General features: G+C 35.1%; 1 protein-coding gene across 1 annotated transcript; it reads left to right on the top strand.

Moving 5' to 3' along the window:
- Positions 1-13,147: 13,147 nt before the first annotated feature.
- Positions 13,148-53,568, top strand: LOC110646206 (TMV resistance protein N). Its single transcript, XM_021799589.2, has 2 exons — positions 13,148-13,758; positions 53,443-53,568. The coding sequence occupies exons 1-2, from the start codon at positions 13,244-13,246 to the stop codon at positions 53,498-53,500; spliced, it is 573 nt and encodes a 190-aa protein (XP_021655281.2). The 5' UTR covers positions 13,148-13,243; the 3' UTR covers positions 53,501-53,568.
- The last annotated feature ends 18,521 nt before the right edge of the window (positions 53,569-72,089 follow it).

The raw sequence follows: 72,089 nt of genomic DNA, 5'->3' as shown, positions 1-72,089 counted from the left end.
ACATGATACTTAGGGCTGCAACATTGATTTAGACACATTTGCCAAATTCTAAGTGTAAAGACCCTAAAAAGAGGGTCAAACATACTGCCCTGAAGTTGGTTTTTGCCCTTATAGGACTGAGAGTCCAGGTTAATACATTGACCATAACTCATTATACCAAGCTTGAAAAATTATGAAATTGTACCTGGGAGTCCCTAAGACATAGAGGAACATATCTTGTGAAGGAACCTAAGTCTAAAAATGACCATAAAATGATCAAATGACTGATCAAAGTTTATTGACTAGGAATTGTAAATTCTGGACAGCTTAGAGGCAAAGGGACCAGTTATGGTATTTTGACCATAACTTGAGTTCTATAACTCCAAATTCAGTGATTCAAAAACTAAAATTCAATTTAAACATAATTGTTATGAAGGAAGTGTGGCTAAATAGACATCCTAACCTAGTCAAATTCCTAGATAAAGATAACACATCAACATGAACCTAAAGAAAGGTTCATGGAAAAAATGCTATATGTGATAATTAAAATACTCATAAGGAAAATTAAATATTAAAAATGATATGAATATGTAAATTGGGACTAATGTCCTATTAATATGAAATTAATGGTACTAATGAATAGTACTAGAAAATAGTAACAATGAATAGTGCTAAATTAATTAAAAATGTTTAATTGCCCATAGTATACCTAGACTTATTTATTTAGTTTGGATAAATTGGTATACCAATTAGGGACTATAGATAGCAGTACTGCCTACTGAGAAAATTATGAACTGACAATATATGTTTGGTATGATTGTTCTACAGGCTATATGCCTACTTACTGGCCATTGTGCCTACTTTATTTCTGGCTTTACAAGCCTGACAGCGGGTCTCGTGCCCGACAGCTGGCCTCATGCCTAACAGCTGGCCTCGTGCCTAACAGATGTATACAGGGTAGACATATGGCTGTCTAACCCGTATACTCCCGTGTATCCAGCTTTTATAATTTGTTATAGGTTTCTTGGGCATTGATAATAATTAATTAATACTGAATATACAATAAGTAAACAGGAAAGATCCCAATAATTTTAATTGTTTCCAAAGTGTAATAAAAAAATGTAAAAGACCCAGAATTTATGATTTGTAAATATTAATTCAATTGTTTAATTATTGTTATTATAAATTATGCACCACTAAGCGTTATGCTTAGCGCGTTGGTTTTCCATCGCGTAGGTACTGAAGATCAGCAGTCACCACAGTAGTATTTGGACAGAGTTTCGACCAGATCTGCCACCGATCAAAGTCACCTCACCAGTCTTTTGTATTTTGGTAGGACCCATGTGTAGACTAGTATTTTGGTTCATTATGTCTAGTCATGATGTAATTACTAGTTTATGATGTATTTTATTTTGGACTTGAAATGAAAATTTATAATTTATTATCTATGAATTTCCATATGAATGCAATAGATGACACTTCATTTTGAGATCTCATAAATAGTTGTGAATGATATGATAAAAGAGAATATGATATGGAAATATGTGGGATGACTAAGAATATGTTAACACGTGATAGTGGAACCCGCCAGATGCCAATAAAACAGAGGAGGATCTGTTCGGGTCTCCACAGAAATTAAAAAAAAAAAAAAATTCTACACATTGAATACATGTTTTAAATGACATTAAAAGTTTATAATAGATATGATAAAACAAGATAGGGTGCTCCGGCACCGAATGTGGCACTTCTTGCTCTGCTATACAATAGACGGGTAAGGGGCGTCACATTAATTTTGGAGTGAGATTTGCGAAACTGCATTCAGTGTAGTCAGTTCCCACAGTTGTTTGATCTAGAAGTTAGAGTGCAATCTCAGGTGATATATTCAGTATCTGGCATGCTCGCACATTTCCTAAGCTGTTAACTAGCTAAATTATGTTTTAAGGAAGTAAAATATAAATTGCCTTAAAACATTTGATAATTAAGAACTCCTTTTTATGCAAAGAAAGAATGACATCTTTTTTTAATGTAAACACAGTATAAGCTATACAAACACAGATCCAATAGGGTTTAATTTGTTGGCAAACACTTTAATTATTTATATGAAATGTATTAAATTGATAAAAGAGAATAAATGAAAAAACTTATCAATTAAGACCTAATTTTAAAATATAAAAGTTGATTAAACAATATCCTTGTCGTAATTTTCAAAAATGGAATGTAACATAATGATTCAAAAAAAGACTCACTACATTGGAGTTCAACTGTACCCTTGTTCTCCATTCCTCTCTCCATTTTTTTCCCATTATGATCTCTTTTTTGGTCATCCACTAATGAGTTCTCACCGATGGCTGCCCACATATTGATTTTCTTTATTTGTTTTATTTATTTTTTTTTGGTTATTTTTTCTAATAAACTCTCAAATCTATATCTCTTTAGAATAGATATAGGTTTATCTCCTTAAATTTATGAATGTTAGGAATAAATCTAAGGTTCTTTCCCCAATATTAGGGATTTGTTCTTCCCTTAGCGGGTTTTATTTTATTTTTTCTAGTATTTGAATTCCCTGTTTGATAGTTCAAAATACAACAATAATAATTGATTTCTTTTTATTGAAGACTTTAAATATTTAGGTATGGGTAATTATCTTCTATCAATGGAGTCTATAGTGCGACCTGCTCTTCCATTAATGTTTATTGGTTTAATATCTTTTGCGGGCCATAGAGATAATGAATTCCTAAAATGGCAGTATTATAGAAGGTTGCATTGATCATCCAAAATGAAAAAGAATCAATTACTATCCAAAAGATTATTCTGCTATACTCAGATCATCTCTGAATAAAAAATTTTAATTGTCTATATTTATAATTTTTTCTCTTATAAGAAAATTATATAGTACTTATCTTATTATTCTTATTAATAAACTGCCAATGCATACACACACACACACACACTTAATATAAGTATATGAATCCAGTCAATTAAATTTGTATATTATTAAATGTTACATATTCCAATTTAAAATCTTTTCATCAAAACACAAAATAAGTTATTATTTCTATAAGATTGTGTTTTTTTTTTTTGAAATAAAAGAGGATATTATTAAGACATATCAAAGCAAATTACATTCTCAAGAAAATCTAGAATAACATAGCTCTACTCTAATTCATCAGTCATAGAAACAACAGCTCTAGCAATTGAAGGAGCTAACTTAATTGCTGATTTTCTAACAAAACAAAATGAAATATCAGGAATTGCCATTGAAAACTCGAGAATGCAACAAATGTTCACTGGATGTTGCAAATCAGATATATAGGATTACTAATGAGGACTCCGTGCATTACAAGATCTTTGCGTATAGCCTTGGCTGGATTTATATTAGAGACAAATTATAATTTAGCTTTTTTATATATATATTTTTAAAAGTTAAAGAGCTTATGTGTCCCCAAAATAGTCAAATAGTCTATTTAATTTATTTTTAAAATTTAAAGGACTTATTTGATTTTTTTTTTAATTTGAAGGGCTTTGTTTAGACTCCAAAATACTTTAAAGACTTTTATGACTATTGGCCCATACTTTAAGGGCCAAAATAGACATTTAGCCAAAATAAAATAAAGGCATAGCAAAAGGGCTATTTTGACAATTAGAGTATGGGCCAATAGTCATATAAGCTCTCAAACTTTTTTGAGGTGCGAACAAACCCTTCAAATTTGAAAAAACATCAAATAAGTATTTCAAATTTTAAAAATATATCAAATAAGTCTTTTACAATTTTGGGAACAAATATACCCATTTAATAAAGAACAACTTATTAATCTACTCTAAGTTGCAGATGTAGTAGATATCTACCGGTATGTTGAAGATTAGATACATAGGATAGCTGATGAGTACCCTGCACACTAAAAGATTTCCTTGCATGGTCTTGACTAGATTTGATTTGGAGTCAAGTTAAAATTATTTATCCCCAAAATAGTAATATAATTTATTTGATCTATTTTTGAAATTTGAAAAACTTATTATTTCTTTTTTTTTTTAATTTAAATTGCTTATTTAGACTCCGAAAAACTCTAAGGACTTATGTGATTATTGGGCTAAACTTTAAGGGTGAAATAGGTTTTTTGCCTAAAATTAAAAAACCATATATATATATATATTGGATTTCAATCAAATCCAAAATAAATATAAAAATTTAAAAGAACAACATTAACAATATTATTTGAAATTCTAATTCAACTTAATAAAAGTTTTTTTTATTGGATACTCACCTCCATTTTAAATTAAAAAATTAAATTTTTTTTATTATCTAAACAAGATATTTTCAAATTTGTAAATTTCAAATTGTAAATTTTAGATCAAATATCTAAAATTTAAATCTAAATCCATGAATCCAAACACAAGCTAACTTCTTTTTCCACCTTTTTTTTCAAAAATGATAAAGTTTGACATGAAATTTGACAGTGAATGGAGTTTGAATTGCATATCAAAAGAAAAAGTGAGTAGGAAAAAGCCCAGTCAGGTATGGTCTGAACACTTGACAAAAATGAAAATTGGATGAAGACTTTATACAGGGAAAATGCTAAGTGAAAATTGGATCAAGACTATAAAATTCTGAGAAAGTGAAAATTGGATAAATTTTGATTTGAAATCTAATAGTGGCTCTGAGTTTGAATTGCATATCAAAAGAAAATGATAAGAAACTGAAGATTAGATCAACACGGCGCAGGGCAAAATGCTGAGAAAGTAAAAATTGGATCAAAACTAGAAAAAGTTGAGAAATTGAAAATTGGATGAAACTAAGAATGGCAATGAGTTGAGTATTCTCGGATAATTGATCAAACCTTTCTGAAAGAAGCTTGAATATTACATAATGAAGTTTAAGACAAGTTATGATAAAGAAAATAATACTCACATTGAATTTGGATTAAGTTTAGATTTTATGTATTACGGACACCGTTACTTGAATATATATATATATATATATACTTATATTTATAAATTTTTGAATATTTTATTTTAAATAAATAGAATTTAAATATTTTATAACACTATTAAAATTGAAAATATAAATAATTAGTAGACATTTTTTTTATATAAATTATTAACTAAAACATATAAAATCAAAAGAATTCAAGTAATATTTGAATAATGATAATCGAATTTTAGATGAGTGCAGATAGTTTAGAATAAATTCTAGTCATATTCAAAAGGAATTTGATATTAAAATTATTAATTAAATTTAGATAAAATTATTAATTAAATTTACATAAATTAATTTTTACGGATATATGTTGCTATCTCAATACTATGTAAAAAAATTAAAATAAAATGCTAAGAAAAGTGAAATTGGTTCAAGACTATGTAGAGAGAAAATGCAAAGGAAGTGTAAATTGGATCAAGACTCTGTACAGGGAAAATGCTAACACTTATGCTTGGCTTTCGTTATTTCTTTTCAGATATTATTGCGATTGCTTGGAATTTGACTTTTATTTTTTTTTTATTTTTATTACTTAAGAGAAATAATTTTTTTAAAAGTATTTAAAAGTTTTAAAGAAAGAATCTTCTTAATTCACCAATTAATTAAATTAAAAAATAGATTTTTTTTTAAGATTTGAAAAAAATCTCCTAAAAATTTACTTTAAAAATCAAGAGTTCTCCCAAACACAAATTTAAGATTTTTAAATTTAAAAACCTTCTCATTATCTTAAAAAATTTCCTTCAAACCGAGGGTAAAGGATTTCTTCTCTTTTCTTATTTTTCCTTTAACTAAAGTTATCTTATTTATTTATTTATTTATATGATTGATTATTTGATATAAAAAAATTATTAAAAAATTATGAAATTTAAATTTTAAATTTTAAAAATATATATTACGAGAAAAATTTTTAAATAATAAATTAGCAATTAAATTAATAATTAAAGTACATGCTACATCATCTGCTATGTCAATAATGACATACATTAAAAATTAATATTTTTGCCACGTCAATTGCCACATGACCATTCATTTTGCCCAATTTGGGACTCTGGCCATAACTAATATGAAAGTTTTAAATTAGGTCAAGATTGACAAAAAAAAAAAAAAGTTTTAGCTATAATTGACAAAACTCACAAAGTTTTGGTTTTTTTTTTTACTATTAGGCCTAATACATTATTATAAAAATGACTTATTTGATTTATTTTTAAAATTTAAAGGACTTATTTGATTGTTTTAAAATTTAAAAATCTTGTTTGAACATCAAAACACTTTAAGGACTTATATAACTAATGATCTATACTTTAAGGGATAAAATAGGCCTTTTTGTCAAAATAAAATAAAATAAAGGCAAGGCAAAAGGGTCTATTTTGGCCCTTTAAGTATAGACCAATAGTCACATAAGCTCTTAAACATTTTTGAGATTCGAACAAACCTTTCAAAATTTAAAAAAAAGATCAAGAACCCTTTTACTATTTTGGAGACAAATAAACTCATTTGATAAGAAAAATTTATTAATCTGTTCTAAAATGTAATAGACATCCACTGGTATATTATAGATTAGATACGTAGGATAGCTGATGAGTACCTCGTGCACTAAAAGATCTTCGTGCATAGCCTTGGTAGGGATTTGATTTAGAGTCTAGTTATAATCTAGTTTTTTTTTTAATCTATTTTTAAAAGTTAAAGGACTTCTTTGTCTCAAAAATAATAAAAAGACTTATTTGATCTAATTTTAAAATTTAAAAGACTTATTTATTTATTTATTTATTAAATTTAAAAGACTTATTTAGACTCCACAAAACTTTAAGAACTTATGTAATAATTGGGCCAAACTTTAAAGGCTAAATATTTTATCTAAAATAAAATAACCTATTTGGATTCATGGATAACATTAAAAAAAATATTAATTTGAATTTCAATTAAATACAAATAAATATAAGGACTCAAAAAGTTAAAGATTTGAAAGAACAACATCAACCATGTTATGTTATTTGAAATTCTAATTCAACTTAATAAAAGTTTTTTTTTATTATTGAATACTCACTTCCATTTTAAATTTAAAAATTAAAATTCTGTTTGTTATCTAAACAATATATTTTCAAATTTATCAATTTCAAATTTTAAATTTCAGATCCAATATTTGAAATCCAAAATTTATAAATGCAGGAAAAATGCTTAGTGAAGACTGGTTCAAGACTATGTACAGGTAAAATGATAAGAAAGTGAAGATTGGATCAATACGGCATAGGGAAAATGCTAAGGAAGTCATGATAGTCTTGAGAAATGCTAAGAAAGTGAAAATTGGATCAAAACTAGAAAATGCTGAGAAATTGGATAAAATTAAGAATCATGATGAGTCGGGTATTTTCAAGTAATTGATACCAATTGAAATAAAATTGAATAGTATATAATTAAGTTTTAGACAAGCTATGATTAAGAAAATAATACTCGCATTGAATTTGGATTAAGTTTAGATTTTATATATTAAGGACATATATTTATATAAATAAATAATTATATATATGTGTGTGTTATAATAATATTTATGAATTTTTGGATATTTTATTTAAATAAATAGAATTTAAATAATTTATATGATTATTAAAATTTAAAATATAAATAATTAATAAATTTTTTTATATAAATTATTAAGTAAAATATATAAAATCAAAAAAATTCAAGAAATATTTAGGTAATGATAATCAATTTTGAACGAGTGTGGACAGTTTAAAATAAATTCTAATAGAATTTAAAAGGAATTTGATATTAAAAAGGAATTTCACTTTTTCTGTTGGGAGCCTCCTAAATCAAACATTTGTTTTATGCTTGGCCTTCGTTTTCTTTTCAGATATTATTGCTATTGCTTGGAAGTTGGCTTTTAAATTTTTATAATTTTTTTATTATTTAGAAAAAAATAGAAAATTTTTTTAAATATTTAAAAATTAAAAAAAATCTTCTTAATTCACCAATTCACTAGGCTGTAAAATGGAGTTCTTTTTTTTTTTGAGATTTGGAAAATTTTTCTAAAACATTACTTTAAAAAATCATTGAGACCTTTCAAACACAAATTTAAAGTTGTTAAAGTTCAAAAACGTTCTCATTACCTTAAAAAATTTCATCTCAAACAGAGGATAAAGGATTTCTTTTCTTAATTTGTCTTTAATTAAGGTCATCTTATTTATTTATTTATATGATTGATTATTTGATATAAAAATTATTAGTAAAATATCAAAATTTAAAATTTAAATTTTAATACTATATATTACGTGAAAATTTTCTAAATAATAAATTAGCAACAAAATTAATAATTAAATTGATTCTGCTTAATTAAATTATAAAAATGTATTGGACATCATTTAAATGTCTATAACAATATTCAACAAATATTATTATAAGTTTATATTAATTTTTTTATATAATTTTTATATATCTACGTCACCATATGTTAGAGCGACTTTCTAATAAACGTTTGCAAAAAAATTATGTGAGAATATTTTTAATAAAAACTAATTATGAGACATAGTGAAGTTCTTTACTTTTTGGTAGAAGACATAGTGAAGTAAAATATTATTAAATACCAATAATTTGACATGGAAAGTAATCGCAACCTATGTTCATTTTAAACATTATTTTAAATTAATTAATTAAAGGGCATAAAAAGACAAAAAAAATATATAGTAAAAGAATGTTTAGCCCCGCTAACAGAGTTTGCTATGAATGGTAAAAAACGTTATATCTTTTAAGTAAGCTTGAGGATTTAATTCTTATGAATGAAGAAAATCTCCGCTAGGAGCCCCGCTAACAGAGTTTGCTATTAATTATTCCTCAATAGGATTGATAAGTGCATAATTAATATTTTTACTCTCATCACATTTAGTGTTTCTAGTGTATTTTTATGCCTAATTCAGTTGATTAAATTATAATTATCAATTAGACATATTTCTAGAGAGTTTTTGGAATAATTGTGTTAAATTGAGAAATTTTCAGCATTTTTATTAATTTGAACTTTGCTATATTTTTCAGGTGTTTCTGAAGTTGTGGGTCTCCAAATCCAATGTTGTTTAATTCATTGAAAAGCTAAGTCAGAGCACTACAAATGACAAAGAGAGACCAAAGCCCAGATCAATCTCTAAGGTTGTCAAAATTAGCTATGAATCTAATACAAAAGCCCAGACCTGACTTGTCACGATCAGTTTTAGAATTTATTTTATATCTAGAGCTCTAGATGTCCAAATGAAGTAAACATAGGCCCAATTGAACCTTAAGAACTACCTCTACAATTTCTATGAAGGGCTGAAGACAAGATTATGTCGTTTTGGTGGTTAAAAATGGCAGTGAAGTCGAATTTTTTGGGCCGGATCATCTATCAGAACCAGTTTCAGTTTTTAGCCCATAACTTGGGCTGTAGACCTCCAATTTAGGCAAATGAGGATTCGTTGGAAAGCTGATAAGTAGGGCTACAACTATCCTGAAGAGGTCAGAGACAGAATCGGAGGGGAAGTGGCTAAAAATTGGCCGTAAAAGCAGAACAGAGAATCTGTCTTTTTGATTTTTAAAAATTTTCAAAGTTCGGTTCTTATCTTTGGATTATGTTTTTGAGTATAAACATCATCTTTGGAAGCAGCTGGGTAGACACCTTCATTCTTCATTCACGTTCACAGTTTTAGATTTCTTCATTATTTTACTTTATTTTTCTGTAAGCCATTATCATGAGTGGCTAAGTTTCTAAATTCAGTTCAAGGGATTCTAGTTCTTATGTATGATTTGTGAGACCAGGTTCTTAATTTAAATTATGCCTTTTTGGATATCTATTGTTTCTCAATTTCATTGTTTTTAATCTATTGAATGATTTACTAAAAAGGCATGTTAGTTAATTATTTGATGTGATTAATTGCTAGTTCATCTTCATAACTCGTAATTGTTGTGTAAGATTGAATGTTAATAGCCATTAGGTATTATTAATTATGATCCAAGTTTTCGATAATAACCTAAAGAAACAATAGGATGAATTAAATGATTTATGCTTTTATAAATTATTGTTCAAGCTTAGCTACTTCCTGTTCTTAAAGCAGTTATTAAATTAATGAGGACTGCTTAATACCAATTCAGTTAATAATTAGAATTGACAAGAGTACTGGGCTTAAATTGACGAGCATAGGGAAGTTAGGGGTTTTACCTCACTGTTTGGTAAATCTATGTTAAGTATTCAATAAGAGATAATTATATTTCTTTTGTCTATGATCGAGTTATGCATTGGAATGCGAATTGCCTTGGACTGAAGTTTTTTCAAATTGAGAGTTTTATACCTAAATTTAGTTCTTTAATTTTTGAACTTGATTTCTTCTGATTTAGTGTTACAACCCCTTTTCCTGTTACACACGTGCATGAAATTTTCCTCGCTGTTGGCATGACTTCCCTTAGCACACCCTGAGGATTTTGAGACTAGACTGCCTCTAAGCTCCCTAGCACCTTTGGGTACTGTGTCAAATTCTTCTAGCCTCGAGACCTAGCCATCAAAAGGTAATAGAATAGGCAAATTAAAATTTTTTGCCAATGACTGAATCAACAAAATAATCTTCTTTGTATTTGCATTAATTTGGTCGAGAGCTATATCCATCCACCTTCCTATGCCTTTTTCTAAGGCATCAGCAATGGTTGATGCAAGTTTTTCTTTATCATTATAAAGCATTTTGTAATGCCTCATCAAGAACGTGAATGACAGTGAAGCATGAGATTTGTCACACTAAGTATGCCAAAAATTATTTTGTTACAAAATAATTTGGCTCACTAATAACTTAGAAAATGGGTGGGCGTGCCAAATACTGAGTATATCACCCGGGATTATGCTTTGACTTGTTAGATCAAATGATTGTGAAAACTGACTCTACTATATGCAACTTCGTTAATTTCATGAATAAAAAGTAACTAAAGGCAAGTGAACTAGAATTGAATGCTTTTATTGCTTAAAAGAAAAGTACAAGGCTTAAAAGTAAAAGCAAGAGATTTGGAAAAATAAAAGATTGATAAAAAAAAAAAGATAAAAGACTATTAGAGTGTCATTGAGTTGTTGTTGTTGATGTCATTGGGGGTTGGGGGCCTTTTCACGTTGTAGAGTATTTGACATTTATAGTTCTTCTTGTAGGTATCTGGTAAGCTCTTGGAAGACTTTGAAATGCATTCTGCTACATTTTGCGATTACCTGCAATTATCTACCCACTTCTTGGAACTGCTGTACACTACCATCAATTTTCTTATCTTAGATAACCATCCAATAATGACCAATAATCTACTTATTAATTATCTAAGGCCAAAAATTAATTAAATTAATAAAATGATTATTTTTGGTGCAAATAGATTTCAAATTCATTTTAAAATTTGAAATGGAATAGAAAAAAATTGAAAAATGGTGAGATTTTTCCATCCAAAAATTAGAAACAAATTTTTAAACCCTTTTTTAAATAAAAGGCAAGATAATTTTTGCCATTAATTTTAAGGTCCACAATTTAAAAACGAATTCTAAAATATGTTCCTAACTTTGAAAATAGTTTGGGAAATCTATTTCTACTTTTTCCTCCATAATTTTCAACTTCTACAATTTAGAAATGGATTAAAAACGGAATTGAATCCCTTTCTAATTTAAAAATGGAATTTGGAATCCATTTCTAAATTTAGAAACAAATTTTAGAATCCTTTTTAAAATTTTTAAGCTTCCTTTCATTCCTTGCAATTTAGAAATGGAATTGAATTCTATTCAAATTTGGTAATGACTTTTGGAATCTGCTTCAAAATTTGTAAGCTTCTTTCTAAATTTAGAAACGTATTAGAAATGGAATTGAATCCGTTTCTACTTTAGAAACAGATTAGAAACGCATTTTGGTCCGTTTCTAATCCATTTCTATTCCATTTTCAATCTATTTCTAAATTTAGAAGTAAACTTTTTGGTGCTGAAATTAGAAACGAAATTTTTTCATTTCTAATTTTTGTTTCTAAATATGGTGCCATCTTTTTGGCACTAAAAATAGCAATAGATTATTTTTCATTTCTAAATTTCATTTCTAATTCGTTGTGACACTTAATAAACAAATTTTATTTTTGTTCTGTTGTAAGTTCATTACAAATTAGAAACGGACACAATCCATTTCTAATTTCCGTTATTATTCCGGCAATATCCTGTACTGTTTGATTTAAATCGAAAGCTAAATAAGTCTAAAATTATATTTTGGGCAAGATAATAACTGAAAGTTCTAATTAAGGCTGAATAATTCCTCATTTAATAAAATATTTATTTTATCTAATAATAAAATATTTTTTTCTAAATTTTAAATATTTAAACAATATATTTTTTAATTAAAATAAAATTTAAAAAAGAAATTAAAGAATATAATGAATAAAAATTATTTAATATTAAAATTATTATTTTAATATTAAACATTATTTAATATTAAAAATATTATTTTAATATTTTCTTATTAAAAAATAAAAAATAAAGTTTTAATTTTTTAATAAAAAATTAAATTATTTGACGTTAATTAAAAAATTATGTTCTTATTTAACTTAAATTTTGTTTTTGAATTTATTTAGGCTTCACTGAAAATATATAGACTTATATTATTATTATTATTATTATTATTATTATTTCAAATCTGAATCATTTCAATTCGTATCACAAACTGTTAAAATGGCAACCATTTGTTTAGGTAAAGCTAAAGTCGCCATTGTAGATTTTTCAGTTGTCCAATCAATTTTGTCAACAAATTTTCATGTTATTAAAAAAATTAAGAAAAAAAATATTTTATTATTTTAATGTTTTTATTTTAGCATTGAATTTTGTTAATCATTAGCATTATTTTAAAATCTAATGACATAAATAAAAAAAAATAAAGAAAATAAGAGAAGAGAAGGCATTGAAATGCAAGTTTCCAGAAGAGCAGGAAAGAGAGTGCGAGTGGGGAAATATGAATGAGAAAAAGAGGGGTGGGCTAAACGCGTTTCTTTTTCTCTTCCATTTAGGTGGGTGACAGTATATGCCTGACTCATCCTTCCACTATATCTTTTTTTTTTTAATTAATTTTAATAATTTTTAATTAATATATTTTAAAAAGTGTTTTTCTTGATAGAAACTTAAACAAGGGGAGAAGAAAGCTTTTCCATTTTATTTAGGTTTTAGGAAAGTGCACTGCACAGTGGAAAATAGCTTCTATAAATACCATTCTAAGCTTATAGAAGAAAGACATAACAAATGACCCATCAAGCTTCCCATTCAAAAGTTTTTCATGGCTCTTTGTTAAGGCCATGGAGGAAAACTCTTTAGCTTTATATTCATCATCATCATCATCATCATCATCTTCTTCTTCTTCTTCTTCTCAACAATGGAAATATGATGTTTTTCTTAGCTTTAGTGGCAAAGATACCCGTAAGAATTTTATTAGTCATTTGTATAAAGAGTTTTGCCAAAAAGGAATCATCACATTCAAGGATGATAGAGAACTTGAGAAAGGGGAAACTATTTCTCAAGAACTCCTCAAAGCAATTGAAAGCTCCAAAATTTCTCTTGTCATCTTTTCAAAAAATTATGCTTCTTCAACATGGTGTTTGGATGAACTCGTAAAAATTTTAGAATGCAAGAACTCTGGCAACCAAATAGTTTTGCCCATTTTCTATGATGTGAATCCATCAGAAGTTCGAAAGCAGAATGGGAGTTTTGAAAATGACTTTGAACATTATCAGCAGAACGACGAGAGGGTGCAACGGTGGAGACTTGCTATGACTCAAGTGGTCAATTTTTCTGGATGGAATTTACAAGACAGGTCAGAATATATCCTGTCTTTTGGTTACTTGAATTTAATTATCATTTTCCTATATGTCCCTCACTAAACTCATGCTATATATTGGTAATAAGGTACATCATATTTTATTATTTTAGTAATCAGCCGCCAAGTGACACGAAAAAAAAAATTGTGATAATCAATTAAATTTATTAATTTTTGAAAAAGTGTAAATAATTGAATGTGCTTGTAGAAAAAAATTTTAAAATTTCTTCCTCTATCTCAATTACATCACAATTTTTAACGTTTGGCTACTGTTTGCCAACACAGCAAAATACAAGGAGAGCTTTTTTTTTTCATATTATAGAATTTTTGTTTGCAATATGAACAAATTTGAACACTTGATATTATTAATATTATTTCTATGTTTAAAATATTGTTTTATGTATGATAATAGGAAATTCTTACATTGTAGGGAGAGTCAGAATTTATTCAGAACATTGCTAAAGAAATACTTAATAAATTGAGAAGATTTAGTCATAGCATAGCCAAGGATCTTGTTGGAATGGATTTACGAGTGGAGAAAGTGAGATTGTGTATAAATATAGAGGAGCTGAATAATGTTAAAGCGGTAGGAATTTGTGGGATGGATGGCATAGGAAAAACAACTATTGCAAGTGTCATCTACCAAGAAATGCAATGCCAATTTGAGGGCAGTGCTTTTCTTGTGGATGTTAGAGAAACTTCACGAAAATATGAGTTGGTCACTTTACAAAGATAGCTTTTATGTGCAACATTGATGGAAAGAGACATAGATGTTGTGGCACCCCTTACCCGTCTATAGTGTAGCCAAGCAAGATATGCCACACAGTGTACCGGAACACCATAACTTATCCCATTGATACTTATCCGTTCTTAATTTATTTATTATAGTTATTAAGTGAAATTTATGAAATTGATCTCATTTAGATCATTTATTGAAATTATAAATTAATTTACGGCTCCGAAAATTTTATAGAAAATCCGGCAGAGTGCCGGCTAAAAATGGAGAAAACAGTTCTTCGGAACCTGTGAAAAACACTTCCAGTAGTCATTCAATTCCACAACTCCTAATTTTCACATCAATTTACAACAATTTCTTAATAATTCCTCCTTTTGTCATTCATTCATTTCACATCATCATCATGCTCAAATCATAAATAAATTCTCATATGGTATTTATAATCACAAAGTTACAAATACTTACATTAATACAAAATTATATTACATTTGTTTCAAATATACATGATAAAATAAGAGTTTAATTACAAAACTTACAAAAAAAAATCACAAAATACAAAATGGGACCTAGTGTCCTACCAATGCACTATAGTCTGTGAGGTGACACGGACATTATGTTGAACTGTGAACGGCCTTACCCAGTCTGTGGTCTACTAGGCTCTCTGTCCAAATCTTCAGTACCTACGCGTTGCAAAAGTGACGCACTAAGCATAAAGCTTAGTGGTGCCAATAACACAAGAAAATAGAATATGCAAATAAAAAAATTAATAATTTCCTAGTTATTGTGTTCATAAGAAATGAATAATTACTAACTTATTATTTAGTCGAGGGCTAATTACATTTTATGATATTAACTTCTTCATGCATTTTGTTAATTGTTTTCTTGATGATTTTGAGCTTCTTTATTTTGTTGTAATCATTCTTGATCTTTATCTTGATATTTCATGTCCTTATTTTCTTTAATAATCAGTTCAATTACAATTATACTTTTTCATGCCCAAGTAACCTTTACAAATTGACCAGACTGGATAAATGTGTAAACTAGCACTGGGTACCAGGTACCTCAGGCCGTCACACCATCGGTCACAATGTGTCTCCCGGTGTGCAAACAAATGGCTAATAAGCCATAAAAGCAATAAGGCATAAAGCCAAGTATAACATCATAATCAGTATAGCCATAAGCTATCATCATAGAATGGCATGGAGCCATACATCAGACACAGTATTGCTATCAGAACCCTATTGGCATGCTAACCTATCCAAACCAATCACATTAGGCCTACTAGGGCATTTAACACTTTTAATTTATGTAATTCTTTGAAATTTAAATTTTATGGCTACTATTCATTTCATTAGTCAACTAAAATATTGACTTTTTCATAGATAATAGGTATATTGGTTCTAATATCACCAACATATCACATTTTTCATTCTAAAGTTGTTGGCATTGGTTGCCAATTCTATTTCAAAGCATAGTGTTAGTTATTCACAATTTTCAGATTTCAAGCACTAAGTTTACTGTTCCAATGGTTATTTGTACAGTAGGAATTTGGTAAAATTTCTTCATGAAAGTTATTCCTTATTGTGTTAGTTACATTTCTTTTTTTGAATCACTCCATTTGGAGTTTTGTAGCTTAAGAATGTCCTAAACACCATAACTGGCCGGATTGCAAATTTTCCAGATTTTCTGGACAGAACCAAATCTACAGTGTTTTGTACACTGACTGCAGGTCAATTTTTGAACATGTTATGATCAAAATTTGGGTTTGTTTTCCCCATGAAAGTTGTAGGTCTATGTCTCAACTTTCTGCTGGTAAAATTTCGAATCAATTGGACTTTCCTACACTGAGTTATGATCAAATGAATGAACACTATTTATTTGGTCATTTTGCCCAGGCAGAATGCAAGTCACCCGGATTAAGGCAATTTTTAGGTCAACTTGGTTTGGTTTTCTGGGCAGGGTTTCTTCACTAAAGTTGTGCCATTATGTGTCTAGTTTCATTTCCAATTGGCCTTGCACCAATTGAACCTATACAACTCCATTTATTGCTGCCCAAACCTGCTGGACTCATACTCAGTCCTGCAGATCACCAAGGGCAGCATGCCTAAACTCAACTCCAACATCCTTACTCACTTCAATTCCTACTCATAAACATTCAAATGGTCACTAATTGAGCATTACAATGTTAACATACCATTACATGAGCAACCCAAATATTGTTCAAGTGTCCACATTTTCAATGTTCATTCATGCATCACACTTGCATTTTACTTACTCTTACATGTTCAATCACTAATCTCATGCTATGGGCAGCTCATAAACACTTTACTTCAAGTAAATTCATCAAACCCTAACCAAACCTAGGCTACCGAAATTATAGGGATGCACACACCTAAGTTTTATTTTGTTTTTCTTACATTTTCTACTTATTTCATGCCAATAAATATGAATTAAATCAAAAGGGTAGGAGATTAGACACTAACTTCTTTTGCTAACTTTTCCAAGTCTCCAAAACTTCCTTTTTCGTTCTTCTTTTTTCTGGCTAGAGGATGTTCAAGTTGCAAAATCAATTTTTAGTGAAGCAAGGTTGTGGTTTCAAGGTGATTTGGTGGGTGGTTTCAAGCTTGCCTTAAGCTTTCATGAAGGAAATGGGTTAGGGATAGGGTGACGCCTGGTTTAGGTGAGGAAGAGCAGATGGCTTTTTTTTTTTTTTTTTGGTTTCAATTATCCTCTTTAATAGGTTAATTTAAGTGGTGCTTAATTGTGATTGGTGGAATTTTCTTAAATGACATCATGGTGATGTCATAATTGACATTTTCTTTCATTTTCTTTTCCTTTCTTCTCTACTCATTTTCAATTTAATTTTTAGCAATATTTATTCACATTTTATGTCATAATAATTATTTACTTAACTGGACAAGTTGGCCAAAAATTATCTCTACAGACGAAATGACCAAAATGCCCTCCGTTTGGCTTAATAGACTAAAATTATCTGTACTAATTGAAAAATTTTTCCAAGCATTTTCTTGGTATTCTAACGCCATGGAAACCTCAATGACTATTCTCTGGAGTCCCAAAAATTATTTTATGAATTTTCTCCAGGGTTTAGGGCTCCTAGTTGCGAGAACTGCAACTTCCCACTAGATTACCCATTGCTAGGACACCGGTTCATTTAACATGGTGGTATTTTATTTCTAAAATTTTTCCTAAATTTTTCTTATTAATATTTGTGTTAATTATGGTTCCTCACTTTAGTTTAAATATTTTTCCAATCATTCTAGCTGTTTGGACCAACACCGGTCACCGGTACGGTAGAATATACGGAATTACTACAGTGAGGGTATTACAATTCTTCCCCTCTAATTTAAATTTCATTCTCGAAATTTACCTGACTTAAGTAATCGAGAAGCTGCTACCTCCTTTCTTCTTCACTTCCTTGTATCGCTTCATCAATGTCTGGGTTTGGCTCCTCCTGAGCTTCCATAGCATATACCTGTGGTGCCACCCTGACTTCGGGCCTTTCAACTGTCTCAGAAACAATCTTCTGTGAAATGTCAACTGTCTCTGCTCTACCCAATCTTTTACCCCTTTGAACTGTAGGGGCAAGTCTATCAACTTGTACTGGAGTTATTGAACCACTCCTCTGAGGGCAATCTCTTATGAAATGATCCGTAGCCACACACTTGAAACACTCTCCAGTTAACAGTCGACACTCCCCTCTGTGTCTCCTACCACAGTGCATACATTCAGGCACTGGGGCTGATCCCCTTGTTATTATGCCTGGGGAGCTAGCTATAGATATTCCAATCTGGCCTCTCTGGCCCTGTGTCTGATCTTGTGAACCAGAACCCTTAAACTTCTTACTATCTGTCGGTATACTTGACTGCCCTGGTCCGAATTCCCTCTTACGCTGCCTATCTTTCCTATTCTGTTCACTTACTCTGACCCTTTCCACTTTAGTGTGGCTTTAACTAATTTCGTGAAGTTCGTAATCCCCAAGGCAGTGATCATTATTTTAATGTTGTCATTTAGCCCCTCTTCAAACCTTCTACACCTCTCTGCTTCTGTGGGGACTATCTCTCTTCCGTAGTGGCTTAGTCTGACAAACTCCTTCGCATACTCCACTACTGATAATTGCCTCTGTTTCAGACTAATAAACTCTCTTCTTCTGTCTTCCAGGTACACACTTCCCACATACTTCTTCTTAAATTCAGCAAGGAAGAAATCCCAAGTTACCAGTCCTGGCGGGACTTCACTAGATATAGTGTTCAACCACTGATAGGCATTATCTTGAAGTAAGGACACAACACCCTCCAAGTTCTGCTTTGGGGTGCAATGCAGTTGCTTCAATACCCTTATGGTACGGTCTAGCCAATTCTCAACCGCCACTGAGTCATCTTCTTTCTTACCCATGAAGTTCACAGCCCCAAATTTTCTCAGTTTTTCCAGATGGGATTTCTGCTGTGGGGGTGGTGGTGGTGGCATGACCCCAGCCATCTATCTGAAAAATTCTGCCATTTGCTAAAACATAGCCGGCGGAGGCTATGCAGGCACTGCTGGTGCTGGTGGAGCAGGTTCTCCTTGGCCCCTAGTCTCAGCTGAGGTGGAGCACGACTCTCCACTTCCTCATCCACTGCTCTCTATGACATGGGTCCATATCCTAATCAAAATAAGAAAACCGAACCGATCTGCATTGTCTCAAGGGGTTTTGCGGTCGCCTGAACGAACCCTCACCGAAGTGGGAAAGAGTGAGAGTCGCCACTTTAATTTTGAGGGAAATTAAAGAAAACCATTTATGAAGATAAATTGAGATGAAACCACTTCTAGGCAGAGATTCTAGGTTCGGGGTCCGTAAACGGGTGGGGAAGGTGTTAGGCACCCCACCTCGTCCCTTAATAAGGGTAAGTAGATTTAACTTTGCATTAGTTAGGAGGGCTTGAATGGGCATGTTGATCCTTTTGACTAAAGGAACATTTGATTTTTCACTAAATTTGGATCACCCAGATACATAAGTAAATGAGACAACCTTAGTGAGTTACTGTTGTATGTTAATTTTATTTGAAAGAAATATTTTATCTAAAATTTAATTTAAGAATCGGATAAGAACTCTTATCCGAACTCTTTAATACTTATTAAAATTCTGAGTTGAGACCGGATAAGAACTCTCCTCCGATCCCTATTTAATATTTATTAAAATTTTGAGTTGAGACCGGATAAGAACTCTCCTCCGATCTCTATTCAATATTTATTAAAGTTTTGAGTTGAGACCGGATAAGAACTCTCCTCCGATCTCTATTTATTAAAATTTTGAGTTGAGACCGGATAAGAACTCTCCTCCGATCTCTATTTAATATTTATTAAAATTTTGAGTTGAGACCGGATAAGAACTCTCCTCCGATCTCTATTTAATATTTATTAAAATTTTGAGTTGAGACCGGATAAGAACTCTCCTCCGATCTCTATTTAATATTTATTAAAATTTTGAGTTGAGACCGGATAAGAACTCTCCTCCGATCTCTATTTAATATTTATTAGAATTTTAAGTTGAGAATCGGATGAGAACTCTCCTCCGATCTCTTTTAAATTAACAGGAGCCTGAATGGGATCTTTCCGATCTCCCGAATTTTAATTTCAGCTACATGTCATAAGGACCTAAAGCTAAGAATTCTGGCGTTCAAAGGTGCTGGGGATAAGGCTTCTTTTAACTAATTGGTATTTTGTGACTAAATAAGGGACACCGGACTGAATTTTGCTGACCTCCCCTAAGGTCACTTTACCAGTGTCCTATCTGTACCCTGTTACTTATTTGAGTTTTGATTTTTTATTCCGCCTTATGGCATTATGTTGGATCGCCTCCCATGTCAGCCTAGTGATTCAATTTTGCTATTTCCCTGACGTGTTATTTAGACCCTCTTTTTTTTTGAAGAGACGCTTTAAACACAGTTACCTACATTTTGTCTAGCTGCTTCTACGTAACTCGGGGCTAGATGACTTGCATTCAGAAATAATAAAGATTAACAAAAGTGTGGGTTAGCCAGCACAGGGGTATACTAGAGCATATCTTTTCTTTGTATTTTTTTTAGCGTGACATGAACTTAAAGAAAACAACAGGCATAAGAAAAAGAACAAAGGAAATACGTGAAACGAGAACTAGACTTAATAAAATGACGATATTAACACTGACCTGTAGGGAGTCGAGTCTATTGAACTAACTACAAAATCGCAAAAAGTAGCAAGATTGCAGGTTGGCAGCCGGAGGACTATGGTTCGCCTCGAAATGAAGTATTCTTTGTTAAAATGTAAACGGGTCAAAATAACCAAGCTTGAGTGGAGTTGAGCTTAGACAATATGAATGGAAATAGAGGATACCAAAGACAAAAAGTGAGAGTGCCACGGGATAATGAACGAACTGAAAATGAAAAATTTCAGTATTCAAGAATCCCTTTTGCAAGAAAACACTTCAGAAAACTAGTTTCAAAAGTTTTTTCTACGAAAACTCCAAAAAAATAGCAGAGTAACAAACTGAATTAAGTTTCAGAGTTATTCCACTATAGTTACTGCCTCTTGTCTATATATTTTTTGTCCCTTTGAACAGTTTTCAGGCAGGTATTTATAGGAATCGGGTGCTCCCCATGAAGGGTCAGGATTTATTTTGAGGGAGATGGAGGGTCTGGATTTTGAAGGACATGATCGGATGCTTGAGAATTAAAGAGAACCAAAATGAACGGCTGAGATTATTCTTCAGAATATTCATCCTTTTCTTCTTTCAATCTGACGGTCTCAAATCCTCTTGTCCGGAGCGATCTGAGGGCTAAGAGCGAAAGACGCTGGTCTTGTCGTCTTCTCTCTTGATCCAAGGGTTCCGGGTTTGTCCTTACAAGTGAGATCAACGGTGGAGATTGGGATGTACAGGACTGTCATGACATACTCGCACTGCCAAGATTAAGTGGCGATTCTTAGGCGTGCGATGGAGATCTCGTCTGCCACGCTTTAACTACCTCGGCTCTGATTCTGACGACTGTTATTTGGTATTTGTTTTATTCTTTTTGCCTTCCGATCCCTAACACGCTCCTATTCCGATCTCTCATGCTGATCTCCCATCTTCCGATCTCTATTATTCCGATCTTTAGATCGCCCAAATTATGTAATCTGACTTTTGGAAATGTATTCCGATCTCTTGAGATCTCCCAAATGATGTAATCCGATCCTAAATGACACTTATCCGATCCATAATTCGAAACACCTGAATCTGCCGCTCTATAATTAACCGATCTCTTTATGGGATCTTGGGGATATGCGTGAGACGTGTCAGAACAGCTGGCGAGTCCCGCTAACCGATGCGCTGCCTGGAACCTCGTGAGCATTAAATGCTCGGACGAGTATAAATAGGGGTAAAGGGTTAGCCATTTGCTCCTGTATGTCATTTTCAGTCTCTTGCTCACAACTTCAAAGTTCTCTCATTTTCTCAAGTTCTTCCGACGCCGATCAGACTCCGGTAAGGGCTTTGATCTTCTTTTTAGTTTAAATTCTTTATTTCCTTTGAAAATGAGCGGCGCCGAAGGTCAGAGAGCGACGAGCCCTCCTTCCATTCAGTTCTCGTGGTCGTCTGATGAAGAAGAGGTGGTCGGGCCGAGCGCACAACCAGAACCTCCTAGGGTCTCCGTTCCAGCTCGGGGGCGGATCGCACCATCAAGGCATACACCTTCTTCAGGGAGGGAGAATCTTCCTATGGACGAGCTGCCATCGATCTTGCAAGAATCCGATCTGCAATCGTTCAGCCAGGAGTACAATATTCATCCTGATTCGTACGAACTTATCCGGTGTCACGGCGATCATCGAGCCGATCACTTCTTTGAAGAGAATGACATGGTTATGGTATACGAGGAACAGTTAAAGGCCGGTCTTCGGTTCCCTTTAGACGACTTCTTCAAGGAGGTCCTAAAATTTCACCGAGTGTGCATTGCCCAAATTCACCCGAACTCGTGGCGGATCTTAATAGCCTTCCGAGGTCTGTGCCGAGCTAAGGGAATCAGTCCTACGGCTAAGGTGTTCGCCGAACTGCACAGGCTAACTCGCCGAAAGGACGATGAGCACTGGTTTTTTCAGGCGAAGCCTCACTGTGGGCTCTTTACCGATCTGCCCTCCTCCCTTAAGAATTGGAAGAACCGCTTCTTCATTCTGAGGAGCAAAAATCCGACCTGCTTTGAGGACTTCCCCCGTAGCTGGTGGCACCAGGGGCCCTTGATTCCGAAGCGTATTACCCTGAACAAGGAGGAAAGCCTAATAGTGATGGAACTGAAGAATCAAGCTGCCACTCAAAAGTACTCCTGTTTAGATGCGGTGACTGCCGAGCTGCATCATTGGACCATACAGCTGATCACCGGCCAAGATCGCGAACTTCCGCTCTCTGACCTCGGCATTGGTATTTTCTACATCTCAGATCTCAGGACCTTAGCGATCTCACTGACCTTTTCTTTGTGTAGGTATGGCGGGTGGTGAGGGTTCCAGGAAGCGGAAGAAAGAAAGAGAGATTTCCCGGAAAGTAAAAGAGATGAAGTGTTCGGCGCTACTTCAAACACCCGGTCGTGAACCTGGGGAGATACAAGGGGACCCGCCTCAACCTTCGGGACCGCCGATCGCAGAAGCTGTCCGATCTCCTCCTCGACGAGAAGAGCCGCCTCCACCTCCTCCAGTTGCTCCAAGCACAGAAGGGGGTCGTTCTCGACCTCCTGCGAGGCCCCCTTCTCGTGGCGCCCAAGTGCTGATCGCTTCTTTGGAGAACAACCGGACTGTTCGGGAGAACCCCGATTTTGCCAAAGTCTTGGGGTCTTCCATCTGCCTTCGGGAGGATCGGGACAGACTATCTCCGGACAATCTTGACGACATCCTGACCCGATCTATGAGTTTGAATGTAGAGTGCCTGGTGAACCAGCACGTAGTCCGAGAAAAGGCTCACCGCCTGGGTAAGGAGGTCGAGAAGAAGAGTCAAGAAGTGGCATCCCTCCGATCCCAACTCTCATCCGCTCAAGATTACATATCTCAAATTGAGGGGCGCATGAAGTACTATGAGGATAAGCCGCCGAATGCACTCATGTTCGGTGAAAGGGATCATGCTCTTAGAGAAGTCCAGCGCTCCGGCCAACGGTTGCCAGTCGCTCACCTTGGCCGAGGAGCTTAAGGCAAGAGATGAAGAGATGGTGACAGGAATAGCCGGCTTATGTGAACGCTCACAAGGATCTCTTGACCGAGCTCCGAGCGTTACCTGCAGGAGGACTTCTCTTAGATGGCCGACTGCTCCTGAGGCGAAGAGGAAAGCGAAGAGGAGGCCGAGGGTGAGAGAGAAATGAGCAAAATGTAGATCAGTGGGGTGATCCTCACCAATGACTTGTACAAATTTTTTGAAATGAAATGAAGTGGAATGCCCTTTTTTGTTCGATGAATGGTTATGATCGGAAAATTTCTAAATTATTAAACACTTGATTGTCTGAGTATGTTGAAATAACTGAAAATGATTATTAACCTAAGTGTGAGAGATCGGAAAACACAATGAGCATGAGATCGGTAAACGGGACTTGGTCAAAATCGGCTTAAACACTTAGGATCAGGGTCATCATTAAACCGGTATGGAACCTTTAATCATTCTTAAACTTTTGAAAGAGAGATCGGCAATAAAACTGGTAAGAAGAGATCTATTGTCAGTTTATTTCGTTTGCCAACAGAGATCAGGAATATACTTGACTGGTCAGAAGATTCGACAATGGGTTTGAGAGATCGGTGAGCGATCTAATAGACTGGTAAGGCTTTGACTGATGTGAGGAATTAGCATTGATTCAATTCTTTGTGAGGAGAGATCGGAAATGTGACTGTCTATCAAAGAGGGATCGGAAATGTGATTAGCTGTCAAAAGGAGACTTAGTACTGGGGATCGGTTTCGAAGTTTTATTGATTTTGGGGATCGACCAAAATATGGTGTCGACAGCTGCCCCTCTTTACATAATTTTTATCAAAGGAAAAAAGAATTTCCCGTGTAAAAATTATGTAAAGATTCAGACCCATATTTTGGACGATTAAGTGCTCGAAGTTAGGGAACTAAAGCATACCCAAATTAGTGACCTAGAAATTGACAACATAAGTTAAATTAAAATCAACTTGGATCAAGGAACCATAGGTTGATAGCAAGAAATTTAAATTGCAGGAAATTAAAATCAACTTAGATCAAGGAACCAGAGGTTGATAACAGGAAATTTGAATTGCTGGAAAATAAAATCAACTTAGATCAAGGAACCAGAGGTTGATAACAGGAAATTTAAATTGCAGGAAATTAAAATCAACTTAGATCAAGGAACCAGAGGTTGATAACAGGAAATTAAAATCAACTTAGATCAAGGAACCAGAGGTTGATAACAGGAAATGTAAATTGCAGGAAATTAAAATCAACTTAGATTAAGGAACCAGAGGTTGATAACAGGAAATTTAAATTGCAGGAAATTAAAATCAACTTAGATCAAGGAACCAGAGGTTGATAACAGGAAATTTAAATTGCAGGAAATTAAAATCAACTTAGATCAAGGAACCAGAGGTTGATAACAGGAAATGTTAATTGCAGGAAATTAAAATCAACTTAGATCAAGGAACCAGAGGTTGATAACAGGAAATTTAAATTGCAGGAAATTAAAATCAACTTAGATCAAGGAACCAGAGGTTGATAACAGGAAATGTAAATTGCTGGAAATTAAAATCAACTTAGATCAAGGAACCAGAGATTGATAACAGGAAATGTAAATTGCTGGAAATTAAAATCAACTTAGATCAAGGAACCAGAGGTTGATAACAGGAAATGTAAATTGCTGGAAATTAAAATCAACTTAGATCAAGGAACCAGAGGTTGATAACAGGAAATTTAAATTGCAGGAAATTAAAATCAACTTAGATCAAGGAACTAGAGGTTGATAACAGGAAATTAAAATCAACTTAGATCAAGGAACCAGAGGTTGATAATAGGAAATGTAAATTGCAGGAAATTAAAATCAACTTAGATCAAGGAACCAGAGGTTGATAACAGGAAACTTAAATTGCTGGAAATTAAAATCAACTTAGATCAAGGAACCAGAGGTTGATAACAGGAAATTTAAATTGCACTTACAAAGCAAGCCTAATCCGGAAACGAGAAATTCTTCCCCAATGAAGTGTATTTAACAGAATCCCGAAGACCGATGATGAATGGAGGACGAGTTGCAAGACTTAACCTATGACCCCATTTCTTCAAATGCCCCTTTTCTGTTTTTTTTTTCTTTCTCTCGAAAAGCGCCCTTGCGGGTTTTTTACTTCCCCTTCGTCTATATGACTAGAAGTGCCCTTCCGGGTTTTCACCTCTAGTTTTTTGTTTTTTGTTTTTTTTTTTAGGTCATTCCCTGCAAATCTCATAGTAAAGTACGTGAGGTTATCAATTGTCAAATCTTAATCTTATGGCAAAAATTTTAACTGATTTAAATAGCGCATTAAATAACGAGATTGCAGAAAGATAAATATAAGGGAAAGATAGAAACATGGGGAATGAAGTACGATTTTATTACGGTTTTAATAAAAACAAAGAAGAAGTTTCAAAGAAGAAGGGTACAAGGATAGCTCTCACATATTCCCTGTGGCTGATTTTGAAATCCCTTAACTGCCATTATTTCAAGTTCTCTGAAGCCTCATGCCGTGACAGTTTCCTCTTCATCCTGGTTTCATGCCCCCCATTCCTTATTTCTCCCTTTTTGTTCTCGGGATGCCCTTTCGGGTTTTCACCCCTAGGTTTTTTTTTTTTTTTTCGCGCTCTTTCAGGACGCCCTTTCGGGTTTTCATCCTTCACTCATTTTATGGAAAGCGCCCTTTCGGGGTTTTCGCCTTCTTTCACACATTTTGCTAGGAGCGCCCTTTCGGGTTTTCGCTCCTACCCCTTTTTTTTTTTCTTTTTTTTTTAGGCATAGTATTTCTTGACGGTGTCAGCATTTACAGGTCTCGGAAACTCTTCACCGTCCATGTGGGTCAAGATCAAGGCTCCTCCAGAAAATGCCTTTTTAACCACATAGGGTCCCTCGTAGGTTGGTTACCATTTGCCCCGGGGATCGTTTTGATTTGGCAGTACTTTCTTCAGAACTAGGTCCCCGGGTTGGAATTCGCGTGGGCGAACGCTTTTATCAAATGCTCTGGCCATCCTCATCTGGTATAACTGCCCATGACATGCTGCTGCTAACTTTTTCTCATCTAGCAAGTTTAACTGATCCAACCTTGACTGGATCCATTTTGACTCATCAATCCCTGATTCCTTCAGAATCCTTAGGGAAGGAATTTCAACTTCAATAGGTGATACCGCTTCCATCTCGAAAAATAGTAAGTATGGAGTTGCCCCGGTTGAGGTTCTTACAGAAGTCCGGTATGCGTGGAGAGCGTAAGGAAGCATATCATGCCAATCCATATACGTGACCGTCATTTTCCGGATTATCCTCTTGAGGTTTTTGTTTGCGCCTTCCACCGCTCCATTCATCCGGGACGGTATAGGGAGGAATTGAGGTGTCGATTTTGTATTGATCACACAATTTACGAATCCTCGGACCATTCAGATTCTTAGCGTTATCGATTTATTTCATTAGGGAGGCCATGCCGGCAGATGATATTGTTTCTGAGGAATTTGAGAAACGTGTTCTGCGTGATATGGGCGTATGACGTGGCTTCGACCCACTTAGAAAAATAGTCGATAGCTACTAGGATAAATCTGTGCCCATTGGATGCCTTAGGGTTGATGGGACCGATCACATCGATGCCCCACATTGCGAAAGGCCATGGTGAGGCGAGGTTGAACAATTTGTGAGGCGGCACACTTATCGGATCTGCATAGATTTGACACTTATGGCATTTTCGGAAATACTCGATGCAATCCTTTTCCATTGTAGTCCAAAAATATCCCCGTCGCATGATTTGTTTAGCCATCATGTGCCCATTGGCATGGGTTGCACGATTTCCCTCATGAGTCTCAAAAAGGATTTTCTTCGCCTCTTTTGCATCCACACATTTCAACAGTTCACCGTTGGACCCTCTCTTGTATAGGGTTTCACCACTGGGGAAGTATCCCAATGCTAATCTCCGAAGCATCCTCTTTTCGTTTCGGTTTGCCCCTGAGGGGAATTCTCTGGTTCTGCAGTAGACCAGGATGTCATGATACCAAGGTTTACCGTCGGGTTCTTCCTCAATCATGAAGCAATAAGCTGGCTCATTCCTTGCCTTAATCTTCAATATCTGAGCCATCTGCCCTTCTTCGATTTGAGCCATAACGGCTAGAGTAGCTAAAGCATCAGCAAATTGATTCTTGTCTCTACTAAGGTGAGTGAAAGAGATCTCTTCGAATTTCTTAATCAGCTACAGTAAGTACTTCTGATATGGGATTAGCTTGGGATCCTTGGTTTGCCATTCTCCCTTGACTTGGTATATAATCAGGGCCGAGTCTCCATATACCTCCAACTTCCTGATTTTCATTTTGATGGCAGCTTGTAGACCCATCACACAAGCTTCGTATTCCGCGACGTTGTTGGTGCAGTCAAATCTCAACTTAATGGCTATCGGGAAGTGCTTTCCATCTGGGGATATCAATACAGCTCCAATTCCATTACCGGACAAATTGATGACTCGTCGAAATACATTTCCCATACATCGGTGGCCTCTCTTCTTCGCATCTACTTCATTAATATGCTCATCGTGAACTCAAAATCCAGAGCTTCATAATCGGATAGGATTTTCTCGCTAGAGGTCACGATCACGCTACCTTTCACTGCCTTCCGGGTCATATAGACTATGTCATATTGGGAGAGTATGACCTGCCACTTGGCTATCCTACCTGGCACGAATGGGCTTTCGAATACATATTTGATAGGATCCATCCTGGAGATGAGCCATGTCTTGTGATTCAGCATGTAGTGCTTGAGGCGATTCGCTGTCCAGGCTAATGCGCAGCAAGTCTTTTCTAAGAAAGAGTATCTTGACTCACAATCATTGAACTTTTTGCTCAGGTAATAAATAGCCCTTTCCTTTCAGCCAGTATCGTCATGTTGTCCCAAAACACATCCCATCGAGTTCTGTTGGACTGCCATATACAGGATCAAAGGTCTCCCCGCCATGGGTGGAACCAACACTGGTGGGTTTGATAGATACCGCTTGATTGTCTCAAAAGCCTCTTGACAAACTGAATCCCATTGGGTGGTGTTGTTCTTTCGGAGTAGTTTAAAAATAGGCTCGGCTTTAGCGGTGAGATTGGAAATAAATCTTGATATGTAGTTCAATTTTTCCAGGAAACTGCGCACCTCCCTTTCTGTTTTTGGGGATGGCATTTCTTGAATAGCTCGAACCTTGTCTAGATCAACCTCTATTCCCTTCTCACTTACTATGAATCCCAACAATTTCCCAGATCTAGCTCTGAATATGCATTTGGCAGGGTTGGGCCATTTGATATTTTCTGAGTCTCTCGAATACCCTCCTCATCACCCGTACGTGGCTCTCCTTTCCCCTGGATTTAATAATCATATCATCAACATACACTTCCACCTCTTTATGCATCATATCGTGGAATAATGTGACCATAGCGCGCTGATAGGTGGCACCAGCATTCTTCAACCCGAAAGGCATGACCCGATAGCAAAATACTCCCCATTGAGTGATAAAAGCGGTTTTTTCTTTGTCTTCCTCATCCATTGGGATTTGATTGTACCCAGATGCCCCATCAATGCATGAGCACCTGCCCAATCCCGCAGCATTGTCTACCAACACATCAATGTGGGGGAGAGGGAAATCATCTTTTAGACTTGCTTTATTAAGATCCCTGTAGTCAATGCATACCCTGACTCTCCCGTCCTTCTTCATCACCGGGACGACGTTAGCCACCCATTGGGGATATTTGACCACTTCCAGGAACCCAGCGTCATACTGTTTCTTGACTTCATCCCTAACTTTGAGCAGTGTGTCGGGATTCATTCTCCTTAACTTTTGCTTTACCGGGACTGTCCCCGGAATTAGGGGAATTTTGTGTGTCACTATCTGAGGGTCCAAACCCACCATATCATCATAGCTCCAGGAAAATACGTCGAGGAATTCTTTAAGCAGACTGATCATATCTCCCAATTCTTCACTCTCCACTACCTTAAGTTCCCTTTTTACTTCTTCTGTGCCTAAATTTATGGTGTGCGTTTCGTCTCCACAAGGCACTAGGGAGGGTTCATCCTTTTCATTGCTTTCTTCTGTAAGGTCTTCCTCAGAATCACTTGAAGTAATGGCAGTTATGGGGATTTCAAAATTAACCAGAGGAATTTCTGAGTCTATTGGATTATTAGGTGTTAATTGATGAATGGTCCTGAATGAATAAAAATGGAACATATTATAAGGATGAAATTCAAAAGGAAAGAATTGGATTTAAAATGCGCTATTAATTCATTAATATTTATGCCATAAGAAAAAGGTCCATTTACAGTATTACACTTGTCACCATGGACAAAATGATCAAGTGTAGATAACCAAAGGTACTTTACTCGAAATTGAGTACAGGGATGTCCTCTGCCGTCCAGTTGTCTAGTTCTTGCCCCTCAGCTATCGGTGAGACTAGAGCTTCATACAAGGGATCCAGGTAGATGACATCGATGGACGATTCATCAGGTGATTCTTCCACCTCTGCCGGATTTTCAATGAACGGTTTAGCGAAGACTTCTGTGATTCTCGGGACTACTTTCATCTTTCCCATTTTTTGATCGAATCTCTGATCCCGAAGTGTTTTCCTCATCCAGAATCATCCATCCATAAGGGCATCTTCCTCATAACCTAAACCACAGCGACCTATCTTCTGAATAGCCGGTATAGGTTTAACGATCCCTTGTAATGCGGTGCCCAAGCCTTTGCCCTCCTGATATCCATTCTTTGACATCACTTTGGCCACCATAGCCATAGCCTTATCATTTCCGGTGTCTTGTAACTCAAGGGCCTGGAAAGAACTTTCCAACGACTCCTCGGCCACTTCCACATAAGGGAGTGATTGCGGCTTGGTGACTAATATGGCTTCTTCTCCTCTCACCGTGATGATTTTGCCGTCCATAATATATTTGATCTTTTGGTGCAAAGTTGAAGGAACGGCGTTCGCAGAATGGATCCAAGGCCTCCCCAACAACATAGTTTAGGCCGGCTCAATGTTCATCACCTGAAACGTGACGTTGAAAGTACATGCACCGACTTGGATTGGCAAGTCAATGTCTCCCAGCACTTCTCTCCTTGTACCGTCGAAGGCTCTCACCACCATAGCACTCTGACGTATATCAGATTGGTCAACCGGCAGCCTGGCCAAGGTGGTATTAGGCAGTACATTAAGAGCTGATCCGTTGTCAATAAGTACCTTGGCTACTATACAACCCTTACACTTAACTGTTACATGCAGAGGTTTAGTGTGCCTTAAACCCGCAGGGTCTATCTCGTCCTCCTAGAAAGTAACAAAACTGGATGCCTGGATTTGTCCCACTATTTTCTCAAACTGCCCCGGAGTAATGTCGGGGTTTACAAAGGCCTGATCCAGGATTCTCTGCAAGGCTTGTCGGTGCACTTCCGAACTCAAGATCAGCGATAATAGCGAAATTCGGGCAGGTGTCTTTCTCAACTGCTCCACCACATCATACTAGCTCTGTTTCATTATTTGGAGCAGTAGTTCCTCCTCTTCTTTATGCTCAGCAGGCTCTACTTCCTCTGTCTTCTCAACCTCCTTTTCTGCATTCTTCAATGACTCTCCCATCTTTACTTTCCCTTTTCTCTTTTCTTTTTCTTCGTTCACGTAACACCTCCCACTTCGAGTTATGAACTCAACTTCTTGCTCATGCGAGGAGGATTTTGTGGTAGTGACAGGTTGAGGATTATCCTGGGGAGTAGCACTGGTGGTAGGTCCGGCATAAGTCATCTGAAAGTGTTCATGAGGAGTGAAACACGGCTTAGGAGGTGCCGGGGGTGAAGCAAGGCTAGGAGCTGGTGCACTGCTTGACGCTCCTTGGGTGAAGACTTGGAAATTATAGTTCCAAGGTATGGCATGGGTGTTGGTAATAGGGAGCTGAGATGGGGCTTGGATAATCGTTACTGGCGGCGAGGCTACTGGGGGTGAGAAGGTGATTCTGGGTTTAGAGGTAGAAGCATTCTGGCTGTATCTAGTTGTGTTCACTCCCTCTTCCATCTTCGATCTTGTCTGGTATCTCAGAACCTTGAGAGACAACAAGTTCTGAACCTCTTGCCTGAATCCCTCACACATGCACTCATGATCACCGCCTCCATGATAAGGACACCTGCACTTCTTCTAATCCCTACACGAGGGCAAAGGTAGCCTTCCCTCATTGCCACAGCAAAAATTTCTTTAAAGTAAGGAACCAGCTTGTCTACTTCCGGTGTTGACCCTTCTCCATCAGACTCTATCATATTTACACCACTGCCCGCATTATGGTTTGGCAGTGGGTTTGAGGTAACATTGGGGAGGGAACCATTTCCCTCAATTTTTAGCCATCCATTCCGGATTAGAGCGTGCACTCTTCCTCTGAGTGCTCCGCAGTTGTCAGTTGAGTGCCCTTGTGCCCCCCCATGATACTCACAACGGGCAGTGGCATCATACCACATGGGATATGGAGGCTGAATTGGGTCTAGGGGGACTGGTACAATTTGGTTGATACCGACAAGGTATCGGTATATTTCACTGAGTGGGAGGGGAAGAGGTGGATCAGGGTTTCTTGGGGGTCTTGGGTTGTTTTGTGGTGGTCTTGGTTGAGCAGGAGGAGGAGGTGGTCTCGGTTGGTAATTTATAGGTGAAGGGTATTGTGGGCGTGGGTGTGGATAATTTGGGAAAGGAGGTGGAATATTTGCGACTGTTTGGCCGTGAGGGGGAGGATATGGCCGATAATTGTTTTGAGGGAATGGGGAATAATTGTTTTGACGGGTGACAGAATGCACATCACCCTCCTTCTTCTTCCCAAAATTGGCAGTCTTCCTTGCAGGGTTTTCAGCTGACTCCTGCAGTCGTCCCAACCTTAAATTGGCCTCAATTCTCTCACCCGCCTGGATGATGTCTGAGAAGCTGTTGGAAGTGTTTCCAATCATCAAGTTGAAGTAGGGAGCTTTTAGAGTCTCGATGAACAGAGAGCACAGCTCATTGTCAGTCACCGGAGGGTGTACTTCTGCTGCCTTTTCTCTCCATCTCTGGGCATACTCCTTGAAGCCTTCCCTGTCCCTCTGCACCAGGTTTTGAAGATCTCTCCTTGTGGGGGCCACATCACAGTTAAATTTGTACTGTCTTAGGAAGGCATCAGCTAAATCCTTCCAGGACCGCAGCTTGCTCCCGTCCAACTAAATACACCACCTCAAAGCTGCCCCGGAGAGGCTCTCATGAAAGAAGTGAACCAGTGATGCATGCGTCCTCTGTCAGAGCAGACATCTTGGTGATATAGGTGGCCAAGTGAATACGAGGGTCTGAATTCCCAGTGTACTTGTCGAAATCAGGGACCTTGAACTTGGGTGGCACCACCACATCTGGCACTAATCTTAGTGATGCCACGTCGACCGAACCATACATGTTCAGCCCCTCTATTGCTCTCAGTCTCTCTTCTAGAGCAGATAGTTTCTCGTTTTCTTTCATCTTATTTTCCCCTCCCACTGCATGATATGCTCCCCCGGCCGGGAGCTGAGGGGTGGAGTAAACTGGAGGGATTAGGATTGAAGGGTGAGGCTCGGCATTTGAGACAGCCGGGTAATAAGAGAAAGGCAGGTCATTATTCATGGCGACCGGATTGACAGTGACTGTCGGGTCCGGGATAGGTGATTGAAAGGTGAAAGAAGTTGTAGCTTGATGGGGATCCATCGTTGTAGGTGGTGGAGGAGGTAGTGGTAAGCTAGGTTCTGAGGTAGGTTTATTTTGGGACATTTCCCTCATTAACCTCATAAGTTCTGAGACCTGGTCTTTAAGTTCAGACACTTGCCCTTGTAGGTTCTGTACTTGTTCCTGATCTTCCATTATCTTCTTTGTTCGAGATCTTGTTAAGTACACTCGCTTGGGTTGAACCGTGTGTTTGGTCAGACTTGCCTTGTTTGAAGCAATGTTGATTTCCTGTAAGAAGTAAAAAAAAAGGATTTTTAATGAATTTTGAATTTTGTAAAGAAACTAAAAGTCCTGGTCTGGACGAAGGATACAGTGGCATTTGGGAGCCAGAATGAAATCTGCGAAAGGATAATTGCATCAACTTTATCATGGCATCGTTCGATAGTCTGACCGTGAATGACTAGATTGAACGCGCATCTATGATACCTGTCCATATGGCGCATCCAATTTTTTTGCATAACCCTAGCGAGGAGGTTCCTACGGGAGTCATACTATTCATTCACAATTTTGCTAAACAATGGCCCGAACTGCCTCATAGGTTCAACAATGGTTTAGCATTCTGTTCTGGTCTAAGAACTTCTTCTGCCGACTGACTCGAGGATGCCATGTTAAAAATGACGCCTTATCCTTTTCACAGACTCTTGGTTTGATGATGCATGCGGAAAAACTCGTTAGCAAGATAAATTCAGGTAATCTTGAATTATACTATTGGCAGAGTGACACCTGCACATTTATCAAAGTAGGAAAATGTGTAGGTTTTCTTAACAGTATGATTCAAGATTACCCTTAAAAATAAGAACAAAATAAAATAAACAGAATAGGGTAAGAGTAAGTATGCCCCTTTTGTCCTAAAGTAAAGGAAAGTCCTAATACCGGCTGGGTGCTACCTAATCGGGTAGTTCTATCTTATAAGGTAGCTTACTACGGCTTTCAGCTATTGTGATAGTTTAGCTCAAGGTCTAATTTTCTAAAAGCCACAGGTTCCCAAATTGCCCCTACTGTAACAGTAGAGCCCCGTTCTATAACCATGATATTATCGGGAAAATTCCACGAGTATCACAGTGGATAGAACGAGTTTCAATATGAGCAGAACTCTTCACGGATACTAACGGGGTAAAACCCACGGGTACCGCTACATGACCCCCTCCTACTTTCCTAAAAGGGTAAGAAAGCCCGGGTATAGGACCGAAGTGTGTGAGGACATCGTGTGAGTGTTCAGTGTGTGAAGGGACACCTTTACCTCTTCCCAATTCAGGGGGATTTTATTCTTTCCATTTTTTCCTTTTTCCTTTTTTTTCGAAACGAAGAGCACTGTAGGAGGATAAAACAAGCAAAACAAGTAAAATAAGCGGAACAGTTAGTAGGAATAAACAAAAATTAACACGTAAACTATCGCCGGGTGAGCCCACCTAACTATAATTTGATTGGAAAATTAAATCTACTTTTTAGACCTCTAGACCGGGGTTAAATTCGAATAATAATCTCCCGATTGAGTCGCAAGTCATGCAAGGGTTTTGTGGTCGCTGAGCAGACCCTCACCGAAGTGGGAAAGAGTGAGGAGTCGCCACTTTAATTTTGAGGGAAATTAAAGAAAACCATTTATGAAGATAAATTGAGATGAAACCACTTCTAGGCAGAGATTCTAGGTTCGGGGTCCGTAAACGGGTGGGGAAGGTGTTAGGCACCCCACCTCGTCCCTTAATAAGGGTAAGTAGATTTAACTTTGCATTAGTTAGGAGGGCTTGAATGGGCATGTTGATCCTTTTGACTAAAGGAACATTTGATTTTTCACTAAATTTGGATCACCCAGATACATAAGTAAATGAGACAACCTTAGTGAGTTACTGTTGTATGTTAATTTTATTTGAAAGAAATATTTTATCTAAAATTTAATTTAAGAATCGGATAAGAACTCTTATCCGAACTCTTTAATACTTATTAAAATTCTTAGTTGAGACCGGATAAGAACTCTCCTCCGATCCCTATTTAATATTTATTAAAATTTTGAGTTGAGACCGGATAAGAACTCTCCTCTGATCTCTATTCAATATTTATTAAAGTTTTGAGTTGAGACCGGATAAGAACTCTCCTCCGATCTCTATTTATTAAAATTTTGAGTTGAGACCGGATAAGAACTCTCCTCCGATCTCTATTTAATATTTATTAAAATTTTGAGTTGAGACCGGATAAGAACTCTCCTCCGATCTCTATTTAATATTTATTAAAATTTTGAGTTGAGACTGGATAAGAACTCTCCTCCGATCTCTATTTAATATTTATTAGAATTTTAAGTTGAGAATCGGATGAGAACTCTCCTCCGATCTCTTTTAAATTAACAGGAGCCTGAATGGGATCTTTCCGATCTCCCGAATTTTAATTTCAGCTACATGTCATAAGGACCTAAAGCTAAGAATTCTGGCGTTCAAAGGTGCTGGGGATAAGGCTTCTTTTAACTAATTGGTATTTTGTGACTAAATAAGGGACACCGGACTGAATTTTGCTGACCTCCCCTAAGGTCACTTTACCAGTGTCCTATCTGTACCCTGTTACTTATCTGAGTTTTGATTTTTTATTTCGCCTTATGGCATTATGTTGGATCGCCTCCCATGTCAGCCTAGTGATTCAATTTTGCTATTTCCCTGACGTGTTATTTAGACCCTCTTTTTTTTCGAAGAGACGCTTTAAACACAGTTACCTACATTTTGTCTGGCTGCTTCTACGTAACTCGGGGCTAGATGACTTGCATTCAGAAATAATAAAGATTAACAAAAGTGTGGGTTAGCCAGCACAGGGGTATACTAGAGCATATCTTTTCTTTGTATTTTTTTCAGCGTGACATGAACTTAAAGAAAACAACAGGCATAAGAAAAAGAACAAAGGAAATACGTGAAACGAGAACTAGACTTAATAAAATGACGATATTAACACTGACCTGTAGGGAGTCGAGTCTATTGAACTAACTACAGAATCGCAAAAAGTAGCAAGATTGCAGGTTGGCAGCCGGAGGACTATGGTTCGCCTCGAAATGAAGTATTCTTTGTTAAAATGTAAACGGGTCAAAATAACCAAGCTTGAGTGGAGTTGAGCTTAGACAATATGAATGGAAATAGAGGATACCAAAGACAGAAAGTGAGAGTGCCACGGGATAATGAACGAACTGAAAATGAAAAATTTCAGTATTCAAGAATCCCTTTTGCAAGAAAACACTTCAGAAAACTAGTTTCAAAAGTTTTTCCTACGAAAACTCCAAAAAAAATAGCAGAGTAACAAACTGAATTAAGTTTCAGAGTTATTCCACTATAGTTACTGCCTCTTGTCTATATATTTTTTGTCCCTTTGAACAGTTTTCAGGCATGTATTTATAGGAATCAGGTGCTCCCCATGAAGGGTCAGGATTTATTTTGAGGGAGATGGAGGGTCTGGATTTTGAAGGACATGATCGGATGCTTGAGAATTAAAGAGAACCAAAATGAACGGCTGAGATTATTCTTCAGAATATTCGTCCTTTTCTTCTTTCAATCTGACGGTCTCAAATCCTCTTGTCCGGAGCGATCTGAGGGCTAAGAGCGAAAGACACTAGTCTTGTCGTCTTCTCTCTTGATCCAAGGGTTCCGGGTTTGTCCTTACAAGTGAGATCAACGGTGGAGATTGGGATGTACAGGACTGTCATGACATACCACGCACTGTCAAGATTAAGCGATTCTTAGGCGTGCGATGGAGATCTCGTCTGCCACGCTTTAACTACCTCGGCTCTGATTTTGACGACGGTTATTTGGGATTTGTCTTATTCTTTTTGCCTTCCGATCCCTAACACGCTCCTATTCCGATCTCTCATGCTGATCCCCATCTTCCGATCTCTATTATTCCGATCTTTAGATCGCCCAAATTATGTAATCTGACTTTTGGAAATGTATTCCGATCTCTTGAGATCTCCCAAATGATGTAATCCGATCCTAAATGACACTTATCCGATCCATAATTCGAAACACCTGAATCTGCCGCTCTATAATTAACCGATCTCTTTATGGGATCTTGGGGATATGCGTAAGACGTGTCAGAACAGCTGGCGAGCCCCGCTAACCGATGCGCTGCCTGGAACCTCGTGAGCATTAAATGCTCGGACGAGTATAAATAAGGGTAAAGGGTTAGCCATTTGCTCCTGTATGTCATTTTCAGTCTCTTGCTCACAACTTCAAAGTTCTCTCGTTTTCTCAAGTTCTTCCGACGCCGATCAGACTCCGGTAAGGGCTTTGATCTTCTTTTTAGTTTAAATTCTTTATTTCCTTTGAAAATGAGCGGCGCCGAAGGTCAGAGAGCGACGAGCCCTCCTTCCATTCAGTTCTCGTGGTCGTCTGATGAAGAAGAGGTGGTCGGGCCGAGCGCACAACCGTAACCTCCTAGGGTCTCCGTTCGGCTGGGGCGATCGCACCATCAAGGCATGCACCTTCTTCAGGGAGGGAGAATCTTCCTATGGACGAGCTGCCATCGATCTTGCAAGAATCCGATCTGCAATCGTTCAACCAGGAGTACAATATTCGTCCTGATTCGTACGAACTTATCCGGTGTCACGGCGATCATCGAGCCGATCACTTCTTTGAAGAGAATGACATGGTTATGGTATACGAGGAACAGTTAAAGGCCGGTCTTCGGTTCCCTCTGGACGACTTCTTCAAGGAGGTCCTAAAATTTCACCGAGTGTGCATTGCCCAAATTCACCCTAACTAGTGGCGGATCTTAATAGCCTTCCGAGGCCTGTGCCGAGCTAAGGGAATCAGTCCTACGGCTAAGGTGTTCACCGAACTACACAGGCTAACTCGCCGAAAGGACGATGAGCACTGGTTTTTTCAGGCGAAGCCTCACTGTGGGCTCTTTACCGATCTGGCCTCCTCCCTTAAGAATTGGAAGAACCGCTTCTTCATTCTGAGGAGCAAAAATCCGACCTGCTTTGAGGACTTCCCCCGTAGCTGGTGGCACCAGGGGCCCTTGATTCCGAAGCGTATTACCCTGAACAAGGAGGAAAGCCTAATAGTGATGGAACTGAAGAATCAAGCTGCCACTCAAAAGTACTCCTGTTTAGATGCGGTGACTGCCGAGCTGCATCATTGGACCATACAGCTGATCACCGGCCAAGATCGCGAACTTCCGCTCTCTGACCTCGGCATTGGTATTTTCTACATCTCAGATCTCAGGACCTTAGCGATCTCACTGACCTCTTCTTTGTGCAGGTATGGCGGGTGGTGAGGGTTCCAGGAAGCGGAAGAAAGAAAGAGAGATTTCCCGGAAAGTAAAAGAGATGAAGCGTTTGGCGCTACTTCAAACACCCGGTCGTGAACCTGGGGAGATACAAGGGGACCCGCCTCAACCTTCGGGACCGCCGATTGCAGAAGCTGTCCGATCTCCTCCTCGACGAGAAGAGCCGCCTCCACCTCCTCCAGTTGCTCCAAGCACAGAAGGGGGTCGTTCTCGACCTCCTGCGAGGCCCCCTTCTCGTGGCGCCCAAGTGCTGATCGCTTCTCTGGAGAACAACCGGACTGTTCGGGAGAACCCCGATTTTGCCAAAGTCTTGGGGTCTTCCATCTGCCTTCGGGAGGATCGGGACAGACTGTCTCCGGACAATCTTGACGACATCCTGACCCGATCTATGAGTTTGAATGTAGAGTGCCTGGTGAACCAGCACGTAGTCCGGGAAAAGGCTCACCGCCTGGGTAAGGAGGTCGAGAAGAAGAGTCAAGAAGTGGCATCCCTCCGATCCCAACTCTCATCCGCTCAAGATTACATATCTCAAATTGAGGGGCGCATGAAGTACTATGAGGATAAGCTGGCCGAACAGACTCATGTTCTGGCTGAAAGGGATCATGCTCTTAGAGAAGTCCAGGCGCTCCGGGCCAACGAAGCTGCTCAGGTCGCTCACCTTGCTGAGGAGCTTAAGGCAAAAGATGAAGAGATGGTGACAGGAATAGCCGGTGCTTATGTGAACGCTCACAAGGATCTCTTGACCGAGCTCCAGAAGCGTTACCCAGAGGAGGACTTCTCTTGGATGGCCGACCTGGCTCCCGGAGGCGAAGAGGAAAGCGAAGAGGAGGCCGAGGGTGAGAGAGAAAATGAGCAAAATGTAGATCAGGCTGGGGGTGATCCCCCAGCCGAATGACTTGTACAAATTTTTGAAATGAAATGAAGTGGAATGCCCTTTTTTGTTCGATGAATGGTTATGATCGGAAAATTTCTAAATTATTAAACACTTGATTGTCTGAGTATGTTGAAATAACTGAAAATGATTATTAACCTAAGTGTGAGAGATTGGAAAACACAATGAGCATGAGATCGGTGAACGGGACTTGGTCAAAATCGGCTTAAACACTTAGGATCGGGGTCATCATTAAATCGGTATGGAACCTTTAATCATTCTTAAACTTTTGAAAGAGAGATCGGCAATAAAACTGGTAAGAAGAGATCTATTGTCAGTTTATTTCGTTTGCCAACAGAGATCAGGAATATACTTGGTAGTGGGAGATTCGACAATGGGTTTGAGAGATCGGTGAGCGATCTAATAGACTGGTAAGGCTTTGACTGATGTGAGGACTTAGCATTGATTCAATTCTTTGTGAGGAGAGATCGGAAATGTGACTGTCTATCAAAGAGGGATCGGAAATGTGATTAGCTGTCAAAAGGAGACTTAGTACTGGGGATCGGTTTCGAAGTTTTATTGATTTTGGGGATCGACCAAAATATGGTGTCGACATGCATTAGTGTCACCTCGACTCTTACAAATACAATGCATGGTATGGACTCGATCTAGACCCAGAAATGCCTAAACCGTGCTCTGATACCACTAAATGTGACACCCCTTACCCGTCTACAGTGTAGCCGAGCAAGATATGCCACACAGTGTACCGGAACACCATAACTTATCCCATTGATACTTATCCGTTCTTAATTTATTTATTATAGTTATTAAGTGAAATTTATGAAATTGATCTCATTTAGCTCATTTATTGAAATTATAAATTAATTTGTGGCTCCGAAAATTTTATAGAAAATCCGGCAGAGTGCCGGCTAAAAATGGAGGAAACAGTTCTTCGGAACCTAAGAAAAACACTTTCAGTAGTCATTCAATTCCACAACTCCTAATTTTCACATCAATTTACAACAATTTCTTAATAATTCCTCCTTTTGTCATTCATTCATTTCACATCATCATCATGCTCAAATCATAAATAAATTCTCATATGGTATTTATAATCACAAAGTTACAAATACTTACATTAATACAAAATTATATTACATTTGTTTCAAATATACATAATAAAATAAGAGTTTAATTACAAAACTTACAAAAAAAAATCACAAAATACAAAATGGGACCTAGTGTCCTACCAATGCACTGTAGTCTGTGAAGTGACATGGACACTATGCAGAACTGTGAACGGCCTTACCCAGTTTGTGGTCTACTAGGCTCTCTGTCCAAATCTTCAGTACCTACGCGTTGCAAAAGCGACGCACTAAGCATAAAGCTTAGTGTTGCCAATAATATAAGAAAATATAATATGCAAATAAAAAAAAAATAATTTCTTAGTTATTGTGTTCATAAGAAATGAATAATTACTAACTTATTATTTAGTCGAGGGCTAATTACATTTTATGATATTAACTTCTTCATGCATTTTGTTAATTGTTTTCTTAATGATTTTGAGCTTCTTTATTTTATTGTAATCATTCTTGATCTTTATCTTGATATTTCATGTCCTTATTTTCATTAATAATCAGTTCAATTACAATTATACTTTTCCATGCCTAAGTAACCTTTACAAATTGATCGGACTGGATAAACGGGCAAACTAGCACTGGGTACCAGGTACCTCGGGTCGTCACACCATCGGTCACAATGTGTCTCCCGGTGTGCAAACAGAATGGCTAATAAGCCACAAAAGCAAGAAGGCATAAAGCCAAGTATAACATCATAATCAGTATAGCCATAGGCTATCATCACAGAATGGAATGGAGCCATACATCATACGCAGTACTGCTATCAGAACCCTGTTGGCATGCCAACCTATCCAAACCAATCACATTAGGCCTACTAGGACATTTAACACTTTTAATTTATGTAATTCTTTGAAATTTAAATTTTATGGCTACTATTCATTTCATTAGTCAACTAACATGTTGAATTTTTCATAGACAATAGGTATATTGGTTATAATATCACCAACATATCACATTTTTCATTCTAAAGTTGTTGGCATTGGTTGCCAATTCTATTTTAAAGCATAGTGTTAGTTATTCACAATTTTCAGATTTCAAGCACTAAATTTACTATTCCATTGGTTATTTGTACAGTAGGAATTTGGTAGAATTGTCTTCATAAAAGTTGTTCCTTATTGTGTCTAGTTACATTTCTTTTTTTGAATCACTCCATTTGGAGTTTTGTAGCTCAAGTTATGGCCTAAACACCATAACTGGCCGGATTGCAAATTTTCCAGATTTTCTGGACAGAACCAAATCTATAGTGTTTTGTATACTGACTGTAGGTCAGTTTTTGAACATGTTATGATCAAAATTTAGGTTTGTTTTCTTCATAAAAGTTATAGGTCTATGTCTCAGCTTTCTGTTGGTAAAATTTCAGGTAAATTGGACTTTCCTATACTGAGTTATGACCAAATGAATGAACACTATTTATTTGGTCATTTTGCCCAGGCAGAATGCAAGTCACCCGGATTAGGGTAATTTTTAGGTCAATTTGGTTTGGTTTTCTGGGCAGGATTTCTTCACCAAAGTTGTGCCATTATGTGTCTAGTTTCATTTCCAATTAGCCTTGCACCAATTGAACCTATACAACTCCATTTATGGCTGCCCAAACCTGCTAGACTCATACTCAGTCCTACAGGTCACCAAGTGCAGCATGCCTAAACTCAACTCCAACATCCTTACTCACTTCAATTCCTACTCACAAACATTCAAATGGTCACTAATTGACCATTACAATGTTAACATACCATTACTTGAGCAACCCTAATATTGTTCAAGTGTCCACATTTTCAAGGTTCATTCATGCATCACACTTGTATTTCGACTTACTCTTACATGTTCAATCACTAATCTCATGCTATGGGTAGCTCATAAACACTTTACTTCAAGTAAATTCATCAAACCCTAACCAACCTTAGGCTGCTGAAATTATAGGGATGCACAAACCTAAGTTTTATTTTGTTTTTCTTACATTTTCTACTTATTTCATGCCAATAAATATGAATTAAATCAAAGGGGTAGGAAATTAGACAATAACCTCTTTTGCTAACTTTTTCAAGTCTCCAAAACTTCCTTCTTCCTTCTTCTTTTTTCTAGCTAGAGGATGTTCAAGTTGCAAAATCAATTGGTAGTGAAGCAAGGTTGTGGTTTCAAGGTGATTTGGTGGGTGGTTTCAAGCTTGCCTTAAGCTTTCATGGAGGAAATGGGTTAGGGAGAGGGTGATGCCTGGTTTGGGTGAGGAAGAGCAGATGGCTTTTTTTTTTTTTTTGCCTCAATTATCCTTTTTAATAGGTTAATTTAAGTGGTGCTTAATTGTGATTGGTTGAATTTTCTTAAATGACATCATGGTGATGTCATAATTGGCATTTTCTTTCATTTTCTTTTCCTTTCTTTTCTACTCATTTTCAATTTAATTTTTAGCAATATTTATTCACATTTTATGTCATAATAATTATTTACTTAACTGGACAAGTCGGCCAAAAATCATCTCTGCAGACAAAATGACCAAAATGCCCTCTGTTTAGCTTAACAGACTAAAATTGTCTGTACCGATTGAAAAAATTTTCCAAGGATTTTCTTGGCATTCTAATGCCATGGAAACCTCAATGACTCTTCTCTGGAGTGCCAAAAATTATTTTATGAATTTTCTCCAGGGTTTAGGGCTCCTAGTTGTGAGAACCGTAACTTCCCACTAGGTTACCCATCGCTAGGGCACCGGCTCATTTAACTTGGTAGTATTTTATTTCTAAAATTTTTCCTAAATTTTTCTTATTAATATTTCAGTTAATTATGATTTCTCACTTTAGTTTAAATATTTTTCTAGTCATTCTAGCTATCCGGACCGACACCGGTCACCGGTACAGTAGAATGTACGGAATTGCTACAGTGAGGGGTTACAGATGTGTACGATGTGTACAATGGAGTTTATCACAAAAAAATAGGCTATCCCGGAAGAAGGTTTTGGTCATTCTTGATGATGTTGATGAGTTGGAGCAATTAGAATTATTAGTTGGAAAAAAGATGAAAACTGGTTTGGAGTTGGAAGTAGAATCATAGTAACGACTAGGGATGAACATTTATTGATCCAACATAAAGTAGATCAAATATATAGGGTTGAAGAGTTAAATCATCATGAAGCCCTTCAACTCTTTTGCTTCAAAGCCTTTAAGAATGACTGTCCACCAGAATACTGCATGGAGCTATCCAACCAATTTGTAAACTATGTAGGTGGCCTCCCATTAGCACTTAATGTTTTGAGTTGCTCCTTGTATGAAAGAATGGAATAGTGCATTGAAGAGGTTAAAGGAAATTCCCAATGAAAAAATTCTAAGTAAACTTAAAATAGGTTTTTATGGACTGCAGGAAGTACAAAAGAAAATATTTCTAGACATCGCATGTTTTTTTAAAGGAAAAACAAAAGATTATGTGATGAGAGTATTGGAAAGTTGTGGATTATACCCAGATATTGGTCTAAGAGAGCTCATCGATAAATCTCTCATAACAATTTTAGAAGATCGAGTGTGGATGCATGATTTGCTTGAAGAAATGGGTCAAGAAATTGTTCATCATGAATGTCGAGAAGAGCCTGGACAATGTAATAGACTATGGCTTCATAAGGATGTCGGTCACATTTGAATGAATGATATGGTAAGTATTACTCAATAATTAAGAATTATATTTGATTTGACAAACTGCTATTATAAATTTTACAAGTCTTTCAGTTATCTTCACCACTAATTGTTGCCTTTAATTTTTAAGGAACGAATCTAATTGAAGGTGTAGTCTTAGATTATATGTTTGATCAAGGAGATAGATACATGAGTTCTAAAGCTTTCTTGGAGATGAAAGCTCTAAGATTGCTCATACTTCGCAATTTAAACCTCTCCAAAGACATTGAATATCTTTCCAATGAATTAAGGTACTTGGGATGGCGTGGGTATCGTTTCAAATCTTTGCCACAAACTTTTCAACCAGATCAACTTGTTGAGCTCCATTTGTCGTATAGCAGAATTGAACAATTATGGAAGGGAGTAAGAGTATGTATAATTAACTCCTTATATCTATTTATTACTCTAGTTTTACGGTTTCTTTCTGATTCCCTTTCTATATCTTTTATAGCCTTTAAAGTTATTGAAGATAATTGATCTTAGTTACTCCCAAAAATTAATCAAAACACCTGAATTTAGAGAGATCCCATACCTTGAAGAGTTAATTCTTGAATGTTGTACAGGATTACTTGAAGTACACCATTCTATTGGACTTCTAGAAAGGCTTGTTTTACTGAACATGAAGAATTGCAAAAGCCTTATAGTTCTTCCAAGTAGCCTGTGTAATTTGAAGTCTCTTAAAGTTTTTATATTGACTAGCTGCTCAATTCTTGAAGAAAATCCCGATAACATAGGGGACATGACATCTGTGCATGTGTTTGAAATAGCAGGAATTGGTTCAACATCATTACCATAGTTCAGCCATGGGATTGTCTTTGCCCTTGGCGGCTAATGCCTAAGAAGCCTACACCTGCCATGTCCTTTGAGTTGCCTTCTTTAAGAGGTTTTTTCATTCTTAGGAGACTTAATCTAAGTCATTGCGGTCTTATCGATGCAATGATTCCTTATGATCTAAGCGAAAATGATTTTGTAAGCATGCCTGAAAGCATTAGTTAACTCTCTGAACTCTTAGCTATTCGTTTTAGCAATTGTAAGAGGATTCAATCATTTCCAAATAATTTTCCTTCGGGTCTCAAATATCTTAGTATGGAGGGTAGCTTTTGCTTGGAAACTTCACTAACTACAAGCATAAGTAGAAATTTTAAACTTGAAAACCTTCACTTCTTTGATTGCAAGAAGCTTCATTCCTTGCGTGATCTTTCATCAACCGTTTTACAACTTAGTGCAGAATGTCTAACTACACCGGAAAGTATTCCAAATCCATTTGAAGCAAGCACTTCAAGAACTTCATCATTCACTCTTGTAAAATGGGTAAGGTTGATTGAGATTCAAGGCCAAAATCACAGGCCACTTGCAAGGCTAATGAGTTACCTGCATTTCTTATTAGTGCACAACTCTCTCTCTCTGGTCAGTCTCTCTCTCTCTCTCTCACACACACACACACACATACACATCTTGGGAGGCCCTAGATTAAAAAAAAAAATCACATTTTTTAGTGAATATATATTCTATCTTACTTTTTTTTTAAGATATTATATATTTTTGTGTCATATGATATTGTATCATGTATTTGTTCCTTTTTTAAGTTATCTTTGTGGCCCATAGCAAATTTCATTATGTGCATTCTGACTTCTTACCAAAGAACTTTAGAATTTGTGCATTCCAGGACCAACTCAACTACTAAATAACTATCCAATTACACATGCATCCACCAAAAAAGTTTTATTTTTCCCTTAGAATATTGCTGCAGAGCTACACATGTTAATTGTTAAGTAATAATTTTGGCTCAGGGACTCTTTAGTGCAAACACCCTTGTATCATTGTGTTTAGCCTCAAGTGAAGTTCCTGTGTGGTTCAACAATCAAGGCTCAGGGTCTTCATTAGAATTACAATTACCTCCTTATCGGTTGAATTACGGATGGGGAGGATTCTGTTTATCTACAATTTTTAGATTCCATCATGATCAGCCTCCTTCAGTGGATACTCGTACTATTGTCTGTGACTTGCACGCATACAATTTACCATCGGAACAAAGTTTGTTTCTAGGTCGCTCTACGATGGAAATCGTTCAAGATTTATGCATCACTTCTGATCAACTTTGGGTTAGCTTTGTGCCTCCTAGCTCCATAACTTTTCTAGATCAGTTGAAAGGATGTAATCAACTTAAGGCATCATTTTTTTCTGACCAGTTAAAGGTGAAGAATTGTGGACTTCGTCTAATATATCATGAGGATGAAGATGTAAGAGAATTAATGTTGTGCGATAATCCTTTTGAGGATTTGGTGTAAAATAAATCTTAATAGATCATAACAATCATAAACATAATGTGAATCATAAATATAAGATTCAACTATCACCCTAATAATGGATCTTGAACAAATAAATTCTCACAGATCTAGAAAGCGTACCTGATATAGAGTTTAATTGAATCATGCTAATAATTGTGAGAGACCCTTTAATTTAATAAATTGATTTCTCACTCTTAACCCTTTTTGATTCACACACAATACTTTAGCGATGAAAGACTTTCTTGAGATGACCCTATTATCTCTGACTTTACGAAAGATAATGTGTGTGACCTTATGGGTAGAAAGAGAACCAGCTTATATATATATATATATATATGTATATATCCAAGATTTAATCTGGTATGTCCATTAAGTATCCTTATACAATTAGAATTAGGATTTACTTCAATTAAAGCAATCCTTATACAATTAGGATTTTTATTAATTAAAGTAAATGTCAATTAATATTGGGCCACATTAAAGGAATTGATTTTGGCCTATATAGTAATATTAATTACCGAACAAAATCTTATATTCTCCCACTTGGCACAATAATTAAGTGATATAAACTTTAATAACATAAACATTAGGCGGGCATAGAATAAACAAATCCTTTCCAAAATGTACTTCATAATTACTTTCCTATAATAAATTACTAAGTATGAGTTATGACGGTTGTACATTGTTTAATCACAAACTTCCTTCCATATACCACAACACTAGCAACTTATCATAGTAGGTACATAATGGATATATATTTATCACATCATGGTCCACAATAATGTCTCAAAAGACTTTTCCTATTATCATTCACTTAAAATATTATGTGTACACAATCATGAGAAATAGGAAATGCTTTACTGTATATTAGAAACACATCAATGAGCTCAGAGTGTCAAAACTAATACATTATATATTAATACAACCAAGACCCATTATAAGAAAATATTCTTTAAATGTCTTAGGTTGTGAACCCTTAATTAATGGATCTACTATCATGAGATCAATACTATTATGCTCAATAGATACTCTTCATTTTTGAACTTTCTCCTTAATGATAAAATACTTTAATTTCATATGCTTGGTACCTTTGGCATATTTATCGTTTATGAAGAAAATACTATTACAGAATTATCACAATGAATTCTCAGTGGCTTGCTAATGGTGTCGACTACCTCAAGTCCTGAGATAAAATTCTGCATCTATAATACATGAATTATAACTTGAAAACATGCCATAAATTTTGCTTTCATAAAGGATGAAACAATAACAAACTTTTTTTTTTTGGCATTTTTCCATAATATTGTTCCTTCAGCTAATAAGAACAAGTAGCCAAAATAAACTTTTGTTGTCAATACATCTAGCAAAATCTGAATCTGAATATCCAACTACTTCTAAATGATTAGATATCCTTTAAGTGAGCATGAAATCTTTAGTTCATTACAGGTACCATAAAACTTTATTTGCAGCTTTCTAGTGATCAATTCCAGGATAAATAATTATATAGGTTTAAGCACACATCAAATTACCCACAACTGAAGCATAAGAAATTGATTCCATTTCTTTATGTTCCACATCATTCTTTGGACATTGATTGAGACTAAATTTATCCCCTTTTTGTATGAGAATAATTTCTATTGAACATTTATGCATATTAAATCTCTCTAGAATTCTATTAATATAGGTTTTCTGAGACAATCCTAATAGTCCTTGTGATCTATTACGGAATATTTTTATTCCAATCATAAAGGATGCCTCTCAAATATCTTTCATTTCAAAATTCATTAAGAGAAAATCTTTGGTCTCACTTAATATGCCCATATCTTTTGCAGCAAACAAGATATCATCAACATACAGAATTAAGAAAATAAATGTACTCCCACTGATCTTAAGATATATACATTAATCCGTGACTTTTTCTTTAAATCAAAAGACTATAGTATCATTGAACTTAATATACCACTGGTGGAAAGATTACTTAAGTCTGTATATTGATTTCTTAAGTTTACACACCATATAGCCTTTTAAAACCTTTAGGTTAGTCTATATAAACTTCCTCTTTAAGTTCTATATTTAGAAAGGTTGTTTTCACATCAATTTGGCGTAACTCTAAATCATAATGAGGCACTAATGCCATGATAATACTTAATAAGTCTTTCTTTAAGACTGGTGAAAATGTTTCTTTATAGTCAACACCATCTTTCTAAGTATAACCCTTGGCAACAAGTCTTGCTTTATATCGTTTAATTTTGCCATTTGAGTCGTGCTTGGTCTTAAAGACCCATTTACACCTAACTCATTTAGATCCTTTCAGCAATTTGATGAGATCCCATACTTTATTTTGTTCTATAGATTTTAACTCATCTTTCATGGCATCTAACCATTTATTAGACTCATTATTTTCTATAGCTTGTGAAAAGGAAACTGGATCTTTATTAATTCCTATGTCAAAATCTGACTTTTGCAAGTAAACCACGTAATCATCAGCAATTGCTGATCTCCTTTCTCTTTGAGATCTTCTTAATGGCATTTCTTGTGGTTCACCTTCATTAGCTTTTTGTGGGTTAGCTTCTTCAGGATGTGTTTCATCATTATGTTGTGTAGCATTGTTAGGTACTTCAACAGCTGCTGGAACAACATGTGGAGTAGGAGTGAATATTGGAATATTAATAGACACATGAAAATCAACTTTATTTTCTTGTATATCCACATCTTGTCTCTCAACACTCCCACTAACTTCACCATTCTCAAGGAATCTTGCATTACTAGTTTTCACAATTCTTGGACTATAGTTTGGAATATAAAAACTATATCCTTTAGATTTATCTAGATAACCAATAAAGTATCCACTTATCATTCGAGAATCTAATTTCTTTCCATGTGGATTATAAATTATTGCTTCCACTCAGCAACCCCAAACATGTAGGTGCCTTAAACTAGGTTTCTTTTCAGTCCACAATTCATAAGGTGTTTTGGAGACTGCCTTACTAGAAAATTTATTTAACAAGTATATAGTGTTTTTAAGTGCATACATCTATAAAGATATAGGTAAAGAAGAGTTACTCATCATACTCCTAACCATATCCATTAAAGTCTGATTTCGCCTTTCCGCCACTTTATTTTATTGAGGAGTACTTGGCATAGTATATTATGCACATATACCAAAACTTTCTAAGAACTTTACAATGGACAAGGACATTGTCCTATTTCAGTGTGTTTCCCATAGTATTTACCACCTCTATTTGACCTTACTATTTTCACTTTTCTATCTAATTGCCTCTCAACTTCATTTATGTACACTTCAAGTGTATTTATTGATTGAGATTTTTCATTAAACAAATAAATACATTCATAATGTGAAAAATCATCAATAAAGGTGATAAAATACTTTTCTCCACCAAAAGATGGAGTATCAAAAGGCCCACATATATCGGTGTGCGTAATTTCAAGAAGCTTATCGCTTCTTGTGGCTTCTTTCTTATTATATTTGGTTTGCTTTCTCTTAATGCAATCTACACACATTAAGATCAATAATATCTAAACTTAGTAGAATCTCATTCATTGTTGACCTTTCTAATCTTTCTTTAGATATGTGACCCAAACACTTATGCCACAAGAAAACAAAATTCTCATTCAGTCTACTGTGCTTAATTCCAATATTGCTATAAGTGACAGGCAAGGATTCAACAAAATTATCATTAAGTTTCAGTATATATAGATCATCAGTAAGAATTCCAAAAACAATAATGGAATTATAATTATTATTAAATAAACTGAAACATCCATGCCCCAACTTAACATTGAACCCAAATTCATCAAGTTTTGAAATAAAATGACATTCCTAAAAATTGAAAGCACATAGAATGTTTTTAATAGGTCTAATTGATAGCCATTATCTTAGACCAAATGGTAAGTCTCTATGCTTTCAATTGAAGCCTTCATCTAATTTCCCATAGATAGGAAGTCTTAGTTGGATTTTTGGTTTGGACTATAAGGAATCCTTTCATCACATTGGACACATAAATAGTAGCAATAAAATCAAGCCACTGAGTAATATTAGGAACTTTAAATAAGTTTGATTTGAAACATACATAAGTATAATGATTACTTTTCTTTTCAAATAAAGCTTTATTTTTCAGGTAATCTTTCTAATAGCGTCCTACTCTCGTACAAAAGTGACACTTATCTATCATTTGTTTATTTTACTCGACTTGAGTAACTTTTGAAGATCCTTTCTATTTCTTCTTAAACTTGTAGGCTTTAACTTTAAATACTTTATTAGTTTCTTGACCCATAATGTTGACAGAATGAGTCCCTTAATTTTTCAGTCTTATTTCCTTTTAAACTAGCTTATTGACCAATTCATTACCATTCCACTTATCCTCAATAGTGTTATAGTTAATTTGAAATGGCCCATATTCAAGAGGTAATGAGGTCATAATGAACTATACTAAGAAGGAATCATCAACTGTCATCCTTAAAGTTTCTAGTTTTAGTGCAATATCACTCTTTTCAATAATGTGCTCTTGCATACTCTTTGATCCACCATACTTTGTGGTCATGTGTTATGCCATTACAGTACCAGTGAGTGACTTAGCTTCAGAATAGAACATATCTTTCATAAGTTTAAGGTATTCTTTTACATTTTCAGTTTGTGAAATTATAGTCTTAGTGTCATTGGCAATAGTCATTCGCAAAAACATAAGGCTCAATTTGTTTACCAATTTCAATTGCTTATGGTATAACTTTTCTTCCTCACTGCTTGAATCCATAATACTGGCAAGTTGGCCTTCCAATAATGTGAAGTCAAGGTCCAAGACACCTAAATGGAACTTAACTTGTTCACATCATTCAAAGAAGTTTAACCCATTAAAACAATAACAGACTAAGCTTGCGAATGAAGACAAAAAGCTGCAATATTATATTTATATGCTCAAAATAGATTCAGATAACTTTAACAATTAGAGTATACTATAGTTCTCCTTTGGGTATATATTATAATATACTATCCAAAATTAAATGCCTTTAAACTTGATTGGATAATAATTAACTTACATCAAATATACATGTTGTCTTTGGACATCCAATATATATTTGATAAATTATTATTGTCCTCATAATTCTCACTGCCATAGAATAATTGATTTACCTTTGGGTAAAACCCTTAAGTTCTAATGACTAGTGGGCATCAATTAATCCATTTTTCATCATAGCCATTTATTAGTATAGATAATTGATAATTTTTTTATGCATGTAAACATTATTCATAGTTTAGCCACTTTGGTGATTAACAAACTATTAATTTTATTTTATTTTAGTTCGGCCACTTTTGTGACTAACAAACTAAAATTAATATCATAAGGAATGCACAAAAATTATGTATCTTAATAAACTTAATATTTATTCATTCATTAGGTTTAATTACAAATCTTAATTATATTGGGTAGAAAACATAATTTTTTTTTATTTCTCTTAATTTCTTTCTTTTGATAAAACATGATCTCAAACTTAAATCTCTTTATAACATGATTTTTCATCGTGTTAATAATCCTCATGCCCAAAACTTAATTGAGTCAAATTTTAATAATATTATTTTAATTATTTTAATCATTAACATTAATCATAAAACTTTCATGATTTACACTTTAATTCTGCCCATATCTAATAACAAGTAAGATCTTTAATATTATGTTCATTATCATAAATTTAATAGAGAAATTTAATTGTTCAAAACCTAGGGCTCTAATACCACATGTAAAATAAATCTTAATAGATCATAACAATCATAAACATAATGTGAATCATAAATATAAGATTCAACTATCACCATAATAATGGATCTTGAACAAATAAATTCTCACAGATCCAAAAAGTTTACCTGATGCAAAGTTTAATTGAATCATGCTAATAATTGAGAGAGACCCTTTAATTTAATAAACTGATTTTTCCCTCTTAACCCTTCTTGATTCACACACAAGACTTTAGCAATGGAAGACTTTTTTGAGCTAACCCTATTATCTCTGACTTTATGAAAGATAATGTGTGTGACCTTATGGGTAGAAAGAGGATCAGCTTATGTATATATATCCAAGACTTAATCTGGTACATCCATCAAGTATCCTTATACAATTAGAATTAAGATTTACTTCAATTAAAGTAATCCTTGTACAATTAAGATTTTTCTTAATTAAAGTAAATATCAATTAATATTAGGCCACATTAAAGAAATTGATTTTGGCCCATACAGTAATATTAATTACCGGACAAAATCTTGCATTTGAGTCTCCCAGGAATAACTATTGCAGAGGTACTTTTAAATGGCCTTTTTCTCTCTTGTTTTTTTAAAAATAGCTAAGGTATGAATTCATCATTCTTTATACATTTTAATTTATAGATATTGTCATTTATTTACCGTTGTTGACAAATATAGGTAATTATATTCTTTATAATTCTTTCCTTTGGTCACATTTCATTACATCGTATGTTTGGTTATTGAGATTTCATAGCAAAATTTGACAAGAGATAAAAATAGAAAAATTGAGTCAGTAAAATACACTATAATTGTTTTTCTTTATGGTTATTCAATTAAAAAAATGATTGTGTACACACATTACTCGCATGTTAAATTATTGATTCCTTTTTTTTTCAATTTTCTTTTGAGAAATTGCTTTTACATGAAAGATTAAAATTATGTTTCGGTTAAAAATTCATTGTATTTATTTTTTAATAGATTTCTTTTTCCTTTAGTCACTCTTATTGCTCAGTTGACACTTAATTTATTGTTTATTATTTGTATCATAGGTTTAACTTTTTTTATTTTTTTAAATTTGATTGTAGGTTTAAATTTGCTGAATTGCAAGGGAAACTATCATGGGCCTCGATTAAGAGATGTTAATTAGGAAAATCAATGTTATGCTCCTTTTATTATTATTAGTTTTGCCAGTTTTGTCTTTAACGTGCATCGCATATTATTGTACTTGTTATATAGACTTGTAAATTAATTTTTTAGTAAAAGTCTTTAAAATTTGGCAAAATCTATAACTTAGTTCTCATATTTTTAAAGCTAAACATTTTTGTCCCTAAAATTTGGCAAAACCTACAATTCAGTCTCTTTGTGTAATTTTCCATCTAATTGACCATTAATTATAGTATAAATGACCAAAACTGTAACACCCTAGGCAAATCCCACATCGACAAAACACGGGAGAGATGCTGGGTTTATAAGTTGGTGGTTCGTAACCCCTAGTGACGCGCCAGAGCGGATAATATCACTAGTGGGCCGGGCCATTACATTTGTGGTATCAGAGCTGCTCCGCGTGAAACCTTGAGCGATGGTGGAGCAAACCTCAGCGAGGACGCTGAGTCCCATAAGGGGGGTGGATTGTAACACCCTAGGCAAATCCCACATCAGCAAAACACGGGAGAGATGCTGGGTTTATAAGTTGGTGGTTCATAACCCCTAGTGACGCGTTTGCCAAATGTAATGGCCCGGCCCACTAGTGATATTGTCCGCTCTGGGCCGAAGCCCTCACGGTTTTAAAACGCGTTACTAGGGGTTACGAACCACCAACTTATAAACCCAGCATCTCTCCCGTGTTTTGCCGATGTGGGATTTGCCTAGGGTGTTACAATCCACCCCCCTTATGGGACTCAGCGTCCTCGCTGAGGTTTGCCCCACCATCGGCCCCGCCCACTAGTGATATTGTCCACTCTGGGCTGAAACCCTCACGGTTTTAAAATGCGTCACTAGGGGTTACGAACCACCAACTTATAAACCCAGCATCTCTCCCGTGTTTTGCCGATATGGGATTTGCCTAGGGTGTTACAATCCACCCCCCTTATGGGACTCAGCGTCCTCGCTGAGGTTTGCCCCACCATCGCTCAAGGTTGCACGCGGAGCGGCTCTGATACCACAAATGTAATGGCCCGGCCCACTAGTGATATTGTCCGCTCTGGGCCGAAGCCCTCACGGTTTTAAAACGCGTCACTAGGGGTTACGAACCACCAACTTATAAACCCAGCATCTCTCCCGTGTTTTGCCGATGTGGGATTTGCCTAGGGTGTTACAAAAACTCTTTAATCTATATTTTCTAACTAAAATGATTAAGTCCCTAAGGTTTTGTATTATAATCTTTTAATTTAAATTTTATGAATAAAATAGTCTCTTCATTTAGACTATTTTCGTTTGTAATACAAAACCTCAATGACTAAATTGTTTAAGTTAGAAAACATAGAGTGAAAGATATTTTAGTTATTTTCGCTATAATTAATAGCAAATTGGATGAAAAATTAAACGGAATGACTAAATTGTAAGTTTTGCAAAACTTTAGGAACTAATTTGATTTGTTTTGAAAATAAAGGAACTAAATTACAGGTTTTCTCAAATCTCAGAATAAAGTATTATTACCCTTAATTTTTTGTATATAATTTTCTATTAACTTTTATATATGATATAATATTACTATAGGATTATAAATATTATATTTAATTATTTAAATTAAAATATTAATTTTAATTTGTTTTAATTAATTATATAAGTAAAATATTATTAATTTAAGAATTACTATTACTTTTTATATCATTTCTGTATTGTTTTATTAACATTTAATATTAACTGAATTTAAACTTAAATGTAATTTTAAAAAAGAGTAAACTATAATTTAGTCTCTGAAATTTGACAAAACCTACAATTTAGTTCCTTTATTTTCAATACCAAGCAATTTGGTCCCCAAAATTTGATAAAACTTACAACTTAATCCCTGCTATTAGAAATTTAGTTAATTATTGTTGATTCTAGAATAAAGACCAAAATGCCCTTAACTCTATTTCAATATGAAAAAAATTTAGTTCCTAAGATTTTATTTTATTGGCAATTTAGTTTCTAAAATTTAGTTAACCTATAAATTAGTCCCAGTAGTTTTAAAATCATGCAATTTAGTCCTTGACATTTTAATAAACCTACAATTTAATCCTTATCGTTAGAATTACAATTAATTCCCCACTGAATTTAACAAAAATACCAAAATGCTTTTAACTCTATTTTAGTATGAAAATAATTTAGCTCTTTAAGTTTTATTTTAATAACAATTTGCATCCATATTCATATGTTTTTTTTTATATATAACAATATAATATAATATATGAAAATATCATAAATTGATATATACACACACACACACATATAATTATTTTTATATTATTAAAATAATAATGACATAAGGCTTATTTATAAATAGTTATAATATTTAAAGATCAATTTGTAACATATATGGATATTTTGTGATTAACCAAAATTTTTAAGGGCCTTAAAATAATTAATCTATATTTTATTAATTTAAATTTAAATTTTTTTTTAATTTAATAGACTCAATTTCAAAAATGCAATGACTAAATTGTTAATAAAACAAAATATCAAGGACTAAATTATTAAGAAAATAAAACTTTAAAGACTAAATTATTTTTAGATTTAAAATAAAGAAAAGGGCATTTTAGTTATTTTTGCTAAAATTAACAGTAACTTAACAAAATTCTAATGGTAGGGACTAAGTTGTAGGTTTTATCAAATCTTAGGAACTAAATTGCTCAATTTTGAAAATACAAGGACTAAGTTGTGGATTTCATCAAAACTCATGGACTAAATTGTAGTTTACCCAGAAAAAATATGATAATAAGTTTTAAATGGTGAAGATGTTTAAAAATTAAAATAAATTAATAATAAATACAGGTTAACTAACTGAATTAAATTTGTTCAAAGTCAGTTTTTTTTTTCATAATTTAAAATAATATTAACTTGCATAATGAGGTTGCATAAGTAGATTAATGTTGTGAAAGAATATTATTTATAAAATTAAAAAAAAATAATTTTTAAAATGTATTTTATAGTTTAATGCACTATTATTATAAAATTTTCATTTTCACCATATTAATGTCTTGAAATTTATATTGCCGTATTGTTTAATACAGAAAATTTCAAAATCTATTTAATATATTATAATGGGTTAAAGGCATTTATAGCGAAGTCAATGTCTACTTCATACATTTATTATTATTATTATTATTATTATTATTATTATTATTATTATTATTATTATTATTATTATTATTATTATTATCTTTTGGGCGTTTGTTTTTCAACTCCCAACTTTATTTTCATACTTTTAATAATATAATAATAACAAATTGTTAGGTCTTCTAATTGCCATAAAAAAAAAGTGAATAAGAATGAATATTTGACTATAAAGTTAGAATTGAATAATCAATGACACCTATAACAAATATTTATAATTGTATACATGATCATAGTAATGCATAGGAATTCATCTATAGTCATCCATAACATGAAAGTAAATATTATTATAACTGTATCTAACTTATAGAGATAGATCACGAACGGAGTTTCCTCTAAAATATTGCTAATATAATTTTGGATAATCAAATGGCTGGTTGCTACAATGGTTCTCATCCTTAATTCTTTAGCAAGAGAAATTTACTCCTTCTAATTGGTATGTGTGGGTAAGATGCCATTGTATTCCTTTATTAGTGGTGTCCTGACTTCTTTATTTGACTAAGTTATATTGTTGAAGAATTCATATCCAATGATGACTGTACTTCCAAGAAAACATGTCTGGATGCTGGACGAATTCTAATTTCTATATCTTCACTTGATTTTGTACACAAAAAGGTTGCTGAGGACGTGGGAGAAGCCAAATTTCACATAACTCTAATTAAAGATTGTTGTGAAGTGATGCCTACCCCTGTGACATGCAAGCCACCTATAACTCCTTTTAAATTAAAAAAAAAAAATCAAAATAAGTAATTATGATTAAATCCATTTTTATATGTAATGATCGTTATGTTACTTTAAGCATAATTAATTCCATTAAGTAATTGTCATTTTATTACATAAAAATTTTTCATGTTACTAAACAACATAATCAAATATACAATATAAATATAATTATATTACAACTTTAATTACTTATTATCCAACATAACCTTAGTGCTTGTGAGGATACGCTGCACGACCATGGAACAGAGTAGGGACAGCTAAGCGGCAATTGGCTTGGGGGGATGCTATGCTTATCTGTAACAGTGATAGCAATTATTTGGACTTGTTCCCAATATTGGCCCATTAAATTTAGACAATTTTGAAAGGAGACAAGAGCCTAGTGTTTTACTTCCAACTGTAGAGGTGGTCGAGGGAACACAAGTAGCTGTAGTGGGAGCCCATTACAAAAGTCCACTAGAAAATGAAAAAGATAATCAGCTAGCATTCGTGAATCTGGACAATATGAGCCTCAATCTTTTAGGCCCACTCTCCAACAATTAAAAGAAAGTTGAAGCATTTAGACTGTTAAAGAATCGCATAAGGTACAAGCTCTAGTCTGACTGGGAGAAATTTGCCTCTGATAAGCATATTGATCGCTCGACGGTATTCAGTAACTAGAGGTAGTAATTTGGTAGGATAATAATCCAATTGCGATGGGCTTCCATTCTGCTGCATTGGAGGAGGTGAGACAAATGATTCTTTTAGGTTATGGTCTGTTGCTTCTGTTATCCATCTCATGCTCTGCTGCTGCCCATTTTGATCTTTGCTATAAATCTTGGGCAATGTCTTGACATTGGTTTATTTGGTTAGATGAATTTTCTCTTGATAATAGATTTATTCTTCAATTTTCTGTCAACCTTTTAGGTCCTTAGGCAACAAGTAAGTTCCCTTCTCACTGTTATCAGTAGCTTATGTTGTTTGGTTTGCAGGCTGTATTAGGTAGGCCTTGGTTTTGTGTCTTTTCTCTACTCTTTTTCTCTTCAGCATACCTTCTCCTAGGTTAGGTGCCAAGGTTTAGTTGGAAATTGGTATGCTAGGTTCCTTTTTGAACTCATACTTTTAATAAAATTTATTACTTACCAAAACAAAAAATAATGACGCTCAAACAAAACATCAGGATTAAAAAGAATATGTCTACAACCTAATAATCAGGCAACCTAAAACATACACATATAAGATAGTCCCAAAAAGGATCTCAAATTTCAAATGAAGCATGTTGGCCAAACCTCCATTGGACCTGAAAGCTATTAAAGACAAAGGGCTACTAGTACAGGAAACACCAAAAGCTCTGAAATATTAAAATAACTGGGTGATTATAAACTCAGTGAATAATACCATGGTAGAAATCACTTACCCAACATCCATTGTGAAATTAAACATCAAAACTTCAGAAATTAAGGAACTTTTGGGCTGCCATCATGTTCTTGAAACAACACTAAGATGGATTTTTGTTAATCCTCCTTTAATACCTGATGAAATCAAAGTGTAAAGGACATTTCTTGATTTACAGATGTTAGAAAGAAGCTGCTAGGGGTTGGTTTTTACTTCATGAAGACTGGAAATGGCTAAAGGGCAACAGCGGCAAGAGGGAACATTAGTGGTAGTTTTTATTCTTCCTTTCTAAAAGCAGGGTGTGACAAAATATAAGACTTCACTCTCATTTTATAATTTTTTATATTTATTTTAGTTTATCCTTTGATTATTAAGGAGTATAATATGAAAAATTAAAGGATGTATCTGATTGAAATATTTCCATGTAAGAGCATCTGAAACAATGACACAATACCCCATTTTTAATCTCATGCTCTGAGTGCCATCTCATTTCCTTAACCATTTTGTTCAATGCATATAATCTTTGCAACCTTGGAGTGAGTGAAAGGTAATACAACTTCTTATATGGGACATTTGTTTTGTGTAGCAGATCTTCTTCTGTCCCTTGTGTACCAAAGATGGTAATAAAATTTGCAACTTGTTAATTCGTTGTATTCACCCTAATATGCCATACATGCAATTTGTTATTTTTGTGGCTTGAAATTTTGGATATGTTTTTTTATGGACCCGAATTGTAACCGAACCCGATTGGGATAAAAAATGAGATCTATGGTGGTAGCGAGGGCACGAACCAGTATAAATATTGTAATATTCTACCCTTTGCAGTAGAGTTGTGAGATATTCAGGAAACACACTGGGGTTAGGGTTTGAGAGTTCTGATTGATTGTATCTTGCTCTTTTCATCATAAGTGAAACTTTTTCTCTTATCTTGCTCGTGAACGTAGACCTTACGGTTGAACCATGTTAAATCCTGTGTTATTCTCTTCTCTTTTTAATACTGTGTGATAGTGTGATTTGTTTGTGTGCCTTAGAATTGCGTGCTTGTTATAACAAACTGGTATCAGAGCTTTGTGCGCAAAACTTAGGGTTTACAGATGGCGTCGTCTTCAATGAAGTATGAGATAGAGAAGTTTGATGGTGGATCGAGTTTCAGTCTGTGGAAGATTAAAATTAAATCTTCCTTGATCCTATAAGGTCTATGGAAGGCAATCGAGGATAACTTTCCAGAAGGTATGAAAGAGGTGGAGAAGGCTTATCTAAAGGAGAGAGCTTTGAGTGCGATTTTCATGAGCGTAACTGATAATGTCCTACACGAGATTGCTAGTGAAAGCTCAGAATCTGTAGCATGGAAGAAATTAGAGGAGTTGTACTCTGCCAAATCGCTGACCAACCGGCTGTATCTGAAGAAAAGGCTTTACAATCTGAGAATGAGTGAAGGTGCGCCCATTAAAGAACATATGGATGAATTCAATTCAATCATTATGGGCCTAAAGAATATTGATATTGAGATTGATAGTGAGGATCAGGCCCTTATTGTGTTATGTTCTTTGCCACCCTCCTATGAAACTTTTGTTGATACTCTGTTGTATGGGAAAGATAGTATTTCAAAAGATGATGTTAGTAATTCTCTAAAATTGAAGGAGTTGAAAAAGAAATTTCTAGATAATAGAGAAAGATTTGAGGTGGAAGGTTTGGTGAGCAGGGGAAAAACACATTCAAGGGAGGGTTCTTCCAGCAGGAAGAAATCTAAGGCCAGATCTAAGTCAAGAATGAAAAAGGCTAACTTTTTTGAGTGCGAGGAGCAAGGTCATTACAGGAGAGACTATCCCAAGTTGAAAAATAAAAAGGGAAAGCAACCAGAAAGTTCTACGAATGTGGTTGATAGTTTCATTGATTCTAACGGTAATGATAGTGCTGGAGAAATTTTATCTGTGAGTTCAAATCATGGAAAAAATTCCTGAATTCTTAATACTGGTGCTACTTATAACATGTGTCCACACAAAAATTGGTTTGTCATTACAAATAGATGAGTGGCAAAGTGTTTCTGGGTAATTATCGTGCATTATCTGTTGAAGGAATTGGAAACATCAGATTGAGGATGTTTGATGGCATTGTCAGTACTATAGAGTGTTGGCATGTTCCAAGACTAAAGAGGAACCTGATTTCTCTTGGGACACTTGACTCTCATGGATTCAGATACCATGCAGAGAATGGAGTTCTCAAAGTGTGTAAGGGATTTATGGTACTCATAAAGAGCAATTTGGTTTCAGGATTGTATTTTCTTTAGGGCAGTACAATTTCAAGGGAAGCTGCAGTAGCATCCGGAAGCAATAATCAGAATCAGACTCAATTGTGGCATATACGCCTTGGTCATATGAGTGAAAGAGGATTATCTGTGTTAAGCAAGCGGGATTTATTGGACAGGCAGAAAACAGAATCTATGGACTTTTGTGAACACTGTGTGTTTGGTAAACAGACCAGGGTGAAGCTCGATAAAAAGGTAGTGTGCAAGACCAGAGGAACAATGGATTATATCCACTCAGATCTATAGGGTCCTAACAGAATCCCTTACAAGAGCAGTGCCAGATACTTCATGACTTTGATTGATGATTACTCTCGGATGGTGTGGGTGTATTTTCTGAAAATAAAAGATGAGGCATTTTCAACATTTGTAAAGTGGAAGACGATGATTGAGAAGCAGACAGAAAAGAAGGTCAATCATCTTAGAACTGATAACGGGTTGGAGTTTTGCTATCGTGAGTTCGATGCATTCTGCAGCAATGAAGGTATAGTGAGCCATCGCACTTATACAAGGACACCACAATACAATGGTATTGCAAAACGCATGAACAGAATGCTTTGTGACAAAGCACGAAGCATGCTCTCACATTCAAGATTCGAAAAGGATTTCTGGGCTGAAGCAATTAATACAGCCTGTTTCTTGGTTAATAGGTCTCCATCTACAGTTATTGAGTGCAAAACTCCTTTTGAGATCTAGTCCGATTCACCTGCTGATTACTCTCAATTGAGAGTATTTGGTTGCCCTGCTTATGCTCATGTGAGAGATGGTAAGCTCGAGTCGAGGGCAAGAAAATGTATATTTCTAGGGTATGCATCTGGAGTGAAAGGCTACAGGTTGTGGTGCAATGATCCAAAGTCTCCAGGATTAATTATCAGTAGGGATGTGACATTTAATGAGTCTACTTCATTGGATAGTCAGAGGGAGAAGTCAATAGTAGAATTAGATCACGGTGTTAGAGAACAGATGGAGCTTGATATTGATACTTCAGCAGTTCAGTCTAGTCATTCAGAGGATGAGGTGCAAGATCCTGATCAACAAGAGGATGCACCTGAGCAAAAGCAACAAGAACCATATAGCATTGCAATTGGTAGAAAGAGAAGACAAATTACACCACCGCAGAGATATGCATATGCAGATCTAGTTGCGTTTGCCTTGTTAGTTGCTAAAACAGTTGATGTGCATGAACCCAGCAATTATAGAGAAGTTATTTCTTGTTCAGATGTAGATCAATGGGTCGGTGCTATGAGTGAAGAAATTGAATCTCTTCACAAGAATCAGACTTGGGAGCTTATAACATTGCCTAAGGGACAAAAAGTAGTAGGTTGCAAATGAGTGTTCAAGAAAAAGGAAGGCACTCTAGGGGTTGAAGCACCTCGATATAAGGCACGATTGATAGCAAAAGGCTTTACTCAGAAGGAGGGGATTGACTTTAATGAAGTTTTTTCTCTTGTTGTGAAGCACAGTTTTATCAGAGTCTTACTTGCTATGGTTGCTCTTCATGATTTAGAGCTTGAGCAACTAGATGTGAAGACAGCATTTTTGCATGGTGAGTTGGAGGAGCAAATTTTATATGAGTTAGCCTGAGGGATTTGTCATTGTAGGTATGGAAAACCGTGTTTGCTTGCTTAAGAAATCTTTATATGGTCTGAAATAGTCTCCTAGGCAGTGGTACAAAAGATTTGATACATTCATGGTTCGTAATGGCTTTAATTGTAGTTCATATGATAGTTGTGTGTATCATAAGAAGCTTTCAGATGATTCCTTTGTTTATTTGCTTTTGTATGTGGATAACATGCTTATTGCTGCTAAAAACATGTCACAAATTAACATTCTCAAAAAGCAGTTGAGTGATGAGTTGGTGATGAAGGATTTGGGTGCTGCAAAGAAGATATTGGGAATGAAAATTAGTAGGGATAGAAGTGTTGGGAAGCTTTTCTTGTCTCAATAGGCCTATGTTGAGAAAGTGCTTAAGCTTTTCAACATGAATAATGCTAAGCCTATGACTGTTCCGTTTGCTGCCCATTTTAAGTTATCTGCAGACATGTCACCAAAAATAGATGAGGAGATAGAGCACATGTCTAGTGTTCCCTATTCGAGTGCTATTAGTAGCATCATGTATGCTATGGCATGCACTCGACCTGACATTTCACATGCAGTTAGTGTTGTGAGTAGATACTGTTAGTAGTATGCCCTAGAGCATATCACTTAGTATGTATCTTGTACATATTTTATTAATAAAAGGCATTTTCATTTTTCCGTTTACATAATATATTTATGTGTAATAGAAAAGGCCCATTGATATTTTGTTAGAAATTTTGTTCTTAAGTTGTTAAGAGTATGAGTGACAGTATCTCTAGCACAAAGTATCATAAATAGGTTCACAATCGAGAATACTTCACAATAAGGACATGACTTATCCAGTAAGATTGTATTCGTGTTTGTTCCCAAGTTATTTATATGAGATATAAATAAGATAGAATGGTGAGTTTTATGCCATATAATAAACATGATAGGCACTTATACATAATAACTAGGCCGAACCAGTGACACTTATGACAAGTACATGGAGTTTACTCTTGTCAATGCATTGTCATAAATCATATTAGTGTATATAATCTTTAGACCTGAGATAGCACAGGTATCTTGTATATAAGTGGTTTGAGATTAATACTGCTTTCATACTTGTACTGTGTATGGGTATATGGGCATATGTTGGCTCCTACTAGTTATATATGGAGGTAGGTGTTGATCAAGATAGAATCTATTCCTCTAAGTAAATAGAGATAAAATCTTATGTTCATTTAATTGTTCTTGATGTTTCAAGTTCCTGGCCAGGACAGATAGATGTAATCAGAAAAGAGTTTCTGATGAGAAAAATCTTTTAATCAAGAACTGGAATTAAAAGAGAACATAATATTCATAGCAAATGGGGTTTGACATAAACCATAACTCCAGCTCGAATTGGGATTTTGTAACAGAGAGATTCTAGTGCATGGTAACATATGATTATAGGCTCATTTAAGGTAAACCTTATTACTAATTGGGTGGCCATACACATACACAAGTAATCACCAAATTAAATATGATTTAATTAATTAATTAAAGAGTTTAATTGATTAATTAAATAGGTTTGATTTGCAATTAGATTGCAAAGTCCCTAGCATGACTTGAAACCAAATCTAGGTTATTAGATGTATAGTATAAGTTAAATTTATATTTAAAGTGTTTAAATATGAATTTAATTAATGAGAAATTAATTAATAGAGATTAATTAATTAATTTATATTTGATATAAATTGATTAGAAGAAGAGAAATAATTATTTTGGGTTGAGAACTCAAAATTAAGACACAGGGGTATTTTGGTCATTTCACAGGGTGACATGTGGCACCATAAGATGGTGACACATGGCACTACACATAAGCTTGCCAAATGTCTTTTAATCTTGTAAGATGATTAAAGTCAAGATTAAATATAGGTTTGACACTTGGCACAATGTGATTGGGTCAATTAAACCTAGAACCAATCAGAGGGTGACATGTGACAAGGGTTTTAAGTGATGACCTAGCTATATAAGTGTAGTTATGAAAGAGTAAAACGTGTGGGCTGCTATTCTTCTTTGGTGCCGCCACCCAAAGAACATCTCCCCTCTCTTTTTCTTCATCTCTCATCAATTCAAAGAGATTAGCTAACAATCTCTTGAATTAAAAATACTACAAATTGTTTCTAGTGTCTTGTTTATATATCTAATCTCTCAAAAGGCAAAACTTGATTTTCTAATTCATAGAAAAAGCTTTAGAAGCTGTTCAAGGGCTGCCATAGGTGATCTTGGTGTGGACAAGCTAGAGGGACAACATCTGGTGTCCTAAAAATGCATCCCAAAGGTGCCAAACACACTACAGTGCATCAAGAGGTTAGTGCACTTGTTCTTGATCTAATCTAGGGTTCTTAAAATTAATCTGATTAATTCTAAAATCTTAAATAGCAAATGTAGATCCAAAAACATATTAAAAGAGTTTTAATATTCTTTTTATCATTGAAATCAAATAGATAAAAATGAATCTTGCATGATGCATGTGACCCTAGGTGAAAAATTTTTGAATTCAATGATATAAACTTGTATTTTTCATGCTTCCGCTCCTTCAATTGGTATCAGAGCCACTATATTTGCCATTTAGATTGTTGATTATATGATTTAATTGTGTGGTATGATCATGAGATGATAGATCCATTGCTGGTTGCAATGAAAGGTGGCGGCTTGGTGACCAACACCATTGGTGCGCATACTTTATGGCCTCCAATGGTGTGCGCAAGGTTTGGCTTTTTAATTTGCAATTGTTGTATGATCTAAAAGCTCATCCTATGTCTAATTAAATTTTTTAATTAGAGTTTTAATCACACAATTAAATTTTGATTCAAATCAGAATTTTAAAAATTGTTTGAATGTGATTCAAATCTAAATTTTAAAAGTTGTTTGAATGTGATTCAAATCTGAATTTTTAAAGTTGTTTGAATGTGATTCAAATCTGAATTTTTAAAGTTGTTTGAATGTGATTCAAATCTGAATTTTAAAAATTGTTTGAATGTGATTCAAATATGAATTTTTAAATTTGTTTGAATGTGTTTCAAATCTGAATTTTTAAATTTGTTTGAATCATATTCAAATCTGGATTTTTAAGTTGAATATGAGATATTCAATTTAATTTAAGTATGTATGTTTTATTTAATTGTTAAATAGTGATATGCATGATGGATGATCATGGACTATAAAAGACCAATGTGATTAGATTTATTTCTTTTATGTTTATTTGGGTTGTAAATTAACTAATTTATTTTAATTTATTTTGGGGCATGTATTATAAAGGTTGTAATATTTTTGGGTTGTAATTTCATTTATTTAGTTCTTGTAAATCCGCCTTGGTATGCCAAGGATTACTATGTAATTGGATTGCAAGAAGATCGAGGAGGTCAAGAGCATTGGTGGGACTAGTGGGAGGAATTCAAGATCAAGTGTTGATTATGTACTCCTTTAGCTACTCTTGTAATATGAATGAATGAAATGCACCTAGAAATGCCCTGATTCAATTCTTGGTGGCTCAGAATTGAATCCCTTAGAAAAGTCTATGATCATACCATATTTAATTGTTATCCATGAATGCATGAGATGTATGAGAATGTATGCAATTATATGGTATATGCATGCTAATTGGATAATGTGCAAAGTGAGACCATAATAGTAATTAGGATGACCATAAAATCTTCCAAATAAATGATTAAGTTGGATATGCTATAATTAAAGTAATTATAACATGGGCCTTCCATTGGGGCAATTATTTTAAGAAATTTTAAATAGTTGCATATGATGCAATTAATTTAAGAGATTTTCTTAAGAATAATTGTTAAACATGAGATGTTGTAAATATGTAAATGGTTTGATGGCCAATATTGGATGTACCTGAGGACATTAAAATTATTTGCATAATTACTGGCTCAATGGGATCAACTTAACTAATGCAAGATAAGTCAATAATGGATGTACCTGAGATTTTGAGCATTAGGGGCTAAGTAAAGGATTGAACCTCATATGAGATGTGATGGGCAAGGAGTTGCTCACTTATAGTTTATTATAATTTCAATAATGGATGTACCTGAGGATGATCAATAGGATTATAAGAATTCAATCATCCACTAGAAATCCATCCAACTAGGATTTCCGTTTTCTACTTTGGAAGTGTAGGATTTGCTAAGTTAGTGGGAGCACCAATTTGATTAAAAGACCATAATCATTTTGGTTAATTACATGATACATTTACTAATTAATCTAGTTATTTTCTGCAGTTAATTTTCTGATAATAATGAGCACAGAACAACCACCACCATCCAATATCCTTGCAAGCATACTTGATCGCAATAGGTTGACAGGACCTAATCTGTCTGATTGGCTAAGAAATTTGAAACTTGTCCTGAACCTTGAACATATAGGATATGTTCTAGACTCAAATGTTCCTGGTCCCTTACCTCCATAGGCCACTCAAGAGGAACATGAAACTTTGGACAAGTGGAAGGAGCATGATATTAGAGCTAAGTGTTACATGCTTGCTTCCATGAGTAATGAGTTATAGAAGCAGCATGAGAACATGCAAAGTGCGAGTGAGATCCTCCTTCACCTATAAGAGTTGTATGGTGAGCACAGCAAGAATGCTAGGTATGAGATATCTAGGCAGCTATTCCGCATGAGGATGTCTGTGTCACACCTCACCCCTCTGTAAGGCATGACATGATCCCGTAGAATACCTAATGAACTATTGAACTTCACCTACCGATAACTCATTAAGTATCCTACAAGAGATTTTAAAACCATTTTCTTACATTTTAGAAGTGATGAGCATTTTGGTAGGAATTAAAATCATTTATTCAAAGTTTAAAACTAGTAAAAATTTTTATTCATTTTTATTTTTCCGCAAATTTTATAAAAATTTCGGCAGAGTGCCGTCTGTATTTGGAGAAAACAGTTCTTCAAAAACCTGTAAAAACACTTCCAATAAATTTTTCCACAACTCCCAACCTCCAAATAATCTCAATTCAACATAACTCAAGTCAATTCCACTTCAAAATAATTCCACAATTTAATCCAAGTTTGTCATCTCAAAACATTTCATCATTTCATTCAATAAAGCTAATTCACATTCACAAGTTTAATTTATAGATATTAAATACAAAAAATAATATTATTACAATTTATTATACAACTGCTCAACTTTACATTGATACATACAACATTAAAATGTTTACATCAAATAATTACAAGGGTATAAATAAATACCCATACAAAAGTGATCAAGAAGTTCTTACCAATCCAGCAGCTCACTCTGCTGCTTTTTCCTTGCCCTTATCTGCGACAGAAAAATAAGCTATCGCTAAGTATAAAAATACTCAGTGGTGTACAATAAAAATTTAAAATACAATACATAAATCATTCATTGACAAAACACAATTTAAATATTGCACAATTACATTTCACCAATTATCAAAACTCATAGCAAAATTTTTGGGTCAAATAATTTAATAAACATCGTGTTGCCAATTCATACACAACTTAAGCCATGACACAAAATTTCCGATCAATGCCGTGTTGTACACCACGACAAAGCGATCTACAACCCCACTAATTGAAATCAATGAGGGAGGTGGCCAGCTAGCTAATGAGTACTCATCCGATCTACAACCTCAACTGGTAAACCATAGAGGGAGGAAAATAATCGATCTCAACCCCATAAATGGAGGAGGAATAATAAGGCACTGTCATGCTAAGTGTGAATAAAAAATCCACTTCAAACATTTTATTCAAATATTGCATACAAAAATCAAATCAATTTCCAAAGTTACAATCTCATCACAAAGTGGCAACACAAAAGTTCTTAAACTCATAATGCGTACTAAATCAATTTTTCAAGGATAAAATGCTGAAATAGAGTTTATTATGCACAAACCTGATGTGAGTCACCTCTAGGCCTTGACTCCGTCTCTTAGACTTTCCGAGCCTTTTTCAGCTGAAACACACAGTTTCACAGTGTTTCAGTACAATAACTTAGCATAAATCCAAAAATAAATTAAAATTCACTTTTATCTAGCTTACATATGCTAAACTTGACGTTCTTTAAAATTTGTGTTTTGGGGTTACTATTCACTGCACTATTGAAGTCAATTTGTTGACTTTCTAAGGCTTAATAGGTATGGGAATTCCAATTTCACCCACATACCACATTTTGGTCACTAAATTTGTTGGTTTTGGTTGTTTTCTCAAAACTTAGGTCTTTTAGGCAAAATTGCAATTTTTCAGTTTTGGTGTCTTATGTTACACTGTTCCATTGGTCAATTTGCTGTTAGAATTTGATAAAATTTTCTTCATAGAAAATGTTTCCTATTGTCTTAACTTTATTCTCCTTTTTGAATTACTCCAATTGGAGTTTTGTAGCTCAAGTTATAGCCATTTGAATCATGGCTGCCGGATTGGACTTAACCCAGATTTCTGGGCACCAAACTGGTTCTGGCAGTTTTAGGTCACCAAATTTGGGTGGCCAAATGACTTGGTTAAGGGCATAATTTGGATTTGTTTCTCCATGAAAGTTTTAGGCCTATATCTCAGCTATCCACTGGTAAAATTTCAGATCATTTAGACCTGCCTAGCCAAAGCTATGGCCAAATGAACAAACACTGTTCATTTGGTCATTTTTGTACAGGTCAGACTGCAAAAATCCGGATTTGGTCAATTTGTTCACTAGGTTTTGGTCACTTTTTGGGCATGATTCCTAAATGAAAAATGTGTGATTTTTGTGTCTATTTTCATTCCCAATTGGTCTCATACCAATTGGACTTGTAAATTTTTAGTTTTGGTCCCTCAAAGGGACCTTGGTCTTGGTGCCTGCAGCATGACCTTAAACCATCCGAATTTGCAATTGGTTCCAACACTTCAACATACTCCAATTGGTCACAAATGACCATTTCTCACCTCAAACCAAGTCCAAAACACCATTTAACACATTTCCACATTTTTGTCTCCAAAACCCTAGATGCCAAAACCCTAGTTCACCTATTTGATGCATTTAACTAATTTCAAGCATACTAGCATTACTTCTATACTCATGCAAGCTTACCTTCACTTTGAATTCAATCAAATTCATGCACACACATCAAAACCCTAGCTGACTGAATTTTCCTCTAATCCTCCAACAATTAATTTCTTTTCAATATAAGCATATTTTCAAGTTCTTCATGCTATAAATACTTAAATTAAACTAAAAACTTAAAGTAAACTCACTAACCTTGAATTGCAGAATTTTTTTTCCTTTTCAACTCCTTCCTTTCTTCTTTCTTTCTTGCTCAAACTTCTTTTCAAGACTAAAAGACCAAGTTTAATTAAGGGATTTGCAATTTTTATGGCTAAGGTTTGGTTTCTTCAAGCTCAAAATGAGCTTTAATGGAGTTTGGTGAGGGAGAGGGTGAGAGAGAGATGGTTCACGTTTTTTTTAAGAAGATGAAGTCTTTTTTTTTTCTTTTTTTTTCTTTTATGAATTTAGTCTTATGGAAGACCATAAATCAAATTAAATAAATTTTTAATTATAGTATTTATGGCATCATGCATGATGTCATCTCTTTTCACTTTTTCAATTTTCTTTTTATTTTTTTATTTATTTTTTTATTAGTTCTTTAATTTAATTCTCGATTCCAAAATTTTCTTTTATCCAATTTTATTTGACAGTTAGGTCAGGAGTCAGCTCTCGGAGTCAATTGACCAAATTGCCCCTCGCCGGTTCAACCCGGTTTGCAAATAATTCAATATTTCTTCCGGCTCCCTAACCTAATTATTTGACTGGCTTAATAATTCTTTTTCATGATTTTCTCTTTTCCACTATGTTCGTAATAGTCCTAAGGACCGTAGCGTCACATTTTACGGTTCGAAATTTGAGTTTAAATTGACTTTGTAGTCCTTCCCGAGAAGGTCACCCATCGTTGTAACTCTCGGCTCGTTTAACTTCTTATGTTATGTTTTTCTTATTTATAATTAACTAATTGGTAATTACTAATTATTTGTGTTTAGGGCTTATCTAGTTGTCTTAAGTATGGTCCTAATCCCCTTAATTGTCCAGACCGACACCGGTCACCGAAATAGTGAAATATTCCAGGCTATGCAAATAGGGGCGTTACAATTCTCCCCCCCTTAAAATAAATTTCATCTCGAAATTTTACCTGGTATCAATCTTTGAATAGCTGTGGGTACTGTCTCCTCATGTCCTCCTCTCGTTCCCAAGTAGCTTCTTGGCCCGAATGATGGTTCCACAGCACTTTTACCAACGGTATCTGCTTATTCCGTAGCTGCTTCACCTCATAAGCTAGAATCTCTATGGGTTCTTCTTCATATGTGACGTCTCGATTCACTTCGATTTCTTCCACTGGTAGTACATGAGATGGGTCTGATCGATACCTCCTCAACATGGACACATGAAAGACATTATGTATCTTCTCCAACTCTGGAGGTAGTGCCAATCGATATGCCAAAGGACCCACTCTTTCCAGAACCTCATATGGCCCAATGAAACGAGGACTCAGTTTCCCCTTTCTACAGAATCTCATAATCCTCTTCCAAAGGGAAACCTTAAGGAATACTTTGTCACCCACTGCATATTCAATATCCCTTCTCTTCAGATCAACATAGGACTTCTGACGGTCTGATGCAGTCTTAAGTCAATCTCTGATCACCCTGATTTTCTCCTTAGTCTGCTGAACAATTTCAGGCCCAATCATCTTCCTTTCACCCACGTCATCCCAACACAACGGGGTTCTATATTTTCTGCCATACAAAGCTTCATATGGAGGCATCCCAATGCTTGATTGGTAGCTTTTGTTGTAAGTAAACTCAATTAAAGGCAAGTGGGTGTCCCAACTGCCCTCAAACTGAATCACACAAGCCCGTAGCATGTCCTCTAAGATCTGAATTACCCTCTTAGATTGGCCATCTGTCTGTGGGTGGAATGCCGTACTGAAGTTCAATCTAGTTTCTAGGGCTCTCTGAAGACTACCCCAGAATCTAGAAGTGAACCTAGGATCTCTGTCTGATATGATGGATAATGGCACTCCATGTAGTCTCACAATCTTATCAATGTACAACTTGGCCAATCTTTCTAAACTATAGTCCATCCGGACTGGCAGAAAATGAGCAGACTTGGTCAGTCTGTCAACAATAACCCATACTGCATTATGACTCTTCTATGTCCTCAGAAGTCCCATCACAAAATCCATAGTTATTTTCTCCCATTTCCATTCTGGCACTGGTAGTGGATGTAATAACTTAGTTGGTACTTGATGCTCTGCCTTCACTTGCTGACAAGTTAGGCATTTGGAAACAAATTCTGCCACATCTCTTTTCATACCCATCCACCAGTAATGCTCCTTTAGCCCTCTATACATTTTTGTACCACCAGGGTGCATGGCAAAATGAGACTCATGTGCTTCCTTCAAAATGATC

Source organism: Hevea brasiliensis, chromosome 12 (assembly GCF_030052815.1).
Source record: "Hevea brasiliensis isolate MT/VB/25A 57/8 chromosome 12, ASM3005281v1, whole genome shotgun sequence".
NCBI classification, from domain to species: domain Eukaryota; kingdom Viridiplantae; phylum Streptophyta; class Magnoliopsida; order Malpighiales; family Euphorbiaceae; genus Hevea; species Hevea brasiliensis.
This window is presented reverse-complemented; position numbering and strand designations above follow the sequence as displayed.

Coding starts and splice junctions, on each gene's coding strand:
- LOC110646206 (XM_021799589.2), top strand. CDS start 13,244: ATGGAGGAAAACTCTTTAGCTTTATATTCATCATCATCATCATCATCA. Junction 13,759..53,442: donor GGATGGAATTTACAAGACAG/GTCAGAATATAT, acceptor ATTTGATTGTAG/GTTTAAATTTGCTGAATTGC.